This window comes from Triticum aestivum, chromosome 1A (genome assembly GCF_018294505.1).
Source record: "Triticum aestivum cultivar Chinese Spring chromosome 1A, IWGSC CS RefSeq v2.1, whole genome shotgun sequence".
Taxonomy (NCBI): Eukaryota; Viridiplantae; Streptophyta; class Magnoliopsida; order Poales; family Poaceae; genus Triticum; species Triticum aestivum.
In genome coordinates, this window is record NC_057794.1 from 329,788,947 (window position 1) to 329,861,035 (window position 72,089).

At 44.7% G+C, this 72,089-nt stretch overlaps 2 protein-coding genes across 4 annotated transcripts; one reads left to right on the forward strand and one right to left on the reverse strand.

Moving 5' to 3' along the window:
* Positions 1–39,604: 39,604 nt before the first annotated feature.
* Positions 39,605–48,143, forward strand: LOC542939 (STE20/SPS1-related proline-alanine-rich protein kinase). 3 transcript variants are annotated; one of them, XM_044471910.1, is made up of 22 exons: positions 39,605–39,954; positions 41,293–41,547; positions 41,641–41,765; positions 41,867–41,911; positions 42,617–42,698; positions 43,003–43,071; positions 43,189–43,359; positions 43,437–43,502; positions 44,272–44,340; positions 44,419–44,487; positions 45,077–45,135; positions 45,443–45,655; positions 45,788–45,909; positions 46,085–46,179; positions 46,258–46,302; positions 46,419–46,478; positions 46,716–46,817; positions 46,911–46,962; positions 47,038–47,090; positions 47,205–47,269; positions 47,535–47,586; positions 47,696–48,143. In XM_044471910.1, the coding sequence occupies exons 1-22, from the start codon at positions 39,757–39,759 to the stop codon at positions 47,771–47,773; spliced, it is 2,145 nt and encodes a 714-aa protein (XP_044327845.1). In that variant the 5' UTR covers positions 39,605–39,756; the 3' UTR covers positions 47,774–48,143. The 3 variants fall into 3 exon arrangements, with proteins under 3 accessions (XP_044327845.1, XP_044327838.1, XP_044327850.1); XM_044471903.1 differs by having other exon boundaries at positions 44,272–44,487; XM_044471915.1 differs by lacking the exons at positions 46,716–46,817; positions 46,911–46,962; positions 47,038–47,090; ... (1 more) ...; positions 47,535–47,586; positions 47,696–48,143 and adding an exon at positions 46,558–46,641 and having other exon boundaries at positions 44,272–44,487.
* Positions 48,144–48,650: 507 nt separating this feature from the next.
* Positions 48,651–52,124, reverse strand: LOC123048899 (DNA excision repair protein ERCC-1). Its single transcript, XM_044471921.1, has 9 exons — positions 51,818–52,124; positions 51,673–51,742; positions 51,465–51,568; positions 50,809–50,908; positions 50,624–50,700; positions 50,137–50,236; positions 49,731–49,802; positions 49,493–49,561; positions 48,651–49,306 (listed from the first exon to the last, which is right to left on the reverse strand). Exons 1-9 carry the CDS (start codon positions 52,081–52,083, stop codon positions 48,998–49,000), a joined length of 1,167 nt encoding a protein of 388 aa, XP_044327856.1. The 5' UTR covers positions 52,084–52,124; the 3' UTR covers positions 48,651–48,997.
* Positions 52,125–72,089: the final 19,965 nt, after the last annotated feature.

A 72,089-nucleotide genomic window follows, 5' to 3' on the forward strand; every position in this document is an offset into this window, starting at 1 on the left:
AGTGGCCTGAATATACTGCATGCAGAGACGTTGAAAGGAATGGGCATTCCGATGTCCAGACTCAGTGAAAGCAATATGAGTTTCGATGGAGTCATTCCTGGCAAGAAGGCTGCATCACTCGGCCAGATCGCCCTTGATGTAGTGTTCGATGATTCCAAGAATTACCGCAAAGAAAAGTTGACATTTGAAATTGTAGATTTCTAGAGTGCTTATCATGCTATTTTGGGCAGGCCAGCTTATGCACGTTTTATGGCTCGACCATGTTACGTGTACCTCAAATTGAAAATGCCTGGTCCCAAAGGAGTGATCACTATCACCGGCAATCGAAAGAAGTGTAACATTCCAAATTGAAAATCCTAAGAAAATCCTAAGCAACTCAAGGACCCACGGAGAGAGTTGGGGATTTAGTTATTTACATATTTGAGTTTTCTCAAATTATGTAAACAGGATCATTTGATTTTATATTTTATCATCAATTATTTCTATTACAAAAATATGAGAGAGGGAATAAAATGACTTTCCCAAAATATAGAAATATTGAGGATTTAATAAAAAAATCAAATAAGATTTATTTCGGAGTTTTTCGGTATTTTTATTTGAATTTAGGAAAAATGTGTGTTTTTTTCAAAGTTGTAGTTTGGGTCCAGATAAATGTTCACTTTATCGGGCTTGATTTTAGAAACCCGGGAAAATTTATTTCGTGATTTTTGGAGTCCGTTTAGTATTTCTTTTTATTTTTCTTCCGAGCGAAATTATTAAAAAAACGCGGAACCGACTTTGGGCCGTACTCGGCCAGGACTCCGCCTGGCCGGGGCCTTTATAAGGCGCGCCCGAGGCCCGAGCCGAGCCAGCCCACCACCGCCGCCCTAACCCTAGCGCGCCCCAGCCCCAGCCGCCGCCGCCCGCCGCCGCCGCCGCCGGAGTTGCGCGCCGCCCGAGGTTCGCCGCCGCCTCATTTTCCGTGCTGTTTTAAAAAAAATTGTTCGTCATTTTTCTTTTTCATCGGATTTTTCCGCGGTTATTTTCTGATCGCGATTTCTGATCTGATTTTCGTTTTGGTATAACTTTTCGCTCGTTTGTCGGAATCAGGCGATTCAAGCGCCTGGAGTTTCGTCTCGAAACCCTCTTTCCGAATAATCAACTTAAACATGTTTTTGCTCCTGTAAAATTTGCCCTAGATCCAGATTTCTAGAATGAAGTTGTTTTCTTTCGCCGTTTGATTTCTTTTGCTTCGTTCGATTTGATTCTTTATGCAAACCAGGGTTCTTAAGTTGAACTTTCTGGTTAGATTTTCTATTTGAGTTTTACCTGTGCATTAGATGAGTACTTATTGTATGCTTGTCGTTTGTCTGTGATAGAATACCCGGAGTGCGCCGCCTGTTACTTCGAATCTCTAGGTTTCGCGGATCATCAGCAAGGCAAGTAACACTTTGATCATACCTTTTCTGCAACCCAGTTTTATTGCATTAGATCAATCCTCACACGTTGCATGATTAGGATCTAATTAAATTGTGGGATGGGAAGTAGATGAGGTAGTACCTATTACCTGTTTATTATCAAACCTTTGGGAGTTACTTCTACATTTGCTTATTATGCCATGCTAGGCTAGTAGACGTGGATTGGGTGAGTGATATCCATGACAGATGTGAGATTGTTAATTAATGGTTTATCTAAGGTGGCAACCTAACACACATCTGGGTGGATTGAGGCACCTGGGGTTTCCAGGACTTGCCTGTTTTTCTTTTGGACCGCCACCCAGGCTCAAAGGGATCATGAGATTATTCATACTAGAAACTTCCGTGTGCAGCCACAAGCCATTATGGGCTCTCGCATAGTTGACTAAGTTGTGCGAACTCTTACAGTGGTAGAATAGTAGATGTAGGGGGTGTAGGTGGTACGATCTACCCGATCGTAAGGTGCTCGCGCTTCTGAAAGACTATGTCTCGGTCATCTGTTTCTCAAACACCCTGTAGTGCGAGAAACCAAACGGAGGCGATCGAGTCTTGTGGGGAAAAGTGCGCAAACCTCTGCAGAGTGTAACAAACTAATCATAGTTAGCCGTGTCCCCAGTTATGGACATCTTGAGTATCTAGTACCTGGATTATCATGTGAATCTCAACATGTTACTCTAAATTAATTTTGTTGGGTTTAAATGATGTTACTTAATTGGGATTGAGAATGCTGTCAACCATTCTCAATGTTTAACAACCACCATGATAGTAATTAAATTTATTCCTTTGAAGTAGGGAAAAATTGGCTTTATGCAAAAACTGTAACCATAGAGCTTTCCACCAGCCAAATATGCATATAGTATAGCTGTTGCATTCCATTACTCTCTATGTGTTACCTTGCCAGCATATTCCATGTGCTGACCCGTTTTCGGGCTGCAACGTTAATGTTGCAGACTTTTCAGACGATGATTGAGGAATTTTATGTCGTGGTTCTATACTCAGTGATGCCGTTGGAGTTGATGGACTCACTTATCTTCCAAGCCTTCCGTTGTTATCGTTATTAGATGGCCTTAAGCCATATTTATTGTAATAAGTTCTCTTTTGAGACACTCGATGTAATAAGTGTGTGATTGCTACTCTGTTATAAATCCTCCGAGTACTGTGTGGTGTCAGCATTACTGATCCAGGGATGACACCGGAGCACAGAGATCAGACTGTTTGAGGTCTGGTCACTACAGAGATGGTATCAGAGCACACGCTGACTGTAGGACACGACCACTAAGCTAAAGACCTAGATCACTACTCACTCTCCTCTCTTCTGACTTCTCATCTTTTCTACTCTTTAGGATGGCGGATGCAAGGAACAAGTTCACCCAACCGGATGAAGATACACCCTTTGGACGCCACTTGAAGGAAGTCACTAAATACCTGAACATAGGAGTACCAAGCTTCACGGGAATCTACAACGCCACTTTACCTGAAGAAGAGCGCTGGATGATTCAAGTTCAAGTTCCAGGAAGGACGTTCATGCCAGTCACTGAGCCCATAGAGTTTTCTTTTGATGCACCAACTTGGAGTCTAGGAAAGAGCATGGCAGCTCACATCGCCATGGGACGCATTGGAGAAGTCTACCGCAAGGATCTCAAGGATACCATCTACCAGATTTGTGGGCGCCGAGATGAACACTAGGAGATGATTAGCACCAGGAAAGATAGATCAATTGCAGCTTTTATTTAGGAGTTAAACCAGCACATTCGACGACAGGAGAATCAGATGTGCGCCGACATGATAGATCTGAAGAAGGTTAAGACTAGAATCAAGGAACTAGAGGAAGAACTCAAGGCTACACGTGAAGATTATGAAGAAGAAATTGAAGTATTGGTGGAGAAGAATGACGATCTGATCAAGAAGATTGGAATATTTATGGGAGGCCCGACACCAGTAGATGAAGACGAGGAACCCAAGGAGATTAGCCCGGAAGACTACATCATCATTGACGACACCGACTCGGAACAATATAGTAGCGATGATGACTATGTGGATGAAGCAGGAGCAGATATCATGGAGTCTACAACCGTAGAATATTTCTAGTAGACCACCTCATCAGTAGTAGTAGTCCACCATGTAAATATAGTAGTCCGAGCACTTTTGCGATAGCTAGATCGATTGTATGTCCTTGTTTGATTGATTGAAGTGAATTGTTTGTTTTTGCTTCATGTGCATATGGGTAGTGTTTTCCCTTTAGACCCCCTCTATTCTTATATCTCATCTTTTCTAAACCCTCAGATGCCTCCGAGACGTGACCCCGGACTTGCCTTTCCGTCGGAGCTCACCCAGTTGATCCAGCAGCAGAACACCTTGATGCAGTTGCTAGTTCAGAATCAGAATCAGGGGAACAACAACAACACCCCACCACCACCACCACCACATGTTGACCACTTAGCCCGTTTTCTTAGGCTAAATCCGTCGGTGTTTTCCAGTAGCACCGGGCCGATAGTAGCAGATGATCGGCTCCGCAAGATAGCTAGGGAGTTGACCACAGCAGGATGCACAGATGTGGAGAAGGTTAAGTTTGCCGCACATCAGTTAGAAGGACCCGCAGCATCTTGGTGGGAGAATTTCACAGCCACCTTCCCAGTCGACACTGTCACATGGGACCAGTTTCAGCAGGCTTTTCGTACTGCCCATGTTTCAGCAGGAGCAATGGCCATGAAGAAGCGTGAGTTTCGTAACTTGCGCCAAGGAGGACGGACAGTTGGCCAGTATGTGGAGGAGTTTAGTAAGCTAGCATGTTATGCCCCAGATGACGTTGCTACGGATGCAGCTAAGCAGGAGAAATTCCTGGAAGGACTGAATGATGAGTTGAGTATGCAGTTGATGGTAGCCACCTTCAACAACTACCAGGAGTTGGTAGATCGTGCTCTTATGATTGAAGGGAAGCAGCAGCAAATTGAGAACCGCAAGAGGAAGTATGGACAAGGAAAGTATAGTTCAGGAGCTCAGCAGAAGCCTCGTTTTACCCCTAGACCGGGAGGACATTTTCAGCATACCCATGGAGTAGGTAGCTCGCACAATCACAATGGCACCAAGAATGGTAATGGGAATGGAGGAAGCAATGCCCATAATCACAGCACCCCATCAACCCCAGCCAAGAAGGACTTGAGCCACGTCACTTGCTATAAGTGTTCGAAGCCAGGACACTATGCAAATGAATGTCCTGAAGGCCAAAACGGCAATGGAAGCTCTGGAAAGAAGCCGAACCCTTTCAACAGGGGACAGGTGAACCACTTTAATGTGGAGGAGGTTGAAGCTCAGCCCGATGCAGTAATAGGTAAGTTTTTAGTTAAGTCATTTACTGCACTCGTTCTTTTTGATACTGGTGCATCACATTCATACATATCAAGGGGATTTGTGGATAAGTATAACCTACCAACCCAAGCCCTTAGGTCACCCATGTTAGTAACCTCGCCAGGAGCAGAGTATGTGACAAGTCTATGGTGTGATCGGTTACCATTAAGGATTGGTAACTATGTTTTTCCCTCAGACCTAATAGTACTGGAATCTCAAGGATTGGATGTGATATTAGGCATGGATTGGTTATCAAAGTATGAAGGGAATATTGAGTGTGCTAGTAAGTCAATTTTGCTTACCACACCAGAAGGGAGAAGGATCAAGTATGTATCCCGGCATGTACCAAAGAGGACACAAGTAAATTCCTTATCAGGAGTTGTGCAGGAGGAAGTACCAGTGGTAAAGGATTTTCCTGATGTATTTCCCAAAGAGTTGCCAGGCATGCCACCGGATAGAGACATTGAGTTTTTGATTGAGCTTTTGCCAGGCACTGGGCCAATATCGAAGAGACCATATAGGATGCCAGCAAAAGATTTGGTGGAAATTAAGAAGCAGATTAAGGAGTTACTGGATAAAGGTTACATTCGCCCAAGTTCTTCGCCTTGGAGATCACCAGTACTTCTAGTAGAGAAGGAGGATGGATCGTTAAGGATGGTTGTTGACTATCGAGGATTGAATGAAGTAACAATCAAGAACAAGTACCCGCTACCAATGATCAATGATCTGTTTGATCGATTGCAAGGAGCAAAAGTGTTTTCCAAGATCGATTTGGGATCAGGATACCATCAGTTGAAGATTCGAGAACAGGATATTCCGAAGACAGCTTTTACCACCAGGTATGGGCTGTATGAGTATACCGTTATGTCATTTGGACTGACTAACGCGCCTGCCTATTTTATGAACATGATGAACAAAGTGTTTATGGAGTTTTTGGATAAGTTTGTCGTAGTGTTCATTGATGATATCCTGGTATATTCGAAGAATGAAGAGGAGCATAAGGAGCATTTGCGTTTGGTACTTGGAAAGCTCAGAGAACATCAATTATATGCCAAGTTCAGCAAATGTGAATTTTGGTTGAAGGAAGTAGGATTCCTCGGACATGTTATATCTGGAGAAGGTATAGCAGTAGATCCCGCTAAAGTTGAAACCGTGACCAAGTGGGAAGCCCCAACTACCGTTGGAGAGATCCGGAGTTTTCTTGGACTCGCAGGATACTACCGGAGGTCTATTGAGAATTTCTCAAGGATTGCGAAGCCTATGACGGAGTTGTTGAAGAAGGATACTAAGTTCAAATGGACTGATGAGTGTGAGGCAAGTTTTCAGGAATTGAAGAACCGTTTGGTTACCTCACCAGTGTTGATTTTGCCAGATCAAACCAAGGATTTTGAGGTGTATTGTGACACTTCACGTCGAGGACTTGGAGCAGTGCTTATGCAGGAAGGGAGAGTTGTTTCGTATGCTTCACGACAACCGAAACCTCACGAATTGAATTACGCTACGCATGATTTGGAGTTAGCAGCCGTAGTGCATGCATTGAAGACATGGAGACATTTCCTCATTGGAAATCATGGTGAGGTGTACACGGATCATAAGAGTCTAAAGTACATTTTCACGCAGAAGGAGTTGAACCTCAGACAAAGGAGATGGTTGGAGCTCATCAAGGATTATGATATGAAATTACATTACCATCCCGGAAAAGCTAATGTAGTAGCTGATGCATTAAGCCGCAAGAGCCATGTCAATAGGTTAATGACGGGAGAAATACCCAAGGAGTTAGCAGAAAATCTTCGTGAGCTATGTTTAGAAATAGTTCCGAGAGGCTATGTGGCAGCATTGGAAATTCAGTCAACTTTGATGGATAGAATCAGAGAAGCTCAGAAAACTGACAAAGAGATTGCCGCTCTAAAGGAGAAACTGAGCAAAGGAAAAGCTAAAGGATTTCGTGAGGATGATCACGATACCCTATGGTTTGAAGATCATGTTTATGTACCCAATGACCCGGAGATCAGAAAGTTGATTCTGCAAGAGGCACATGATTCACCGTATTCGATTCACCCAGGAAATACCAAGATGTATTTGGATTTGAAGGATATTTTCTGGTAGACCGGAATGAAAAAGGATATTGCAGAGTATGTAGCAGTTTGTGACGTATGTCAGAGAGTAAAGGCAGAGCATTAGAAGCCAACAGGATTGTTGCAACCATTGCCGATACCCGAATGGAAATGGGATAAGCTAGGCATGGATTTTATCATGGGATTACCAAGGACTCGTTCAGGCTATGACTCGATTTGGGTCGTAGTTGATCGATTGACGAAGGTAGCTCATTTCATCCCAGTAAAGGCCAGTTACACCAGTGCTAGGTTGGCAAAGATATACATGACCAGGATCATATGTTTGCATGGAGTTCCGAGGAGCATCGTATCAGATAGAGGAACCCAGTTTACCTCAAAGTTCTGGAAGCAGTTGCATGAGACTTTGGGTACTAGGTTAGAATTTAGTACGGCTTTTCATCCGCAGACAGATGGACAGACTGAGAGAGTCAATCAGATTTTGGAGGATATGCTGAGAGCTTGTGCGCTAGATTATGGATCTAGTTGGGACGATAATTTGCCATATGCAGAGTTCTCTTACAATAATAGCTATCAGACCAGTTTGAAGATGGCCCCTTTCGAGGCTTTGTACGGAAGGAGGTGCAGGACACCGTTGTCATGGGACGAAGTTAGAGACCGCCAGTTGTTTGGACCAGATTTGATTAAGGAGTCTGAACAGAAGGTGAAGTTGATTCGCGATAGGCTCAAGGTAGCCCAGTCCAGGCAGAAGAGCTACGCAGATTCTAAACGCAAGGAGACAGTTTACAAAGTCGGAGATAGAGCTTATCTTCGAGTATCCCCACTTCGAGGGATTAAGCGCTTTGGAGTTAAGGGGAAGTTAGCGCCACGATTTGTAGGACCATATCGAGTTTTGGAGCGTATGGGAGAAGTGGCTTACAAGTTGGAATTGCCAGAAGGATTAACAGGAGTTCATGATGTGTTTCACGTTTCTCAGTTGAAGAAGTGTCACGCGGAGATGGCTGACATACCTTTGAGAGACACAGTACCATTGGAAGCAATTCAGTTGGATAACAATTTGACCTATGAGGAGAAACCAGTCAAGATTCTTGAGTTTGCCAGCCGAGTTACTCGTAGCAAGGTTATAAAGTTTTGCAAAGTTCAGTGGAGCCACCACACGGAGGATGAAGCCACCTGGGAGCGAGAGGAAGATTTGCTCAAAGACCACCCTCACCTATTTTCTAGCCAACCCGAATCTCGAGGGTGAGATTCATCTTAAGGGGGGGTAGGTTTGTAACATCCCAAATTTTCAATTTGGAATGTTATACATTACATCATCATGCATATCATATTTTATTTTGCTTTTGGTTTTGATCCTAGAAAATCCTAAGCAACTCAAGGACCCACGGAGAGAGTTGGGGATTTCGTTATTTACATATTTGAGTTTTCTCAAATTATGTACACAGGATCATTTGATTTTATTTATTTTATCATCAATTATTTCTATTACAAAAATATGAGAGAGGGAATAAAATGACTTTCCCAAAATATATAAATATTGAGGATTTAATAAAAAAATCAAATAAGAATTATTTCGGAGTTTTTCGGTATTTTCATTTGAATTTAGGAAAAATGTGTGTTTTTTTCAAAGTTGTAGTTTGGGCCCAGATAAATGTTCACTTTATCGGGCTTGATTTTAGAAACCCAGGAAAATATATTTCATGATTTTTGGAGTCCGTTTAGTATTTCTTTTTATTTTTCTTCCGAGTGGAATTATTAAAAAAAACGCGGAACCGACTTTGGGCCGTACTCGGCCAGGACTCCGCCTGGCCGGGGCCTTTATAAGGCGCGCCCGAGGCCCAAGCCGAGCCAGCCCACCACCGCCGCCCTAACCCTAGCGCGCCCCAGCCCCAGCCGCCGCCGCCGCCGCCGTCGCCCGCCGCCGCCGCCGCCGGAGTTGCGCGCCGCCCGAGGTTCGCCGCCGCCTCGTTTTCCGTGCTGTTTTAAAAAAAAATTGTTCGTCATTTTTCTTTTTCATCGGATTTTTCCGCGGTTATTTTCTGATCGCGATTTCTGATCCGATTTTCGTTTTGGTATAACTTTTCGCTCGTTTGGCGGAATCAGGCGATTCAAGCACCTGGAGTTTCGTCTCGAAACCCTCTTTCCGAATAATCAACTTAAACATGTTTTTTCTACTATAAAATTTGCCCTAGATCCAGATTTCTAGAACGAAGTTGTTTTCTTTCGCCGTTTGATTTCTTTTGCTTCGTTCGATTTGATTCTTTATGCAAACCAGGGTTCTTAAGTTGAACTTTCTGGTTAGATCTTCTATTTGAATTTTACCTGTGCATTAGATGAGTACTTATTGTATGCTTGTTGTTTGTCTGCGATAGAATACCCGGAGTGCACCGCCTGTTACTTCGAATCTCTAGGTTTCGCGGATCATCAGCAAGGCAAGTAACACTTTGATCATACCTTTTCTACAACCCAGTTTTATTGCATTAGATCAATCCTCACACGTTGCATGATTAGGATCTAATTAAATTGTGGGATGGGAAGTAGATGAGGTAGTACCTATTACCTGTTTATTATCAAACCTTTGGGAGTTACTTCTACGTTTGCTTATTATGCCATGCTAGGCTAGTAGACGTGGATTGGGTGAGTGATATCCATGACAGATGTGAGATTGTTAATTAATGGTTTATCTAAGGTGGCAACCTAACACACATCTGGGTGGATTGAGGCACCTGGGGTTTCCAGGACTTGCCTGTTTTTCTTTTGGACCGCCACCCAGGCTCAAAGGGATCATGAGATTATTCATACTAGAAACTTCCGTGTGCAGCCACAAGCCATTATGGGCTCTGGCATAGTTGACTAAGTTGTGCGAACTCTTACAGTGGTAGACTAGTAGATGTAGGGGATGTAGGTGGTACGGTCTACCCGATCGTAAGGTGCTAGCGCTTCTGAAGGACTATGTCTCGGTCATCCGTTTCTCAAACACCCTGTAGTGCGAGAAACCAAACGGAGGCGATCGAGTCTTGTGGGGAAAAGTGCGCAAACCTCTGCAGAGTGTAACAAACTAATCATAGTTAGCCATGTCCCTGGTTATGGACATCTTGAGTATCTAGTACCTGGATTATCATGTGAATCTCAACATGTTACTCTAAATTAATTTTGTTGGGTTTAAATGATGTTACTTAATTGGGATTGAGAATGTTGTCAACCATTCCCAATGTTTAACAACCACCATGATAGTAATTAAATTTATTCCTTTGAAGTAGGGAAAAATTGGCTTTATGCAAAAACTGTAACCATAGAGTTTTCCACCAGCCAAATATGCATATAGTATAGCTGTTGCATTCCATTACTCTCTATGTGTTACCTTGCCAGCATATTCCATGTGTTGACCCGTTTTTGGGCTGCAACGTTAATGTTGCAGACTTTTCAGACGACGATTGAGGAATTTTAGGTCATGGTTCTATACTCAGTGATGCCGTTGGAGTTGATGGACTCACTTATCTTCCAAGCCTTCCGCTGTTATCGTTATTAGATGGCCTTAAGCCATATTTATTGTAATAAGTTCTCTTTTGAGACACTCGATGTAATAAGTGTGTGATTGCTACTCTATTATAAATCCTCCGAGTACTGTGTGGTGTCAGCATTACTGATCCAGGGATGACACCGGAGCACAGAGATCAGACTGTTTGAGGTCTGGTCGCTATAAGAAGGCAGAAGAGTGCTTCCAGAAGGGCTCAAAGATCGCCGATGCACAGATGGCAGTAGTGGAATTGCAGGAATATCAAAAAAATGCAGATCCAAGTGATTTGTTGCGTACTAAGAAGCCTACCACGGATTCAGCATTCCAGTCATCTGGTGAAACAAAGTCGATTCACATTCACCTGACGGATCTGAATGCTGCTCCGACTCACATCTCAACAACACTCGACTCCAAATAGGAAGAATCGCTCATCCAGTTCCTCCGTGAGAACTGGGACATCTTTGCATGGAAACCTTCCGACATGCCAGGTGTTCCCAGGGGACTGGCTGAGCATCGTTTGCGAGTCGACCCAAAGGTGAAACCAGTCAAAGAACATCTTCGACGGTCCGCCGTACAGAAGAGGAAGGCAATCAATGAAGAAGTGGCTCGGCTTCTGGCAGCTGAGTTTATCCGAGAGATTTACCACTCCGAGTGGTTAGCTAATGTTGTCATGGTCCCAAAGAAGGACGACTCACTTTGCATGTGCATCGACTTCAAACATATCAATCGGGCCTGCCCGAAAGATTACTTTCCTCTCCCTCGCATCGACCAAATAGTCGACACGACTACGGGGTGTGAGCGTTTGTCCTTTTTGGATGCTTATTCCGGGTACCATCAGATCCGTCTGTACGGACCCGATGAGATAAAAATAGCTTTCATCACCCCATTTGGGTGCTTCTGTTATGTCACTATGCCATTCGGTTTGAAGAACACTGGAGCCACATTCATGCGGATGATTCGGAAGTGCCTGCTCACTCAAATCAGTCGGAATGTGGAAGCATACATGGATGGCATTGTGGTCAAGTCACGTAAAGGTTCCGACCTACTGGCTGACCTTGCTGAAACCTTTGCCAACCTCAGAAGGTATGATATCAAGCTTAATCCATCAAAGTGCACGTTTGGAGTTCCAGGCAGAAAATTACTCGGTTTTCTCGTTTCCGAACGAGGGATCGACGCTAACCCAGAGAAAGTGGGTGCCATACTCCGGATGAAATGCCTTGTGCGTGTGCACGATGTCCAGAAGCTTACTGGTTGTTTGGCCACCTTAAGTCAATTCATTTCTCGCATCGGTGAAAAGGCACCGCCTCTTTACCGACTGATGAAGAAATCAGATAAGTTCGAGTGGACTCTTGAGGCTGATGCAGCATTTGCAGAGCTTAAAGCCCTACTTTCCACCCAGCCGGTGCTTGCTGCTCCAATCAGCAAAGAGCCTTTACTGCTTTACATTGCAGCCACTGGACAAGTCGTCAATACAGTACTTACGGTCGAGCGGGAAGAAGAAGGAAAAGCTTACAAAATTCAGTGCCCAGTATACTATGTCTCTGAAGTTTCGACTCCATCAAAGCAAAGATATCCACATTATCAGAAGCTTGTTTATGGGATCTATATGACCACGAAGAAGGTTGCACATTACTTCTCTGATCACTCCATTACAGTCGTCAGCGACACTCCGTTATCAGAGATTCTGAACAATAGAGATGCAACTGGTCGAGTGGCAAAGTGGGCGATTGAACTCCTTCCCTTAGATATCAAGTTCGAGGCAAAGAAAGCTATCAAGTCCCAAGCAATAGCAGATTTCCTCGCCGAGTGGATTGAACAACAACTGCCGACTCAAGTACACTCAGAGCACTGGACCATGTTCTTTGATGGTTCCAAGATGCTGAATGGTTCCGGTGCTGGGGTAGTACTGGTATCCCCCCGAGGAGACAAGCTCAGATATGTCCTCCAGATTCACTTTGATTCCTCCAATAACGAAGCAGAATATGAAGCACTCTTGTATGGGTTGCGTATGGCCATTTCACTCGGCGTCCGTCGCCTCATGGTCTATGGTGACTCAGATTTGGTAGTCAATCAAGTGATGAAGGAGTGGGACGTCAGAAGCCCAGCCATGATTGGTTACTGCAACGCGGTGAGAAAGTTGGAAAAGAAGTTTGAGGGGTTAGAGCTCCATCATATCCCCCGACTGAAAAATCAAGCAGCAGATGATTTAGCAAAGATAGGCTCCAAGAGAGAAGCCATTTCTAGTAATGTGTTCCTGGAGCATATTCATGCACCTTCAGTTCAAGAAGATCCCTTCAATGAAGAGCCCCCGCAGCCTAAGAGTGCCACAGATCCGACTGAAGTCGAGGTCCCAGCCGTGGTCGACTTGGTCATGGAAGTGTTGGTCATCACTCCCGACTGGACAGTACCATACATTGCATATATCCTTAGGAAAGAGCTCCCAGAAGACGAAGAAGAGGCTTGACAGATCGTCCGTCGATCCAAGGCCTTTACTGTAATAAGAGGACAACTGTTCAGAGAAAGTGCAACTAGGGTTAGCCAGAAATGCATAACACCAGAAGAAGGCCGAGTGATCCTCCACGACATCCATTCGGGGACCTGTGGTCACCATGCGTCCTCTCGGACCATTGTGGCTAAAGCATACCGAGCTGGATTCTATTGGCCATGAGCAAATGAAATGGTGAAAGATATAGTCGACAGATGTGAAGGCTACCAGTTCTACTCCAATATGTCGCACAAACCTACATCAGCCCTGAAGACCATCCCACTCATCTGGCCCTTTGCGGTTTGGGGATTGGACATGGTTGGTCCACTGAGGAATGGTAGGAGCGGCTTCACTCATGTGCTTGTAGCAATCGACAAGTTTACCAAATGGATTGAAGCCAAGCCTATTAAGAATCTTGAAGCTAGTACTGCTGTCAGCTTCATCAGAGAGTTGATTTTCAGATATGGGGTTCCGCACAGCATCATCACTGACAATAGATCGAACTTCGATTCTGATGAGTTCAGAGCCTCCTGCGCCTCACAAGGCACACGAGTCGACTATGCTTTAGTCGCCCATCCCCAGTCGAATGGACAAGCAGAGAGAGCAAATGGCCTGATTCTCAAAGGACCGAAACCCCGACTAATGCGAGATCTCAAGCACGCAGTAGGCGCCTGGGTTCATGAGCTTCCATCAGTTCTTTGGGGATTGTGGACAACTCCTAATCGGTCGATTGGTCGAACTCCATTCTTCTTGGTCTATGGGGCTGAAGCTGTTTTACCAAGTGACTTGCTTCATAATGCACCACGAGTTGAGCTCTTCACTGAAGATGAAGCAGAACAAGCTCGGCAAGACGCAGTCGACCTCCTAGAGAAGGAAAGAGAGATGGCCTTGATCCGGTCGACCATTTATCAACAAGACTTGCGTCGATTCCACGCTAGACACGTGAAGGGTCGAGCCTTTCAAGAGGGAGACTTGGTTCTTCGAGTGGATCAGCAGAAACCACACAAGCTCGCCCCAGCTTGGGAAGGTCCCTTCATTGTCACCAGAGTGCTCCACAATGGAGAATCCCACCTTTAAAGTGTTGAGCATAAGAAGGATGAGCCACGGGCTTGGAACGCGGAGCTGCTCCGCCCCTTTTATACTTAAGTATTCGTTCGAATAAAATGTAATAAGAAATACTGTTGTAATTTGTTTATCAAAAGACAAGAGCTTTATAGTCCTCTGGCACGATTGTTGTTGCTTTTGTTTACGTCTGAAAAAAACCCAGTGGGTGACTTAGCTGCGAATCCGTTTCGCATAAGTTTTCAAAAAACCTACCGAGTGGTGAGCCAGCCTCCCACTCGGGGGCTTAGCTGCGAACCCGTTTCACCTAAGTTTTCAAAATCCTACCGAGTGGTGAACCAGCCTCCCACTCGGGGGCTTGGCTGCAGTCTAGTACTCGCCTAAGTTTGTAAAATCCTACCGAGTGGTGAGCAATCCTCCCACTCGAGGGCTTAGCTGCAGTCCAGTACTCGGCTAAGTTTGTAAAATCCTACCGAGTGGTGAGCCATCCTCCCACTCGGGGGCTTAGCTGCAGTCCAGTACTCGCCTAAGTTTGTAAAATCCTACCGAGTGGTGAGCAATCCTCCCACTCGGGGGCTTAGCTGCAGTCTAGTACTCGTCTAAGTTTGTAAAATCCTACCGAGTGGTGAGCAATCTTCCCACTTGGGGGCTTAGCTGCAGTCCAGTACTCGCCTAAGTTTGTAAAATCCTACCGAGTGGTGAGCAATCTTCCCACTTGGGGGCTTAGCTGCAGTCCAGTACTCGCCTAAGTTTGTAAAATCCTACCGAGTGGTGAGCAATCCTCCCACTCGAGGGCTTAGCTGCAGTCCAGTACTCGCCTAAGTTTGTAAAATCCTACCGAGTGGTGAGCCATCCTCCCACTCGGGGGGCTTAGCTGCAGTCCAGTACTCGCCTAAGTTTGTAAAATCCTACCGAGTGGTGAGCAATCCTCCCACTTGGGGGCTTAGCTGCAGTCCAGTACTCGCCTAAGTTTGTAAAATCCTACTGAGTGGTGAGCAATCCTCCCACTCGGGGGCTTAGCTGCAGTCCAGTACTCACCTAAGTTTGTAAAATCCTACCGAGTGGTGAGCAATCCTCCCACTCGGGGGCTTAGCTGCAGTCCAGTACTTGCCTAAGTTTGTAAAATCCTACCGAGTCGTGAGCAATCCTCCCACTCGGGGGCTTAGCTGCAGTCCAGTACTCGCCTAAGTTTGTAAAATCTTACCGAGTGGTGAGCAATCCTCCCACTCGGGGGCTTAGCTGCAGTCCAGTACTCCCCTAAGTTTGTAAAATCCTACCGAGTGGTGAGCAATCCTCCCACTCGGGGGCTTAGCTGTAGTACAGTACTCGCCTAAGTTTGTAAAATCCTACCGAGTGGTGAGCAATCCTCCCACTCGGGGGCTTAGCTGCAGTCCAGTACTCGCCTAAGTTTGTAAAATCCTACCGAGTGGTGAGCAATCCTCCCACTCGGGGGCTTAGCTGCAGTCCAATACTCGCCTAAGTTTGTAAAATCCTACCGAGTGGTGAGCAATCCTCCCACTCGGGGGCTTAGCTGCAGTCCAGTACTCGCCTAAGTTTGTAAAATCCTCCCGAGGGGTGAGCCGTCCTTCTCCTTTGGAGCTGCGCCACAAATACAACGTACGCTCCATCTTCATCCGCAAGGACGACGAGGTGCAGGTCAAATGCAATCCTTTCCCTAAGAGCTGCACCACAAGTACAACGTACGCTCCATCCCTACCCGCAAGGACGACGAGGTGCAGGTCGGTCGTGACCCTCTTCTCCGAGCTATGCCACAAATAGAACGTGCGCTCCATCCATGTCTGCAAGGACGACGAAGCACAGGTCGTCCGCGACCCTCTTCTCCGACCTACGCCACAAATACAACGTGCGCTCCATTCTTGTCTGCAAGGACGACGAGGCGCAGGTCGACTGCAACCTTCTCCTCCGAGCTATGCCACAAATATAACATGCGCCCCATCCTTGTCTGCAAGGACGACAAGGCGCAGTTCGATTGAAGTCTCCGTTTCAAGGCTGCATCTCGAACACGAAGGTCACAACAAATAGGGAGCAGATTCCAAAAGCAATCACAAGCATATTCAAAAGTAGTTTGGATAAATCCTAAAGTTCCAAGCGACAAATCAAAAGTATTTGAGCATCAAGCCCGAAGGAGTTTAATGGTTACAGCAACCACTTGGCATTCCGAGGCAAATTTAAGACATGTTTAAATCCCATAGTTTGTTGACTCGGCAGGAGGAGGGCTGGCGGGTTCGACGAATTCGTCCAAGTCGATTCCATCTGCGATCCAAGTGGCAGCAGCGATGAAAGTCTCCATAAAGGACTGGAAGTCACGCCTTTTGGTGTTGGCGACCTTGATCGCCGCCAGCTTGTCTTCACAAGCTTCCTTGCAGTGGACCCTTACCAAGGACAACGCCACGTCAGCACCACACCGGGCAGAGGACTTCTTCCACTCTTGCACTCGACCAGGAATCTCATTGAGCCGAGTCATCAGAGACTCGGGGTCATTTTGAAGCGTCACCCTTGGCTAGAGTGATGAGTCGATCCGTGAAACTGCCACCTTCAGACGAGCGAGGTAATTTGTGATGCTGGCGACACGGGATTCCAGTCGAAGCACGTTCATCGCAGCTTCGTCGCCGACCGAAGAAACGATGGGGTCTAAACCCATCTCGATCCTTCCAGTTTCCTCGTCAAAGTTTTGACAGAATTCTGCAGTCAAAGAGTTAGTGAGTCGACCGGACAAGATTAACTTGCAAGCAGTAAAGCAGTCGGATTAAAAGGAGTACCTTCCAGCATAAGATAGAGCTTCTTAGCTAGAGTTCTCAAATAGGCTTCCGTGTCATTTCCCTTACGGACCGCGGACTCCAGCTTCTCATTCAGAGCAATCTTATCCTTCTTCAGACAAGTTACCTCTCGGTTGGACTCATTGAGAGAGGACTTCAGCTTGTTTACTTCTCCTTCCAATGCTTCGACCGAAGCCAGCTTCTGGTCTGCAAGGGCAGTCTTATCCCAAGCTTCCTTTTGTGCAGCGGCAAGGTCCAAGTCCTTCTTTTCCAGAGCCAACCTCATTTTCTCTGCAAAAGAAGCAATCGGATCAAACAAGAGATCGAAGAAATATCTTAAAAGACGATCGACGTAAACAGTCGACAGGCAGTTACCTTCCATACCAGCAGCTTCGTCTTGAGCTTTCTTCAACTTTTGTTGGGCCAGCTCCAAGTCGAGGTTGAGTTGCCTCTACTTCTCCTCAAATTCGGCAAACTTAGAAATGACAGTACACGATTTCTGCAGAAGAAAAAAGACGTGTCAATCGACAAGGTCAAAGATTATTTACTTCCGAGTGAATAAAACTTAAAAGTTTACTCAAGACCCCAACCGACTGCCCGCAGTCGACCGCAGTCTCGGGGACTACACCCAGCGGGTGCACTGGCATGCCCCCACTGATTCAGACCCCACTCGACCGGTCCGCCCAGGTCGAGTAAAAAAAAGAAAAAAAAAGAAAAGAGAAGTAAGAGAAAAGAACTATTCAGACCCCGGCCGACTGCTAGCAGTCGATCGCGGTCTCGGGGACTACACCTAGTGGGTGCACTTGACGTGCCCCCACTGGTTCGGATCCCATTCGACCGGTCCGCCTGAGTCGAGTGGAAGAAAAGAAAGAAAAAAGTAATCAGACCCCAGTCGACTGCCTGCAGTCGACTGTGGCCTCGGAGACTACACCCAGTGGGTGCACTTAGCGTGCCCCCACTGGTTTAGATCCCACTCACCAGGCCGAGTGGAAGAGCGTAGATACCAAAGACAACAAAACACACCCAGTGGGTGTACAAATTCGACGCAAACAATAAGAGATTGTATGAAATAAAATATTTCAGGTAGCATATCCTAATAGAACAAGGTCAGTCGGAAGCCTACTTACTTGGACATTGGCCCGGAGAGCCGCGCCGGCATCGTAAGCAGCCTGGCTGTTCTCGTGCACCGTCTTCATCCGCTCCATCATCACGTTAGCCTGGCGGATGGCCTCCGCAGCCGCGTCCGACTGACTTTCCGGAACATGGTAGTTGGTGAAGAAGGGGGCAGATGACCCAGGTGCGGCAGCTTGGAGCTCCGAAGCGTGAGGTTGGACGACTGAAGAAAACACCGGTACAATCGACGGTGCAGGGCGCTCACTCAACAATGGGGCAGCGAAGGTTACAGAGGCCCCACCTGCGTCTTCGGATTGCTGGACGGTTGGTGTTGTCACTGGTCCCTGCTGAGACGTCTTGCCAAATGCTACTTTTTTGTTCTTCCTGGGCCTAGGGGCCACATCTTCATCATCATCTGGAAGATCGATGACGTTGGGCGGGGCTGCAGATAGATCAGTCGACCCCAAGTGAATCGCCAGAATTTAATCGACCCAATAAACAAGGACAAGATCATGAGAGTTTTACCTGGGTTGGAGGTAACCGCGTCTTCCATTTCCTCGTCTCGGTACTGGTAGGAAGAAGTTCCAGAGATAGCAACGCTGCAAATGTCAACATTCAGTCAGTTATGTTCTGTTGCTCGAGTCGACCAAAAGATCGGGTCAGATGATTACCCAGAGATGGTGGGGATGGTCACTTTGATTCTGGGCAAAGCCTTTGGTGGTTTGGAGGAGGTGGCCTTCGAGGCTTTCGGCACAGGAGGCGGTGCAGTCTTGAGTTGTTTCGGTACCTTCTCAGTCGGCATCGGGGAAGATGTCCGAGGGCGCTTTGAAGATGGCCCAGTCGGCGCGGCCATCAGGTCAGGGGTGCTCGCCGGGTCGTGAGCATGCTTGGACCTCCTCTCTCTGCGAGGAGGCGAGTCGACCTCTTCTTCATCGCTCGAGTCGCCGCTCTCCTCGTCCTCCTCTGCATCCGAGTGCCACTCGCCACTCTCGCCCCCGCTCGCCCCTTCCTCGACGTGTTGCTCCTGCACTCCATTGGGCATCGAGTACATATCAATAAGAGCCTGAAAAGACAATGAACGAAAGAAATACAGTTGACCGTCAACAAGATGTTACATAGTGAATCGAGAAGATACTTGACAATACAGAATCATACCTGTTCCGGATGGTGCAAATGGTCGAATGGAATCACCCTCCTAGACCCCCGGGGATTATCTTTGTTGCCGGTGATTCCTCTCAGCCACTTCTCCATCGTGTCTTCACTAATGTCCTCCGGGTGGATCCGAGTGGAGTCCTCGAGTCCCGAGTACATCCACATCGGATGGTCACGGGCTTGGAGCGGTTGGATGTGTCGACTGAGAAAGACCTCCAGCAGGTCCATACCAGTCACTCCGTCGCGGACAAGTTGGACGACCCGCTCAACCAACACCTTCACTTGCGCCTTCTCTTCTGGGATCACCCTCAAGAAGGAGGGCTTCTCCACTCGATCCAAAGAAAAGGGGGGAAGTCCAGTCGACTGACCCGGGGTCGGCTGGTCCTTGCAGTAAAACCAGGTCGACTGCCAGCCCCGGACCGAGTCGGGAAGGATCATAGCTGGGAAGGTGCTCTTGTTCCTCATGTGGATTCCAAGTCCTCCGCACATCTGTTTCACATGCGTCCTCTCGTCACTCAGGTCGGCCTTCTTGACCGACTGGGAGCGACATGTGAATATGTGCTTGAAGAGACCCCAGTGCGGTCGGCAACCCAAGAAATTTTCGCACATTGACATGAAGGCAGCAAGGTACACGATAGTGTTTGGAGTAAAGTGGTGGAGTTGAGCCCCGAAGAAATTCAGAAAACCACGAAAGAAAGGGTGGGGAGGCAAAGAAAACCCGCGGTCGACATGAGTGGCGAGGAGAACGCACTCACCCTCCTGCAGCCGCGGCTCGGTCTCGTTCCCCGGGAGCCGCGCCGATTCGTGGGGGATTAGTCCCCCCTCAACTAGATCGTCGAGGTCGTCCTGGCTAATCGTTGAGCGGATCCAATCACCCTGGATCCAGCCCGGCGGCAGGCCGGACCTTGACGAGGATCCACCTCGGCTGGTCCGCTTTCCTTTTGCCTTCGCCGTCGCCTTGTTTGCGTGCTCCAATGCCGCCATCTTTGCCTTCCCCATGGCAGCAAATCGAGTCCGAGCGGAGCTACGACACCGAGAGCGGAAGCAGGGGCAGCGGAGAAATCTGAGGAGGAAGAAGGAGAATGAGGGCGCACTGTTCAAAAGCCCGGTCTGGTGCCTTTTATAAGGATACTTCTGAGTGACTGACTTGTAGGCCTGGACGATCTCATCAAATCCCACAACAGTCACACGCGCGATACGTGGCAAAAAAGGTGGCGCGGGGATCGAGGTGACCTGCCTAAACCGTCCCGATTACCACGGCCTCCCCCGCCCGGTGCGCTTCCCAAAATTCGAATCTCGCGAAATCCACGGACAGCAGAACAACTTGTCAGACGGAAGGCATCCTCCACATCATCACTGAAGCTTTTCAGTAAAAGTTCACTCGACAAAAACTAAGAATGGATCAAGGCGACTGAAAAAGAAGTTGGTGTCATCACCTCAGTTCATTGATCCCCGAACAAGATATACTCATAACAATGAAAAATGAGTCGGAAGCGTTCTCAACTCCTTCCTCACTCAAACCCTGATCCATTCGGGGGCTAATGATGAAGCTATGTACCTAGGGTAGGGTCATGGATCTGTCCAAGATACCCTCTCCAAGGACATCTCTAAAAGAACTAGAAGCAGTCGAAGAAAAATCATCATCCACTCGACCATGAAGCTATGTTCCACTCGACAGTCTTGAAGACACTCGACCGTATGGACAATCACTCGACTACCAGAAGATCTAGAGCCACTCCACTCTGCAATGATCGGGAATTAAGTCATAGCCTTAATGGTCATTATGTATCTTTATTGCAGGCATTACCAGTAACGTCTCCATCTTTATGTACCTTAAACCCTTTGTAACTGAGGGCGGGAGGGGTCTGGTGAACTCTATATAAGCCACCCCCCTCCTCAGGGACAAAGGTTCACACCCTCTGTAACACACACGCATATAATCCAGTCAACCGCCTCCGGGCTCCAAGACGTAGGGCTGTTACTTCCTCTGAGAAGGGCCTGAACTCGTAAAACTCATGTGAAAAACTCCTCTATAGCTAGGATCTTGCCTCTACATTCCTACCCCCCTATTCTACTGTCAGACTTAGAACCACGACAGCCCCCCTTTCCTTCTCTTCTCCCCCTCCTTCCCTCCTTCTTCTAGTTGGAATAGGAAGGGGGGCGAATCCTACTTGGATCGGGAGTCCAAGTAGGACTCCCCCCATGGCGCGCCCCCCTTGGGCCGGCCACCTCCCCCCCCTTTATATACGTGGGAGGGGGCACCCCAGAGGCACAACAAGTCTTTTCTTAGCCGTGTGCGGTGCCCCCCTCCACAGTTACACACCTTGGCTATATCGTCGTAGTGCTTAGGCGAAGCTCTGCGCCGGTAACTTCATCATCACCATCCCCACACCGTCGTGCCGACGGAACTCTCCCTCGTCCTCAACTGGATCAAGATATCGAGGGACGTCATCGAGCTGAACGTGGAGGTGTCGAACATTTGGTGCTTGGATCGGTTGGATCGCGAAGATGTTCGACTACACCAACCGCATTACTAAACGCTTCCGCTTTTGGTCTACGAGGGTACGTGGACACACTCTCCCCTCTCGTTGATATGCATCTCCTAGATAGATCTTGCATGATCATAGGTAATTTTTTTGAAATATTGTGTTCCCCAACATGAATGGCCCCCACTAAGCTCCACAATTTCTAGTTACACTGGCCCACATGCCATACCCACATTCAACGGTCCACACGTCCCACTCACAAAAAGTTGGTGCATCACACCACTTCGTTGTCGCCTTCCTCTTCTTCGTCTGTAGCCGGATGCCGCAGTATAGCCCGTCGTGTCAATTTTCCATGACACACCAAACCTCTAAAACTCCAAGCTCTTGCTACTTATGTCTTGCACTACATGTTGGGCAAGCATGCTAAAAGCGAGTGCCCTCTAGCCGATATACTCAAGGGCCCTATCAGTGACCTCCATGAAGATTTGCATATCCATGGAGATCCAACTATTTGCTCCTTCCATGATACTAAGATGACATGCCCACTATGTTTGTGTTTGATATTCTTGTAGGGTTGATACAAGAAGGGCCCTCTAACTGATGAGCAACGCGAAAAAGTTTTGGTTATGCACAACTAGGAGCTGGCCATTCGTCCATGTTTACCCAAGACATTCAAGCTCCTTAGTGAGGGGGCAATATTTTAGATAGATGGGTGGGGTTTCTGAGCCGAACAGGAAGAAAACCTTGACAGTGTTACCTTTTGGTGTTGACTCTAGTGTAAAGATAAATTAACATAGACTTTGTATGATTTGTAAAAAATTGCATGAGCCCTATAAAGTTCTTGGATAAGTGATGAGTTCGTAGATCCTCATGATCTACAAAACCAATATATTATCCGCAATGTAAGTAACACATGTAACTAATAGAGCCCTTTTCGAATAGGTCTAACTAACAATCTACCAACAACATATTTGACGTGATAGAATCCTATACAATATACCTAAATAGTTGATCCCCACTATCTCAATTCTCTCAACATGCACACATGCCACTGATGTCTACTACGCAACCTTCTTCTTGTAGACTCTTGTTGGGCCTCCAAGCACATAGTTTTGTAGGACAGTAGCAATTTTCTCTCAAGTGGATGACCTAAGGTTTATCAATTAGGGAGGCGTAGGATGAAGATTGTCTCTCTCAAACAACCCTGCAAGTAAATAATAAAGAGTCTCTTGTGTCCCCAACATACCCAATACAATGGTAAATTGTATAGGTACACTAGTTCGGCGAAGAGATGGTGATACAAGTGCAATATGGATAGTAGATATAGGTTTTTGTGATATGAAAATATAAAAACAGCAAGGTAGCAAGTAGTAAAAGTGAGCAGAAACTGTATTGCAATGCTTGAAAACAAGGCCTAGGGTTCATACTTTCACTAGTGCAAAGTCTCTCAACAATGATAACATAATTAAATAATATGTCAATCCCTCAACGTGCGATAAAGAGTCACTCAAAAGTTCCTACCGCGGAGAACATAAGATGAAATTGCTTGTAGGGTACGAAACCACCTCAAAGTTATTCTTTCTGATCAATCTTTTGAGCTATTCCTATAAGTGTCACAAACAACCCTAGAGTTTGTACTAAAATAACACCATATGATACACATCATTAACCCTAATGTCATCCAGATACTCCAATGTCACCACAAGTATCCGTGGGTCAATTATACGATATGCATCAAACAACTTCAGATTCATAATATTCAATCCAACAAAAAGAACCTCAAAGAGTGTCCCGAGATTTCTATCGGAGAAACAAGGATGAAAACATGCATCAACCCCTATGCATAGATTACCCCAATGTCACCTCGATAATCTGCGAGTTGAGTGCCAAAACATACTGTGACGCCCCCGATTTAATCGTACACTAATCATACACGCAAACGTGTATGATCAAGATCAGGGACTCACGGGAAGATATCACAACACAACTCTACAAATAAAATAAGTCATACAAGCATCATATTACAAGCCAGGGGCCTCGAGGGCTCGAATACAAGAGCTCGATCATAGACGAGTCAGCGGAAGCAACAGTATCTGAGTACAGACATAAGTTAAACAAGTTTGCCTTAAGAAGGCTAGCACAAACTGGGATACAGATCGAAAGAGGCGCATGCCTCCTGCCTGGGATCCTCCTAAACTACTCCTGGTCGTCGTCAGCGGGCAGCATGTAGTAGTAGGCACCTACGGTGTAGTAGGAGTCGTCATCGACGGTGGCGTCTGGATCCCGGGCTCCAACATCTGGTTGCGACAACCAGGTAGAAGGGATAGGGGAAAAGAGGGAGAAAGCAACCATGAGTACTCATCCAAAGTACTCACAAGCAAGGAGCTACACTACATATGCATGGGTAAATGTGAATAAGGGCCATATATGTGGACTGAACTGCAGAAAGCCAGAATAAGAGGGGGGATAGCTAATCCTGTCGAAGACTACGCTTCTGGCAGCCTCCGTCTTGCAGCAAGTAGAAGAGAGTAGACTGAAGACCTCCAAGTAGCATCGTATAGCATAATCCTAACCGATGATCCTCTCCTCGTCGCCCTGTGAGAGAGCGATCACCGGTTGTATCTGGCACTTGGAAGGGTGTGTTTTATTAAGTATCCGGTTCTAGTTGTCATAAGGTCAAGGTACAACTCCAAATCGTCCTGTTACCGAAGATCACGGCTATTCGAATAGATTAACTTCCCTGCAGGGGTGCACCACATACCCCAACACGCTCGATCCCATTTGGCCGGACACACTTTCCTGGGTCATGCCCGGCCTCGGAAGATCAACACGTCGCAGCCCCACCTAGGCACAACAGAGAGGTCAGCACGCCGGTCTAAACCTAAGCGCACAGGGGTCTGGGCCCATCGCCCTTAGCACACCTGCACGTTGCGAACGCGGCCGGAAGCAGAACTAGCCCCCTTAATACAAGAGCAGGCTTACGTTCCAATCCGGCGCGCGCCGCTCAGTCGCTGACGTCACGAAGGCTTCGGCTGATACCACGACGCCGGGATACCCATAACTACTCCCGCGTAGATGGTTAGTGCGTATAGACCAAATGGCCAGACTCAGATCAAATACCCAGATCTCGTTAGCGTGTTAAGTATCCGCGAACGCCGACCAGGGCCAGGCCCACCTCTCTCCTAGGTGGTCTGAACCTGCCCTGTCGCTCCGCCTCAAAGATCCACTCGTGGGTGCTCCTACGAGCCGACCCATCTTTAATCACCACATGTATCAGTATAAAGTAATAGTATAACCCGCGATCACCTCCCGAGTGATCACGGCCCGATAGTATAGCATGGCAGACGGACAGGAATGTAGGGCCACTGATGATAAACTAGCATCCTATACTAAGCATTAGGATTGCAGGTAAAGGTAACAACAGTAGTAGCAAGGACAGGCTATGCATCAGGATAGGATTAACGGGAAGCAGTAACATGCTACACTACTCTAATGCAAGCAGTATAGAGAAGAGTAGGCGATATCTGGTGATCAAAGGGGGGGCTTGCCTGGTTGCTCTGGCAAGAGAGAGGGGTCGTCAACTCCGTAGTCGTACTGGGTAGCAGCGGCGTCGGTCTCGGTGTCTAGCGGAAGAAGAGGGGGAAAACAATAAATATTTAAGCAAGCATATGCATAGTGATGCATGACATGACAAGTAACGGCGTTAGAGGTGCCCTAACGCGGTAGTAGGTGATACCGGTGGAGGGGGATAACATCCGGGAAAGTATCCCCGGTGTTTCGCGTTTTCGGGCAGAGGAGCCGGAGGGGGAAAGTTACGTGTTCGATAGGTTAGGGGGGTGTGGCAGACGAACGGGCTGCGTATCCGGGTTCGTCTCGTCGTTCTGAGCAACTTTGATGTACAAAGTTTTTACATCCGATCTACGGTTTATTTTATATTAATTTCCAAAGTTTTTAATTCATTTTTAGAATTAACAGAATTAATTTATTTTAAAATTGCCATTATGATGTCAGCATGAGGTCAGCGTGATGTCATCAGTCAACCAGTTAGTTGACTTAGACAAACTGACAGGCAGGTCCCACATGTCATTGGCTGAAGACTAATTATCTGTTAACTTTTAATTAGCAGGTTTAATTAGAGTTAATTAGTTAACTAAATAGGGTTAGTTAAGTTAATTACTTCACTACTTAATTAATTAATTTTATTAAGTCATTTTTTTATTTCCTTTTTCTTTTCTTCTCTTTTTTTAACGTTCTCGGGCCGGGCCCCACATGTCTGTGGCCCATCGGGGCCTAGAGGGCGCGGGCGAGCGGGTGCGGGCGCTCGCCCGAACGGGGCGCGGGCAAGGCCGTGGCCGGCGATGGCCACCGGAGCGGCGGCGCGGCACCGGCAAGGGGAAGCAGGGGCGAGGCCAGGTGCAGTGGTGGCCGGCGGAGAGGCGGGGCCGCAAGGGCCACCGCAGGCGCGGCGGGCGCTAGGGAGGCGCAGCGGCAGCAGCGGTGCGCGGCCACGGCGGGGCTCGCGCGGTCGCGGTCGAGGGATAGGGGAGAGGGAGGCGGTTTGCTCACTTCGGAGAGTAAGGTCTGGGCAACGGGGCGCGGGGAGCGACTCGGGGAGGAGGACGAGGAGGTCCGGCGTGGGGAGGAGATCCGGCGAGGTCGACGAGGCGACGACGATTTGGGGAAGACGGTGAGGGGCTCCGGCGACGCGGTCCTCGTGCGGCGGGGCGAGGTAGCTCCGGGCGAGGTCCCGCGTCAGCGTGGTCGTGGACGGGCGGCGGGGCGCCGGTGGGGCGACAGGAGGGGACCGGCTCTGCGAGGGGGGATGACGGCGACGTGGAGGCGGCGCTGGGGCAATGGGATCGGGGGGTTGCCCCGATCCAGATCGGGGAAGGGCGAGAGGGAGGAGTGGGAGAGAATGGGGGCGACGTGGGGGTGGTGGTTAGGGTTTCAGGGGGATAAGGTGGAGTGGGAGGGTCCGGCCGGGCCAGTGGGCTGGTCTGGCGGCCCATCGGCCTGTCGGGCCGAGGCCCAGATGGGGGTTTCCTTCCGTCTTTTTTTTGTTTTACCTCTTGTCTTTTCTTTTTATTTATTCTTTTCTGTTTTAGTTCATTTAAAAGCATCTTGGCTTTTTATAAAAATGTGTTTACTTCACCATAATTACCGATGCAATAATAGACATAGCCCAAACATTTTATTTTTAATATTTGAAAACTATTATTGTCGACTTTAAATTTAAGTTAGAATTTGACGCGGTTTCGAATTATCCCGAGATTAGTAACAGTAATCGCAGATGTCACGTCATCATTAGGAGAGTTTTACTGTAGCCAAATTATCCGAGCGTTACAAATCTCCTCCACTACAAGAAATCTCGTCCCGAGATTTAGGAGGTAGAAGGAAACAACGCGGGGTATTCATCATGCAGGCGATCCTCGCGTTCCCAAGTGGCTTCGTCTTCAGAGTGATTCGACCACTGGACTTTGAGGAATTTGATCGCCTTCTGACGTGTGCGGCGTTCAGCTTTGTCAAGAATGCGGACCGGATGCTCTTTATAAGAGAGGTCCTGTTGCAATTCGAGCACTTCATGATCCACCGCTCGGATTGGATCCTTGAAGCAACGGCGGAGGTGTGACACATGGAACACATCGTGAACCTAAGAAAGGTTCGGCGGAAGCTCCAGTTGATATGCCACCTTTCCACGCCTTTCGAGAATAGTGAAGGGACCGATATAGCGAGGAGCTAGCTTGCCCTTGATCCCGAAGCGGTGAGCACCCTTCATTGGTGTAACTCGAAGATAAGCCTTTTCGCCAGGTTGATAGACCATGTCTTGGTGATGACGGTCATACTGACTTTTCTGACATGACTGAGCAGTCTTGAGATTCTCGCGAATAATGCGGACTTGTTCTTCGGCCTGTTGGATAATATCCGGACCGAAGAGTGGACGTTCCCCAGTTTCTGACCAGTTCAGAGGGGTTCGACACTTTCGTCCATATAGCACTTCGAAGGGGGACATCTTCAGACTAGCTTGATAGCTATTATTATAAGAGAACTCGGCATATGGAAGAGATTCCTCCCATTTCTTGCCGAATGATATTACACAAGCTCAAAGCATGTCTTCGAGAACTTGGTTGACACGTTCAACCTGTCCTTGCGACTGAGGATGAAATGGAGTACTGAACGACAGATGAGTTCCCATAGCTTCTTGGAAACTCGCCCAAAACCTTGAAGTGAATAAACTGCCACGGTCTGAACTGATAACCAGTGGGATACCATGAAGTGAAACAATTCTGGCCATGTAGAGAGTAGCAAGCTGACTAGCAGTGATTGTCTCTTTGACCGCCAGAAAATGGGCAACTTTGGAAAGCCGGTCAATGACGACAAGAATAGCATCATTACCTTTCTGAGATTTGGGAAATCCAGTGACGAAGTCCATTTCAACATGGTCCCATTTCCATTCAGGAATAGAGATAGGTTGCAAAGTTCCAGTAGGCCTTTGATGCTCTGCTTTGATCCGGCGACAAACGTCACACTCAGCAACATAACGAGCAATGTCCTGCTTCATATTAGACCACCAGAATCTTTGACGAATATCCTGGTACATCTTTGTACTACCAGGATGGATGGACAGAGGCGTATCATGAGCTTCTTGCATAACCCTTTTAGTCTTATCCAGGTTTTTCTTCGAACATGGTACCACTAGGCGGCCTTTGAAATACAAGGCGCCATCGTTGGCGATCGTGAAGAATGAGGGCTTTCCTTCTGCTAGATGGCGTTTAATCTTATGGACTTCAGAGTCATAACCTTGAATAGTCTTTATACCAGCTACCAGATCTGGTACGACAGCCAGGGTATTTAGAGAATCCTTAGTAACAACAAGAAGATTCATCTTGCGGAACTCCGGGAGGGGGAGCGAGTGATCCCGGAGGAACAATATGGAGGTTCAGCCTTCTAAATTCTTCGGCAAGCGAGGGCTAAACTTTGTGAACCTGGAGGTGGTTGCAGTAAGACTTGCGGCTCAAGGCATCAGCCATTACATTAGCCTTGCCGGGGGTATAGGATATACCCACGTCAAAGTCTGCAATAGTCTCCATCCATCTTTGCTGGCGTAGGTTCAGATCTGGCTGAGTAAACAGATACTTCAGACTTTGATGGTCGGTGAAGATCTCGCAACGATTACCGAGAAGGTAATGTCGCCACTGCTTCAGTGCATGAATGACAGCAGCAAGCTCGAGGTCGTGAACTGGGTAGTTTTCTTCGTGAGGGCGCAGTTGACGAGAGGCATAAGCAATCACTCTGCGCTCTTGCATTAGGACACAGCCTAATCCTTGACGGGAAGCGTCGCAGTAAATGACGAAGTCCTTCTTAGTATCAGGTGGAGCAAGTACGGGGGCAGAAGTCAACTTGTCTTTGAGCGCCTGGAAACTTTCCTGACACTTGTCTGTCCAGTCAAACTTGACACCCTTATGCAACAGATTAGTCAGAGGCCTGGCAATCTTGGAGAAGTTCTCGACGAATCGACGGCAATAGCTGGCGAGACCGAGAAAACTTCGGACTTGCTTGACGTTCTTCGGAGGAGTCCAATCGAGAATAGCCTGAACTCGTTCAGGGTTGACGGCAATACCATCCTTGGAGATGACATGCCCAAGATAGGTTACTTCGGGGAGCCAGAATTCACACTTGGAATACTTAGCATACAGTTGATGCTCTCGAAGCTTTTCCAGCACAAGACGAAGATGTCCAGCATGTTCTTCCTCGTTCTTGGAAAATACAAGGATATCGTCCAAATAAAGCACGACGAACTTGTCGAGGTAATCCATGAATATATAGTTCATCAGACGAGAGAAGGTGGCGGGAGCATTCGTTAAGCCGAATGACATGACGGTGTACTCGTATGATCCATACCGAGTCACGAAGGCGGTTTTTGGGATGTCCTCTTCACGAACACGGATCTGGTGGTAACCCAACCTCAAGTCGAGTTTGGAGAACACTGATGAGCCAGCCAGTTGATCATAAAGGTCATTGATCCGAGGAAGAGGATATTTATTCTGAATGGTAGCTTGGTTTATAGGACGGTAGTCTTGGACTAATCGGTTTGTCCCATCCTTCTTCTTAACAAAGAGAGAAGGTGCTCCCCAAGGAGAGCAACTTGGACGAATGAAACCTTTGACAAGAGATTTGTCGATTTCCTCCTTAAGCTCAATGAGTTCATGCGGCGGCATCTTGTAGGGTCGTTTAGCTATAGGGGTGGTGCCGGGTTTCAAGTCGATGATGAATTCGACAGCTCTAGCAGGAGGAATCCCTGGAAGTTCTTCTGGGAAGACGTCTTGGAATTCACGAACGACGGGAATGTTTTCAATGCCCTCGAGTGGTGCAGCGTTCAATGCATTCAAGGCATAAAGATGTGCCTCGGCGTTCTGAACTAGATGAGCTTGGTAAGCAATTATTTCATCAGAAGGGTGTAGCAGATGGACGACCTTAGTGGCGCAAACTATAGAAGCAGTATGCGCTTTCAACCAATCCATTCCCAGAATGAGGTCGATGCTACAGGACTTTAGTACGATGGGGGAGGCAAGGAATTCCAGTCCTTCAATTTCAACGGGAACATTGTGACTAACCATAGAGGTTTGACACTGGCCCGCAGGAGCGTGTACCACAATCACAATGTTCATCTCTTCATATTTAATGCCATGCATGAATGCAAACTCAGCTGATATGAATGAATGTGATGCTCCTGTATCAAATAAAACAGATGCTGGTACTGAATTTACGAGGAGTGTACCCATCACGGTAGCAGGCTGGTCTAGAACTTCATTGAGATCAACATGGTTGGCATGAACACGACCATAAGACTTGGCACTGTTGTGGCGAGGTTGGTTGCTTCCACGGCCAGTTGCTGGGAGGGCCAGTTGATTCTGGTTCTGATTGCAATCCCTAGCACGGTGACCTGGCTGACCACACTTGTAGCAGAGACCATTATTGGGAGTGGGAACAGGAGCTTGTGGTGGTGGAGCTGGAAGTCTTGGCTGCCTAGTTGGAGGAGCAGGCAGACGAGGTGCAGCATAGGTCTGCCTTGGGGCAGGTGCATTTGGCTGGTACATACTGTTGGGAATCCATATCTTACGCTTCTGTGAAGACGGGCCCGAAGATGAGCCCGTGTCACGGTTGCGCCTGTGAGAGCTCTGGTATTCCTGCAGACCAGTTTCGACATTGATGGCCTTGTTCACCAGGGTGGCGAAATCAGCAAAGTCATGCACTAGAAGTGCGAGCTTGATGTCAGCTTGAAGGCCATCACGGAACTTCTCCTGTCTGCGTGCATCAGTTGCAATGTCTTCTTCAGCATAGCGGGACAAGTCAAGAAACTCCCGCTGGTAAGCTTCCACAGTTTTGTTGCCTTGGGTGAGGTTGCGGAACTCACGCTTCTTCCGGTCCATGACTCCCTGAGGAATGAAGCGAGCACGGAAGGCAGCTTGGAAGTCTGGCCAGGTGATGATTGTTCCAGCTGGCAGAGTACGCCTGTGGCTGTCCCACCATTGAGCTGCGGGTCCTTTCAGGAAGAAGGAAGCAAAGGTGACATAGCTGGCAAGGGCTACATCAGCAGACTCCATCTCATAGGTGATGTCACGGAGCCAGTCATCAGCATCCAGAGGCTGAGTTGAGCTGCGATACACGGTTGGGTTGAGGCGCATGAAATCCTGCAGAGTCACTTGGGTTGGCTGCTGGTTCATATTGGGGCGAGGAAACTGAGCCATAATATTCTCCATGAACTGACGATTCAGCTCAAACTGTTGCATCATCCCAGCCATGTACTCAGGCGGTGGTGGGGCGTTGCCACCACGACCACGACCACCTGGTCTAACCATCCTGCTAATATTTAACAGGGGTAGTTCAGCATTGAGAAATTTGCAAAAAACAAGAATCATTCATGATGAAACATGCACAACGAAAGCAGCACGATAGATACTACATAGTAGTCGGCATATCTTACAAAAGAGATCATGCATAGAGTTCGTTACACAGTGTTCAGTACATAGGCTAAGACATCATAGGCGGCACACAGGCTCGCGGCGAATGCAGCTAACACTAATAAGCAAGTCTACGTCAGTCCCATGCGGTACTGCGGAGGTAGGTGTAGCCCGACAGCTGGTAGTGACGCGAAGGGAAGACCTCCACGCGAGTAGCCTGGGGTCCGCGGATACTCTGATGCGGAACCCGATGCGCAGGTGGCAGGAGAGGACCCAATGCAGGAGAGTAGCCTCCCACATCTGGCCAGCCGACGCCCTGGGGCATCACGGTCCGGGCAGGGTAGATCGCAGAACGCGACAGATCACCAGAGCGGACAGAGGGGTGCAACAGCGTCAGAGCACGATATAGGTGCTGACGGGTGGTGTACAACTCATGGCGAAGAGCTCGGTTAGCTCTATCCAGCCCATCAGCATGCAGAACCAGGTTCTGATGATAGAAGGGCTCTCGGGTGACAGTGGAGTAGGCAGCGGTGTAGTATCCCTCCGCACCAACATCGGATGCGATAGCAATGTGCCTGAAGGGGGAGGTGTCCAACTCCTGATACTCTCCACGAAGACGTGTCAGAGCAGCATAAGCAGCATCGTGGACCGCCATATCGATAGTCACTCCAACTCCATGAGCAGTGTGCAGCACGGTAGTGGAGTCATACTCTCGAGAGTAGAGGTGGACGATGGCACGGTACTGCTCCTGGTTGAAATCCTGGTACTCCTCATAGACGGTGTATTCAGGGTGCCAGCGATAACCCAGATAGGTCATCATCTCAACCAACACAGCAGGTGATCCTGAGGCACCAATGGCCGTCGTGTGGCGCACGACCTGCCTCGTGGGTTCCATCTGAAAACAAAGATGTTTTCACAGGAGTCAAATGACAATGTGGATAATGTTCAAGTTCTACTCTAAAGAATAACTAGGGCTTATCCAACTTTGGGGTGAACATGGTCACGGGATCCTAGTGTTAGAGTTAGTAAAATCGTTTAACCCGAGTAGGAGAGAGTTCAGAGTCCCAGAGTAAGGATCGAGGAGTAAAAGATCCTAATACCACCCAGATGGCGACGTGGGCCCGTAAGGCACACAACCATGTTAGTAAAAGTTTTTGTAATGTCTAGACTCAACTTCGGCAAAGGAGTGTGGAAGGGGGATTCCTACAGGCAGTCGGCTCTGATACCAACTTGTGACGCCCCCGATTTAATCGTACACTAATCATACATGCAAACGTGTACGATCAAGATCAGGGACTCACGGGAAGATATCACAACACAACTCTACAAATAAAATAAGTCATACAAGCATCATATTACAAGCCAGGGGCCTCGAGGGCTCGAATACAAGAGCTCGATCATAGACGAGTCAGCGGAAGCAACAATATCTGAGTACAGACATAAGTTAAACAAGTTTGCCTTAAGAAGGCTAGCACAAACTGGGATACAGATCGAAAGAGGCGCAAGCCTCCTGCCTGGGATCCTCCTAAACTACTTCTGGTCGTCGTCAGCGGGCAGCATGTAGTAGTAGGCACCTCCGGTGTAGTAGGAGTCGTCGTCGACGGTGGCGTCTGGATTCTGGGCTCCAACATCTGGTTGCGACAACCAGGTAGAAGGGATAGGGGAAAAGAGGGAGAAAGCAACCATGAGTACTCATCCAAAGTACTTGCAAGCAAGGAGCTACACTACATATGCATGGGTAAATGTGAAAAGGGCCATATCGGTGGACTGAACTGCAGAAAGCCAGAATAAGAGGGGGGGATAGCTAATCCTGTCGAAGACTACGCTTCTGGCAGCCTCCGCCTTGCAGCAAGTAGAAGAGAGTAGAATGAAGACCTCCAAGTAGCATCGTATAGCATAATCCTAACCGATGATCCTCTCCTCGTCGCCCTGTGAGAGAGCGATCACCGGTTGTATCTGGCACTTGGAAGGGTGTGTTTTATTAAGTATCCGGTTCTAGTTGTCATAAGGTCAAGGTACAACTCCAAGTCGTCCTGTTACCGAAGATCACGGCTATTCGAATAGATTAACTTCCCTGCAGGGGTGCACCACATACCCCAACACGCTTGATCCCATTTGGCCGGACACACTTTCCTGGGTCATGCCCGGCCTCGGAAGATCAACACGTCGCAGCCCCACCTAGGCACAACAGAGAGGTCAGCACGCCGGTCTAAACCTAAGCGCACAGGGGTCTGGGCCCATCGCCCTTAGCACACCTGCACGTTGCGAACGCGGCCGGAAGCAGAACTAGCCCCCTTAATACAAGAGCAGGCTTACGTTCCAATCCGGCGCGCGCCGCTCAGTCGCTGACGTCACGAAGGCTTCGGCTGATACCATGACGCCGGGATACCCATAACTACTCCCGCGTAGATGGTTAGTGCGTATAAGCCAGATGGCCAGACTCAGATCAAATACCCAGATCTCGTTTAGCGTGTTAAGTATCCGCGAACACTGACGAGGGCCAGGCCCACCTCTCTCCTAGGTGGTCTGAACCTGCCCTGTCGCTCCGCCTCAAAGATCCACTCGCGGGTGCTCCTACGAGCCGAGCCGTCTTTAATCACCACATGTATCAAGTATAAAGTACATAGTATAAACCCGCGATCACCTCCCGAGTGATCACGGCCCGATAGTGTAGCACAGCAGACGGACAAGAATGTAGGGCCACAGATGGAAATACTAGCATCCTATACTAAGCAAGTAGGATTGCAGGTAAAGGTATCAACAGTAGTAGCAAGGACAGGCTATGCATCAGGATAGGAATAACGAAAGCAGTAACATGCTACACTACTCTAATGCAAGCAGTATAGAGGAGAGTAGGCGATATCTGGTGATCAAGGGGGGGCTTGCCTGGTTGCTCTGGCAAGAGAGAGGGGTCGTCAACACCGTAGTCGTACTGGGTAGCAGCGGCGTCGGTCTCGGTGTCTAGCGAGAGAAGAGGGGGAAGAAACAATAAATATAATGCAAGCATATGCATAGTGATGCATGACATGACAAGTAACGGCGTTAGAGGTGCCCTAACGCGGAAGTAGGTGATACCGGTGAAGGGGGGAAACATCCGGGAAAGTATCCCCGGTGTTTCGCGTTTTCGGGCAGAGGAGCCGGAGGGGGAAAGTTACGTGTTCGATAGGTTAGGGGGGTGTGGCGGACGAACGGGCTGCGTTTCCGGGTTCGTCTCGTCGTTCTGAGCAACTTTGATGTACAAAGTTTTTACATCCGATCTACGGTTTATTTTATATTAATTTCCAAAGTTTTTAATTCATTTTTAGAATTAACAGAATTAATTTATTTTAAAATTGCCATTATGATGTCAGCATGAGGTCAGCGTGATGTCATCAGTCAACCAGTTAGTTGACCTAGACAAACTGACAGGCAGGTCCCACATGTCATTGGCTGAAGACTAATTATCTGTTAACTTTTAATTAGCAGGTTTAATTAGAGTTAATTAGTTAACTAAATAGGGTTAGTTAAGTTAATTACTTCACTAATTAATTAATTAATTATTAATTAATTTTATTAAGTCATTTTTTTATTTCCTTTTTCTTTTCTTCTCTTTTTTTTAACGTTCTGGGCCGGGCCCCACATGTCTGTGGCCCATCGGGGCCTCGAGGGCGCGGGCGAGCGGGTGCGGGCGCTCGCCCGAACAGGGCGCGGGCAAGGCCGTGGCCGGCGATGGCCACCGGAGCGGCGGCGCGGCACCGGCAAGGGGAAGCAGGGGCGAGGCCAGGTGCAGTGGTGGCCGGCGGAGAGGCGGGGCCGCAAGGGCCACTGCAGGCGTGACGGGCGCTAGGGAGGCGCAGCGGTGCGCGGCCACGGCGGGGCTCGCGCGGTCGCGGTTGAGGGATAGGGGAGAGGGAGGCGGTTTGCTCACTTCGGAGAGTAAGGTCTAGGCAACGGGGCGCGGGGAGCGACTCGGGGAGGAGGACGAGGAGGTCTGGCGTGGGGAGGAGATCCGGCGAGGTCGACGAGGCGACGGCGATTTGGGGAAGACGGTGAGGGGCTCCGACGACGCGGTCCTCGTGCGGCGGGGCGAGGTAGCTCCGGGCGAGGTCCCGCGTCAGCGTGGTCGTGGACGGGCGGCGGGGCGCCGGTGGGGCGACAGGAGGGGGGCCGGCTCTGTGAGGGGGGATGACGGCGACGTGGAGGCGGCGCTGGGGCGATGGGATCGGGGGGTTGCCCCGATCCAGATCGGGGAAGGGCGAGAGGGAGGAGTGGGAGAGAATGGGGGCGACGTGGGGGTGGGGGTTAGGGTTTCAAGGGGATAAGGTGGAGTGGGAGGGTCCGGCCGGGCCAGTGGGCTGGTCTGGCGGCCCATCGGCCTGTCGGGCCGAGGCCCAGATGGGGGTTTCCTTCCGTCTTTTTTTTTGTTTTACCTTTCGTCTTTTCTTTTTATTTATTCTTTTCTATTTTAATTCATTTAAAAGCATCTAGGCCTTTTATAAAAATGCGTTTACTTCACCATAATTACCGATGCAATAATAGACATAGCCCAAACATTTTATTTTTAATATTTGAAAACTTTTATTGTCGACTTTAAATTTAAGTTAGAATTTGACGCGGTTTTGAATTATCCCGATATTAGTAATAGTAATCGCAGATGTCATGGCATCATTAGGAGAGTTTTACTGTAGCCAAATTATTCGGGCGTTACACATACATCAAGTGAGTCAATAGAACACCCCATCGTCACCACGGGTATCCCACGCAAGACATACATCAAGTGTTCTCAAATCCATAAAAGTATTCAATCCGATAATAGTGAAACCTCAAAGGTAAAACTCAATTCATCACAAGAATATAGAGAGGGAGAAACACCATATGATCCAACTATAGTAACAAAGCTCGCGGTACATCAAGATCATGCCAAATCAAGAACACGAGAGCGAGAGATTAAACACATAACTACTGGTACATACCCTCATCCCCGAGGGTGAACTACTCCATCCTTGTCATGGTGGACGCCGGGATGATGAAGATGGCCTCCGAGGATGGTTTCCCCCTCCGGTAGGGTGCCAGAACGGGCTCCCGATTGGTTTTTCATGGTTACAGAGGCTTGCGGTGGCAGAACTTCCAACCTAGGGTTCTTTTGGAGGTTTGGGTATTTTTAAGAATTTTTGGTGTCGGTCTCATGTCAAGGGGGTGCCCGAGGGGCCCACAAGCCGTGGGGGTGCGCCCCTAGGCTTGTGGCCTCCTCGGTCACTTCCTGGCCCAGCTCCGGTGCTTCGGAGGTCTCTTTTGGTCCATAAAACTCACCGTAAATTTTTAGCTCATTCTGAGAAATTCTATTTCTACACAAAAACGACACCACGGTAGTTCTGCTAAAAACAACGATAGTCTGGGTTAGTTCTAATCAAATCATAACAAAACCATATAAAATTGTTGTAAACATGATATGAATACTTCATAAATTATACTCCCTCCGTTCCCAAATATAAGTTTTTTTAGAGGTTCCAACAAGTGACTACATATGGAGCAAAATGAGTGAATCTACACTCTAAAATATGTCTATATACATCCGTATGTTGTAGTTCATTTGAAATGACTAAAAAGACTTATATTTAGGAACGGAGGGAGTAGATACGTTGGAGACGTATCAGCCACCTCATCACCCTACTAATTATTTCTCTTAACATGCACGGGTAATGACATTTATATTATCTGTCGACATGCACACGTCTCATCTCACCGCACGTGCCACCTCATCAAACACACTAATTATATCTTTCTTAACATGCATGTGAAATGCAACTTACGTCTATATATATTTACAACTATATAGTAATAAATACAATATATTATATCTATTTTAATTTTTATTTTAATTTCATCAAAAAATATTGCAACCAATCATCGCAGCAATGCGAGGTATCATCTAGTATACCTAAGGGAGTCATCCCCGCTAACTTATTTATCTCAACATGCAAGCATGCCATCTCACTATACAATTATGAATGGGATAAGGCCCACCTCAACATGCATGAGAAAAGACCTACCACAACATTCACCATGCATGAGAAAATGTATTTCATTAAATTATTCTACTTATATTCAATGAATATTGTGACAACTATACATAATCTATATACCTAATGCCGCCTGTAATAGGAGTACAATAACTAGTATCATGCATGTCAACTAGGCAATTTTAAATTTTGATGATGTGACATAAAATAAATGAATAAATAGAAGGTTGAGTACCATATCATGATACCGTATCATAATAAAATTACTATATGTCTTGCATGACAATAAATGAGATAATCTAAGATACTAATCTATGATACGGTATGCATTACGGATGTAGTACCATACGCTAGTATCATATGCACAATACTGAATTATAGTACTACCCACTACGGGCAACCCGAGTCATCCCCACTAGCTTATTTATCTCAACATGCATGCCACCTCACCATACAATTATGGATGAGATAAAACTCACCTCAACATGCAAGCATGCAGGAGAAAAGACCTACCACAACATTAAACCATGCATGGGAAAATGTTTTTCATTAAATTATTCTACTTACATTCAATAAATATTGCTACAACTATACGTAATGTAATATAATAAGTTATATGTATTTTTAATTTTGGTTCTTATGTTATCAACCCAAATTTTTATCAATAAATTCTCACAGCAACGCGCGGTTTCCTTTAGTTAACTTAAAACTCCAATGCAGTGAGGGCATGATAGAGCCTTCTCGATGAGGTCACTGGGAATGCAAAGAGAAACCTTCATGCTTGTTAGCACTCGAGCTCAACTCCGGATGACTCAAAAAGAAAGGAGCCAATATGAGCCCAAATTGCTATTCAACTAAAAATGAGTTGAACCAAAATCAGCTCAGTAAATTTTGGCTTCATACACCATGCAACAACGTAAATGCTATGTATATTTTTATAGATGCATATATATGCAACTAATTTATTTGCACTTCTCATTTGTAATGCAATAATTTATTATGTAGGTTAGGTACACGTCAACGATTATCTTACATGCATTACATATTTGTTTTGTTTCAAAACTATGACGCATGTGTTGTAGTTTATTATGTACATCCTTTGTTTCACAAATGGTACACCAAGTTTTAACTTCATTACCATAATTCCATTTTGACCGGTGTATTTTTATATTTCTATTTGTAGTTGTTGTGGTATTACCATGTTCGAGAATTTTACATTGCCTAACAAGTGGATTGTTTTTTTTCATATATTTTGTCTTGCTCAAAAGTTGCCCAAGATTACAAGTCGAGTAAGAGCTCAATCCCTAACTCGACCTCTAGGTGAGCACAAATCGAGTTAGCATTTTTTTTCTTAAACAAACTCATCCTTGCATGTTTCCAGCCCTAGAGGCGAATGTGATAAACACATCAAAACACATGTGTGTATGCATGCCCGCGTGTATGTGACAGCCAACACCGACCGTAACAAAATCATTTAGAGGAAAACATGTATATTAAAATTTAACAAGTTTTTCGCGGTTAGGAATATTACTAACAAAAATACGCTCTAGAATATGAAACAATATTTTCAGCAGCCGTTACGAAATGGTCTTTTTAGAACTGTGGACTATACGAAAGCACTATCTCAAGGGGTTTTAGACAGCAGATCATGATTTTTTTATCTGTTTCTGGGGCCACACAAAAAACGTGTGGTATAAGCTATATCCGGCTGATTTAAGACCACATTGATCAGTCACTCAAAGCATTCCCGGTTTACTCGCATCCGAATTAATCTTTTCTTACTTATCTCGCTCGGTTATTTATGAGTTTGGATTAGCTGCGGTGTCCGTACACACCGGTCCTTCCGCTCCCCGCAGACGATCCCCCCCTCGGAAGCCCAGCATCGGGAGGCGGAGATCTACCGGGCAGTCGGCCGCACGCCACTCCCTCGCTGCCACTGCCGCCGCGGCCACTGACAGCCGGGTCCCACTCAGCGGGGGCCACAGGTCATCGACGGGTCTCGCAGGCAGGTCGCCCCCACGTCGCCGCCCCCCGCCCTCGCCACGTCACCGCCGAAATCATTAGTATTTTGCTCCCTTTCGCGACCCCGTTTGTTAAGCGTCCTTCCGTTCGCTATCTCCTCTTCCTCTTCCTCTTCACCCCCCTCCTCTCTCTCTCTCTCCAGCGTAGCACCGCCCCTCTCTCTCTAGCATCTCTCCTCTCCCTCCTCCCAGCTCGCGCGGGAGACACTGGTCAGAGGCCAGGCCGAGCGCGGCGGGCCGTGGGGGGCGAGCTCCGCTGGTCCCGAGGGCACCGGAGGGCCGTCGGCGCTGCCTCCGGCGGACGGCGGGGCGGCATGGGCAGGAACGGGAGCGTCAAGCGGGGCGCGGCCGCCGCGGCGCCTCCGTCGTTCACGGTGAACCCGGCCGACTACCGGCTCATGGAGGAGGTGGGCTACGGCGCGCATGCCGTCGTGTACCGCGCGCTCTTCCTCCCCAGGAACCAGACCGTTGCCGTCAAGTGCCTGGATCTCGACCAGCTCAACAACAACATCGTGAGCATCCGTCTCGTCCCTCCCTCCCTCCCTCCCTGCTCTCTTACGGCTTCGGCGCTGGGTTGCTTCTGGGCGTCCTCTGCTGTTTGATCTGGCGAGAGATCCATTGGTTGATTGGAGTGGATCCTACTGCTGATTCGGTAGCTTTGGAGATCGCGCTGGAATTTGGCCTGTCTGGCGTCCTATTAGCCTCGCGTGCTCCAGGATTTGCTTCTACATAATATAGTGACATTAATAAATTAGCATTTTTAATGATGCGCCACTAGTCGTTGTGAATAGGCTAGGACGATCAGTTGAGTCCTGAATATGCAGCATTTTCAATTCTTAGGGTGGCTGTATTTTTGGATGTTTTCTTTTGGCTTGCAGCTGGTTGAGAGGGTCAGTTATTTTTGCTAGAATGTTGCAACATCGGCAACTATCATTTACTTCGAGCAATTTTTTTGCCGATGTATGAACCTGATGGTGGTGGATACGGCATAGTGTCACTGCCAGAACCCTGCCTGGAGAGGGGAGGTGCTTAAATTTGCATGCATGCTGCATGGGCAGGGACGCGGTCATGCAGCTTGGCCTTGTGCTTCCATTTGGGTGGGCACACGTGTTCGTTGACGACGAAGGTCTTAGGAGAAGGGGACATTGTCGTCTACTAGAATTCATGACTCATAGATAGATACAAGGATCAGCATTTCCTAGTGCTACGTAAGATTATGCGGTTCGTACCATGACATTATCCTTTTGGGGTTTGGGAGGATGTCGTTATTATACATCTCTACATGAACATGTATACCATACACGTATGCCAACAAGCTCAAGTATCGGCTAACCAAAGCTCAATCGATGTCTCTTATATTTACGATACACCCTTATTTTTAGGGGGAGGGGGGGGGTATTATGTCACCAACTACCAAAGAGAAGTAAAGTCGTAAACTCGCGACTCTTGTTTTGTACATTCCAATTGTAGTTTCTCCTGCACCATTTGTCGTTAGTGCACTCGAAGACAATCATACAATTTTCTCTAAAAGAAACCCACATTGCATACCAAATTGTCATACAGGCTACTTGTTTTGGGGGAGTTAGTGATACCTTTTTCGCATATGTGATATGTTAACTAGGGTGCAAGCGGCATCCCACTTCGTCCTGCAAAACTCATCAATTAGCTCATCAGTTAATGTAAAATTAACTCTACATTTGTACCGTGGTATTGTCTGCCATTCCGCCCCACTTGCACCCCTAATGCTAACACTGCGTAGTGTCAAATGTCAACATATTTCTTTTCTTGGTTTCTTCCCTTTCTGGAGGCTATAAATGAATTTAGATCTTACAAATGTATATCATTTGCAGGATGAAGTACAAAGGGAGGCTCAAATAATGAGCTTGATCGATCACCCTAATGTCATCAGGGCTTACTGCTCATTTGTTGTGGAGCACAGTCTTTGGGTCATAATGCCATTCATGACGGAGGGTTCATGTTTACACTTGATGAAGATTGCGTATCCTGAAGGTTTCGAGGAACCTGTTATTGCATCAATTTTAAAAGAAACACTCAAGGCTCTGGAGTACCTTCATAGGCAAGGGCAAATCCATCGTGATATCAAGGTTAGCTTCTATAGAAGATTCCTGTGCAGTTCTTATATTGTTTGATGTGGTTTGTGATGATTCTTTATTTTTGCTCAATATGGCACTATGCAGGCTGGTAACATCCTTATTGATAGTGCTGGTGTAGTGAAGCTTGGGGACTTTGGCGTTTCTGCTTGTATGTTTGATAGAGGTGATAGGCAAAGATCTAGGAACACATTTGTTGGAACTCCATGCTGGTAAGTAGATTTCTGTATCTTGATGCTAGGGATCAAATTAATATTATAGAACTTGAGAATGTTTTGACCCTTTTTCTTTTGTTTCTAATTTTACCTTTTAGGATGGCTCCAGAAGTTCTCCAGCCTGGCACTGGATATAACTTTAAGTATGTTACATTTCTAATTGTGCATACAAATGCACATACCTTTTGGTAACAAATGTGTTTTAGGAATTGTTGTTTGATTTTGTGTCATAAAGAGCATCACTGCAGTCACCTTGGACGTCTTCTATGCATTGTACCTTTGTGTTCTTATTATTTTCTGTATGAATTCATTGCTATTATTCTTTTTAATAACCATCACCATGAAAAATGAAGTTTTGCTAAAATTACATTTCTGGAGGTGGTAATAGCCGGGCCTGGGTACTTTCTTTTATAGGGACTCTTATCTTTGCAACTCCTGCATCGCACATCATCATCTTATAGGCAAGGATGGGTTATCCTTTCCATTATAAATTACAAATCCAGAATATAGTAAGGATAATGTACTGACAAGAGTGTCAGACAAATATTGTATCTTATTTTTAAGTTCAGCAGCCTGTTCTTGCGATTTTGGCTTTTATGTTAATAAGTATTTCATAATGGTGTCATGCTTGCTTTTAGTACTCCAGAAATGTTAATCTTCACAAAGATGTTCGTTGATAGTCTGTCCCCAGATAACTCATGCCATGCCATGGACAAATCACCTGATGTTCGGAGACTTACTTTCATATTGAATTAAATGGCTTGTCAAGATCCAGCACCCTGATGCTTTTTTTGGCATTTTATTTACTAACCGAGATGGACTAACAGCTAATATCCATATTTTTACAGAGCCGATATATGGTCGTTTGGAATCACTGCACTTGAACTAGCGCATGGACATGCTCCATTTTCGAAGTACCCCCCTATGAAGGTAACGATTTGATTTCATCTGCAATGTAAAGTAATTAATCATTTATGTGATTTTTTGCTTTTGATATTGTGATGGTGTATGGGTTGGTGATGACTAATATTTTTTTTATACCTACGGGCCAGTGACTCATTCCACACCTCATACTAATATTATAGTACAACAGTATAATCTACACACTTATTTGTATTCTATTTCCATTGGCCAAGGGCATCTGCTGGTCATGCCCTGTACCCTCATATTGCACAAGGGTAACATATCCATGCAAATCCTCATGTTTTTTAAATATGGTTCCTTTTGGCTACAGGTTCTTCTCATGACTCTCCAGAATGCGCCACCTGGTCTTGACTATGACCGAGACAGAAGATTTTCGAAGGTAATTTTGATCCTTTCAGCTAATTATTGGGTTTTTGGACCATTTATGTGGTTGAAAACTACAATAGAGTATATTCTACTGTTTACCTTTTGATAAACCATTTTCACTTGTGCTCAGGCATTTAAAGAGATGGTTGCGATGTGCTTGGTGAAAGATCAAACAAAGAGACCGACGGCTGAGAAGTTGCTCAAGCATTCATTTTTCAAAACTGCAAAACCTCCAGAATCGACAATGAAGGGTATGTTAACTGATCTGCCTCCTCTATGGGAGCGTGTAAAGGCACTCCAGGTAACTACTTTTCTTCTGCTTTTTTATCTCAAAAATCACAATGTATTTCATATCTGACAGTTCTTACATATTTCCAGCTTAAAGACGCAGCACAATTGGCTTTGAAGAAAATGCCTTCTTCTGAGCAGGAGGCACTTTCCCTGGTTGGTGATATTAAACCTTCATGTCTATATTTTGTGGTTCTGTTTCAGTTTGCTCTCATGTATGTTTAAGGCTATTTCGCATTTACAATTATTGCATAAGTTTCTTAGTAACTTCTAGAACAGGCCAGATCAACCTGTGAGTTGTTGATTAAAAAAAACCACATCAGTGCTGTCTTCAAAAGTGCGATCTAGTATATGGGTGTTGTATACTCATATAGTGCACAAGGTAGGTAGACAACCCTAGGTTGTGGTAGTTTTTGTTGGATATACCTTGTGATTGATTGGTATTTTGCACTAGATATCAACTTAGCAAAGCATAGGCGTATAGTGCCATGTTTTTCAATGATGATGAATCATTGCATCATAAGTTATCTTGTAACAAGGTTGTTTGAAAAATAACAAATTCAGTGTTTAGGATCTTGATGATAAAGTTTAGAAACCTGACAAGAATGACTGTAAGATAGGCTTCTGGTACTTGGGGAATTAGGACCCTAGAACACTAAGAGAACCTTCTTATGTTCTGCATTTCTCTTTCTTACCTTCACTCATCTGCCTCATACAACTGTTCCATGTGTAGTCACATGTTTCTGCAATGAATGTCTCTTCTCGCTATAAATTCTGTGGGAAATTGCACTTATATGTTTTAGTTCCCTATAAATTATTTAATATTTTGGGTTTATAAATGTGTCTCCTTTTTAATAATCATGGTTGTTAAGTCATCCTTCGATCAACCTAATTGTTTCTCATGCTTGATCGGTTTATCCAACAGAGTGAATACCAGCGAGGTGTTAGTGCGTGGCACTTTGATATTGAAGACCTCAAGGCTCAAGCATCACTAGTAAAGTTTACTGTTTTCTTTTTGCTTAACTTCCATTATACCTTAATTGCCTTATTATTAAGCTATCTAAGTTTCCAGATTTATGAGGATGAACCATCTGAAACAAAAGAGGATGATGTCGCTGCAAGAATCATTGAATCTGAAAAGGTTTTGTAGATTCATGACTACCTTTCTTTATAGAAGAGCCATTTAACAGTCCTCTTTAGAAAAGCTTCAAGTTACTTTCCAAGTGCGCAGAAATGTTATGAATTTGGAATATTGTCCAGCATTCAGCAGACCAAATAGCTTAAATTGTAATATCCTCCTTATTTTTTCTTGTTGACCAAACATAGCAATCTCAATGTGTGTCACGCTCTCTGTGTTTTGGAATTTTAATTGTTGTTGCCCATGATCAAACTGTTGCCAGGAATTTTGGAATGTCCCACTGAAAGTTCTTAACTATGGTCTATGGGTGTAAGTTGTGTGAGTGGGAAATCATCATAATACCAGGCTTGTTGTGCAAAATGATGGAGGAAAAACTAGACTTATAACCATATTGACAATTTTACTTGATTCCGATTTTTCCTGGCTGGATCTAGGCAGATCCAGCATCAGCAAACTTGAGAAATGCACCCTGTGATAACTGTATAGGATACCTAGGTGCAACGCAGCTCCCGTTTTATAAGTTAATTTTACAACATGAAGAAAAGCACATATTGGATATTTCTGTTGTAACAGTTCTTTTTTTCGTCATCAGAGTTTATATTCGAGGACCCCTTCAGGACAGTCGTCATCTGCAAATGAAAATACCTGCAGGTTAAGCAAAAAACTGCTGCATGTTGTTAAGTTTATTTAAACTTTTTTTTGATATTTACCATCATCTGCGAATGAAAATAACTGTAGCAAAGCAAAACTCTTGGCTATGTTCTGGTGATAAATCTTCCTAGAACTTTAAAGTGTATACCTGTTGATTCTGCATATAACTGCAGAAGTGCTTGTACAATTCAAGAAATCAAAGTAGGATGTTGTGGATAGAGAATGACCAGCAACTTAAATGATGTTAATATTTTGATTTTCAGCACAACATTTGTCTTGAAATGTAATATCTTCTGTTATATTTCAGTGAAGAAACCTCTACGACAAATCCTGATTGTAGAAGGATGCCCAATGGACATGAAAATTCTAGATCAGAGAATGATTCATTGCCCTCTACATCAAAGGAACCAGAGTCGAAATATTGGAGAACTAATGTTGGACAGAAACAACAGACTACTGGGGGTCCAGTTGAAGGTGGTGTTAATAGCTCAACAACTGAAAGGAGCCATAATTTTGAAAGGTCTGTTATCTTTACAACATCTTTTTTTCTCAGAAATCTTATTCTGATTTCTTGTTATGGAAGAACACTTCATCATTTTAGTCATCAGTTTATCCTATACTAATATTCAATTATCCTTCTTTCTCATGGCAGGGATGCAACTGCTGACAAACATGGAAGTGATACGAGAAGAGCCGCAAATCTTAGTGGTCCATTATCATTGCCAACTCGTGCCTCTGCAAACAGTTACTCAGCTCCTATACGGTCTTCAGGAGGTACAATTCCATAGACACGTCCGGTTTTTGCTCTGGCATTGTTGTAGCACAGTAGCATATACTAGGGCTTCTCTATTTCCCCTGTTTAACTGTGGCCTTCAAACATCAATTTTGTTTCGGATTTATGTGCTTTCTGGATGAGTGGTACTGGAGGAGTTTCTTTTGATCATTGTAGGATATGTAGATTCATTGGGAGATAAATCTAAACGTAGCGTGGTGCATATTAAAGGCCGCTTTTCTGTGACATCTGAGAACGTTGATCTTGCGAAGGTAAGCAAATTTGGTGGATAAACTTAAGGTAACAGTACAGAGCCTAAATGCTTTTTTTAACATATCCTTACTTTACAGGTTCAGGAAATTCCATTGAGTAGCATCTCACGCAAATCACCACAGGTAAGATTGTTATGAATATTAATATTACCAGGCTATTTTCAGGACATAGTTATAGTCTAGGTTAAATGGAATCTACGGCAGTCTGTACATTTGTGATTAATACCTTGCTCGCGCAGGGTATACAGCTAAGAAAATCCGCAAGTGTTGGTGATTGGATTGTCAATGCCAAACCAACGGTATAATTCTTCTATTTGATCTTTATTTGCTTAGTTTCACTTTCTTAAAGAGACCATGAGAAAAGATTTTCCTTTTTAGTGGAGAAATGAAGATGCACACCTAAAAGGCACACTGTATTTTACCTTTCAAAATGGTAATAAACCTTAAGAGATACCATAGAGACAATCCATCATTTCTGTCCTTTTTGCAACTTCTGCTGTAGCTGATCCAATTTTCTTGATGCATGGATGCTACAGTCTAACAGTCATCATCTGAAGGAACTCTGCAATAGCTCGGTATCATCGTCTGTTCTCATTCCCCACCTTGAGAACCTCGTGCAACAGACTACACTTCAGCAAGTATGGAGGAAGCTTGAACATGTTTACGAATGTATGATACATGATAAGTTATATAAAAGATATTTATCATTTTTTGTAATTTTCTTACCTCAGGATCTGATCGTGAACCTACTGAGTAGCATGCAACAGAATGAGAAAGCTGACGGTAAATGTTTTTTCTCTTCTGGCTATGAAATTCTCCTTTTCTTTGGTTAAATCTTAAATCTCGTATTTTCTTCAGGTGCACAGTCTGGAACGTCGTCGCAAGTCCGAAATATGCAAAGTGAGACAGTGGTAAGCAGCAATGGTGTATGATTTCTTGTATTGTTAGGGGATACCCTTACTTAATGATAGCGGTTCCTTAAGAAGATTGTTTGTTGTCACTGAATCCTTTCTATTGTTTGGCAGGTTGAAACATCTAATACTGAGAAAGAACGGTCATTACTTGTTAAAATTTCAGAGCTGCAGTCTAGGTAGGCCCACTGCCTTGGGAATGATCTCACAAACAATTCCAACAAACACATTACTGTAACGGTTCTAGCATATTTACATGTTTATGTGGCAGATAAATTGTCATTAGTTATTATGGTGACATCATGTTTAGTCCCGTAGATGCTGATTTGTCGGTCATCAGATAGAATCAACTTTTAATATTCCTATTAGATGCTATATAATCTTTATTTTCGAACATATGTATACATTGTATCAAATTCATGAACTTTCCTTTTTTTCCTGCAGAATGATTACTTTGACTGACGAACTGATTTCAGCCAAGCAAAAACATGTTCAGGTTGGTACCAACATTTGTTTTAGTTTGTCGCAATACATTTCTTAAGCTGCCATTTGTTCATGGATGAATGAATCTTTATTCACGATGCCTTTTCGGGAATCGTTTTCAGTTGCAGCAAGAACTTAATGCATTATACTGCCGAGAAGAAATAGAAGACATTAGGGACGAGGACAATGAAGAAACATAGCAAGGTGAAACGTTCAGCTGATATGGGTACCCGCACTTAGCTTTCGCATCATCTGAGTTTCATTAGAGAAGCAGTACTCGCGGAAGCTATATATATATATGTATATCCGAATAAGCGCCGTCAGAAGGAAAAAATGGGGACATGCTCCTTGGCCTGTTGCCATCAGTGTGTATATTAGTTTTTATTTAGCTTCTTTTTCGGTTTAATTTATTCAATAGGTTTTGGTGGGTCATAGACTGCGGTCCTGTGCATTCCCCTGCTATGGCCACACCTATCATTCAAACATTTGTGATTATCCCGTAGATTGTGTAGGGTGCCCGTTGGTTCGAACAGCTTGCAGAAGAATGCAAAATAAATAAGTTGTACTTTATCCAGCAGTGGCTTGTACTCCCTCCGTTCCTAAATACTTGTCTTTCTAGGCATTTCAACAAGTGACTACATACGGAGCAAAGTGAATGAATCTACACTCTAAAATATGTCTACATACATCCGTATGTAGTAGTCATTTGAAATGTCTAGAAAGACAAATATTTAGGGAGGAGGGAGTATAATTTTGTCGCTGAAGCATTATCATTTGATCCCTGCCTGGAGTACAGCTTGCAGCCCTCCGTTGCAGACTGCAGCGGAGGAACTAGGAAATGAATGGATTGGCGATATTGCTCTACATTGAATGATAATAATAAACAACCAAGAATGGCAGTAGAGCCCGTTTATGTTAAGAGCTTTGCTGAACTTGTGCTCCCAGTTCTGAATGTATCAATGTCAGAACTTGCCCAGTAGAGTTTGAGTTCTATTTTTGGGCAGCAAGAAGTACCGAGTAGTGTGAAAAGTACGCAGCATTAAGCTTAAACACGTCTGCAAAGCCTAAACACGAAAGTTAATCGAGCAGTCTGCTTCAGTTGCTGAACAAGAACAACGAAGCATGGGCAATGTTTATCACAAAATACAGATTACATTTTCCGGTGTACTTTTGGATGGCTCTGAGAGTTCTCCAAGGCAGAAAAAAAGAGAAGATCGGCTAAATTGTGTTGACAGGAAAGAGGAGGCCAGCATAACAATGCAAAATCCAACCCTTGCTGAGAAAAGGGAAGGCCTACACTACAACAACAATCAGTACAATGCAAAATTCACCCTTGTTTAGGAGCAATAAACAGAGGAAGCAAATTTTGCAGCTACAACAACAGCAGTACACCTGCACGTGCCACTTCCTACTCCTTCCTACTGCTAATCTAATTGTTTTGTCTTGTCACCTTCCATGGTTGAGCTGCTAGGACCTTCACCAGCCTCATGGGCCGCCTCGCGGCCCTGACTGCGGATCTTTTCTGAGTACTTTGCAAATGCAGCAGTAAGGGCCGATTTGACATCAGGGCCTTTCTTGTTCTTGGAAGTGCCTGGCTTTTCCGGCGTGCCATCGTTGGTCGATGAAGGCTGACCAGACACTTTCTCTCTGTCGGGAGTATCAGGTACTACGAGGTTTGGGCGGGGCGTAACTCGTTTAAATGGCTCATGAAAAGTATCATGAAGTCGCTTTACCTACATTCGACAAACTCTACATGTTAGCCTAGCGAAACATGGCCTTTCATGTTAGTAAGCGGAAAAGCAAAGCAATGCAGACACGACACATGGTTGTAGCTTATTATATCTATGGGATGATCGGGAAAAAAAATGTTGGTAACAACATGAACCATGACAAATAAAATTGGAGGTTTAAAGTGGTACCTTCCGCTCGCCAATTCCTGGACAACGAGCTAGTTCTTCCATAGAAGCATCCATGATTCGGGAAAGTGACTGCAAATACAAGACCCGATGCGTGTAATTATACTGTGAATTGTTTTTGTTTGATGGGTGATCTTGCCGGGTGAAATGCTACCATTTTTACAGTAATAAAGCTGCACACAACAATATCCAATAGATTATGGAAGACAATGTAATAGTTCCAGTTCTTATTCCATCTTACCCCAAAAGACGAACCAAGTGTGATAACATCTGTTTTGTTAACACGCCGGATCGATGTAAGAGCATGAGTGAACTGCCAAAACCAGAACCACAGCATAAATGAGTAACACACCAAATAATGATCATTGTTAACACAATGGACACTCTGAACAGGGCAATATAATTGAGTATTGAAACCACCAAATAATTATCGTTGTTACAGCAGCCCAAAAGGACGATATAACTTCTGTATTGAAACCACTTGCAATGCTTGGAACTTGATAAATGAAAAAGCAATACTGAGTATTGCTGAAGTTGCGGGATTTCTTTTCCGCAAATCTTAATTACTCAACATACTTACTAATCCGTCCCAGTCCAGTTAATGAGATAGATAGATCAAACCATGTTGTAACTGTAAGGGTGCATACCCGAGATAAATAATCATTATCTGTGTGCTCGCGAATGCTGTCAGCTGGCTTGTTTTCAAACACTTTAATAGTCTCCAAGTACCTGCCACATTCCTCCAGACTACAAGAGAGAACAGCTTGGTCAAAGAGCATCTTAGTAAGCCTTTGCAACCAAATCAGTACATCATCATGTTGTTACTAAAATTTTCCAGTTAGCATGTTGGAGAGCTATTAGCATTTCTTTAACATGTACTTACATCCACTATTCCACTCTTGAATTTAATTTTCGTATGCAAAATGCTCAACAAGTATTAGATAATGAGATCACTAAGCAGTGCACGGTCACAGTTTTATTTCAGAGCAAAGGAACCTAAACAAGATCTTATAATTGCAAATTTGCAATTACATTTATAAAGAACCAATGCAACAGTACAGAATTAAAACAAAGGGAACATAATTAAACATGGTATTGCATAATCCCAGCATATAAGAATGTTCTGAATAATACCTCCAACCACACAGAAGGGTGCAGTCATGCAGCAGTGATGTCCTTGTGACTTCATGTAAAGGCTTTACTACATCTTCCTGATCATGAAGTATATGAACATGGATTAATAAATAACCTTTTTGAGATGTCTCAAACTTCATTTCCCAATTAAAGCAAAATATGTTGGTCAGATGATTCAAACTCACAATATCAATATGGCACAAGATGACACGGAGTTTGAAATTCTTTTGGAGCTCCCTTATCCGATAGTACAAGTAGTCTGGGTGAAGAAGATGGTACCTGAGACTGCATTGACCAAAGTTACATGGTAAGAATCATGCCACTACCTCACGGCACACACCGGGGCACAAAACCTTTACTAGCAACAGGTGACGCAGATCACTAAGATTGCAGTACTACTGCTCCAAACTTGTTGTCTAACAGATTGGTAGTGCAGTGCACTATATGAAATGCTAGGGTGTTCAAATAACGGTTCCACATGAACCCATGAAAAAGGGAAGCAGGCAGTAAACCCTGTTTTCGAACGCCCCTAGCGAAATGTATCTGTTAGATGCACAGTACTTTCGCGTATCTCTGGTTCTAGTATTGGCCCCCAATGGTAACAATACATGCAGATGCAGTGAAACCAGCAAACAAAATAGAGGGTGTCCCTCGCCACCTCTCTGTTTTTGGTGGAATAGCCTAGTTTAGGCTTACTTCGATTCCCTGCCATCCTTCTTTCTGTTTGTTTATTTATCCTTGTCTTTGTTTGTGTTCTACTTTGTGCCTTCTTGGCATTGTTCTTCTAATACAAAACGAGTCGAGACAAAGGAACCAACAAATAGAATGATAGAGCAAGAACCTTATGTATAGTGCGCATGATGATTGCCCAATCACGTAGTCCGGAACGATGTCAGCGAACGTCCACCTCGCATTCCTGATGTGCTTCAGTAATGGGTTCCCTTTCTGCCAAGTGAGAAACGAACAAAGACTCCAAATTTAACACAAAAGAAAGGGGAGAAGATTGATTATAAGAAGAAAAGTACTAAATCATCACCACACTCCATTACCTGCCTATTGCTCACTAGAATGGCGTTCTTGCTCTGCGACGGCGTAGTGGTGGCGCCAGCCAAAGGCGGCCTGTTCAAAGAAACCGAACCTAGAGGGGTGAGGCCTCACTGAGAGAATCCGAGGAGAGGGCGAGGGAGATGGTACCTAGGGGCGGTGGATGGCTGTGGAGGCGGCGGGGGAGGGGAGTAGAACTCGGAGGATTTGAGGAAGGAGAAGGCCTCGGAGAACGACGACGACGACAAAGAGCCGGCGGCGGCAGCGGCGGCGCTGGGGAGAGGAGGGTTGTAGGAGGGGGGCGTCGAGGAGGAGGAGGAGGCAGCGGCTCCGTTACCGAAGACCTCTTGGTAGGACGGGATCTTTATGAGGTTCTTGCCGGAGTCAGGCCGCTGCCGACCTTGCTCTCCGTCCATGGCGCGCGGGGGGGCTCAAGGGAGGGGACGACCCGCAGGTCCGTCCACCGACTGCCTCGCTGCAGCGTGGGACTATCAGGCTATTGTGGGCTCCTTGCGACGGTTCGATCTGTTAAGACTCCCGCTACGGGCCGGTCATGGACTAACAAAATATTGGATGCTTTTAAATGATGATGATAGCCCATGAGCCTAAGAGGCCAATTTGGACTAGAAGTTGACGCGCACTTCGCTGCGCCTGATCTCAAAAAAAAAAAAAACAAGACCTCAAAAGAAAAACTTTGCTGCGACTATTAAAAAAATATTGTTGCGTCGGTTGTGTACTTTTTTTAGCTGTTTTATTGTCGATGTTTGTTGAATGATGTGTGTGTGTTGTGTCATTTATTTTTGCAGGTCGTTGGTGTCGCTGGCTTGGTCCTTGTTTTTAGATTGGACATGATTTTTTTTTTGGAGTGGTGGGCGATGGTGACCGTTGTGTTCCTAATCCTACATACTACCTCCGTCTAGATGAATAAGTCATTTGGCTAGTTCTAGGTCACCGATTTGAGTAATTAAATATGTGTTATATGTCATGAAAAATATATCACTAGATTTTTACACGGATGTAGTTTCTACATATTTAGATAGTTAAATCGTCGACCTAGAACTACGTGAATGACTTATTCAACGAGACGGAGGTAGTATGTGATACTATATGATACCACGCGCTTTGTTGTGGGAATTAGTTGCAATATATTTCAATATGATTTGATCGTATGAAACATGAATAATTGCATTAATAACACATGAACTAAAACTAAAAATATATACTCCCTTCGATCCAAATTATAGTTGAAAAATATTTGTTGAATATAAGTGATGTCATAATACATAGAAAAAATTCACATGCATGATGAGTGGGCCCTTAATGAGGTGGCATGTGTGATAAGGTGGGATATGTGTATTGAATTCATGCTCCAGCCAGTTGCTCGAAAAGTCCGAACTGATGGGGAGGCGGGCAATTATTTCAACACTCCCCCTCACGTCTAGACTATTTTAATCTTTAGACGTGGGATCGATGCGGGTCGCAGAATTGTTTTATTTAATACTGTGTTGGCAGGGTCTTGAACTCAAGACCTCTTGGCTCGGATACCATATTGAATTCATGCTCCAGTCAGTTGCTCCAAAAGTCTAAACTGATGAAGGAAGACGGGCAATATATATTGCGAATCAACCTGTGGTTGAGTTGGTTAGGTGGACAGTGGTATCCCCAATCCACCAGGGTTCAAATCCTGGTGCTCGCATTATTCCTGGATTTATTTCAGGATTTTTGGCGATGCACTTTCAGTGGGAGGAGACGTTCCCGTCGACGACGAGACGCCTACGGTGACTTCGTAAATCTCAAGATGATACGCCGGCTCAGTCTCTCGGAGGTGCTCATAGGGGTAGGATATGTGTGTATGCGTTCATAGGGGTGAGTGTATGCGCGTGTATATGAGCGCTTGAGTCTGTACTGATGCTCAAAAAAAAAAGACGGGCAATATATTTCAAGAATGTGCATGTTAAGATAGATAAAAGTAATGGAGATCAACTAATAATGAAAATAATAATCTCATGCATGTTGTGATGGGTCTTTAATGAAGCGACATGTGTACATGTTAAGATAAAAGAGATAACAAGGACAACTATTTAGGTATATATAGGACATAGGATCCATCGTCAATCAGCAACACATGTGTGTCACATATGTGGTTGTATATGTGACACATGACATAAGAAAATCTACACGCATCCAATAGCTGGATCCAAGCGGTTGAAAAAGCGAACGCCCTTTTACAACCGCGACCCACACATCCAATCTACCAACGATGCACCAAAGCCCTCAATTTCTGGAGAGCATATCATCTTTAGAGATTCCTTTGTTCCTTTTCCCAGTGATAGGAATGTATGGATGTGTGACATCCACACGACCGAAAATAGCTAATTGTTTACATTTTAATAACAACCACACTACATGTCGGATGGCTGATCTTTGGCAAAGATCAATCGGGTCACGAGCCGTCGAATCAAGGGATGCCCACCTTGCGACCATCCTTCTCCACATTGTTGTTGGGAAACATAGCATGCAATTTTAAAAAATTTCCTACGCTCACGCAATATCTATTTATGAGATGCATAGTAACGAGAGGGGGGAGTGTGTATACGTACCCTCATAGATCGAAAGCGGGAGCGTTTGACAACGCGGTTGATGTAGTCTGAACTTCTTCTCGTTCCGACTGATCAAGTATCGAACGTACAACACCTCTGAGTTCTGCACATGTTCAGCTCGATGACGTCCCTCGAACTCTTGATCCAGCAAAGTGTCGAGGAAGTAGATGAGTTTCGTCGGCATGACGGCATGGTGACGGTGATGGTGAAGTAATCCGCGCAGGGCTTCGCCTAAGCACCGCGAGAATATGACCGAGGGTGTAATCTGTGGAGGGGGGCGCCGCACATGGCTAACAGATGTTGTTGTGTGTTCTAGGTGCCCCCTCCCCACGTATATATAGGTGGGAGGGGGAGGGAAACAGCCTTGGGGCACCCCAAGTAGGAGGAATCCTACTTGGGGGCCTAGTCCAATTCGGCCCCCTTACCCTATTTTCCGGAGGGGGAAGGAAGGAGGAGAGAGGAGGGAAGGAAGGGGGGGGCGAATCTCTCCCCTTCCTTCTCTCTTCCCCTCTTTCTTTCCTCCTCTGATTCGGCCCATATGGGGGGCACGACAGCCCCTGTTGGCTGCTGCGTTTCCCCTCTTGGCCCATTAGTCCCATATCTTTTGCCGGGGTGCCCGGAACCCCTTTCAGACCCGATATGTACCCGGTACCCTCCGAAACACTTCCAGTGTCCGAATACTATCGTCCTATATATCAATTTTTACCTCTCAACCATTTCGAGACTCCTCATCATGTTCGAGATCTCATCCGGGACTCCGAACAACATTCGGTCACCAAATCACATAACTCATATAATACAAAATCGTCATCAAGCGTTAAGCGTGCGGACCCTACAGGTTCGAGAACTATGTAGACATGACCGAGACACCTCTCCGGTCAATAACCAATAGCGGAACCTGGATGCTCATATTGACTCCTACATATTCTACAAATATCTTTATCGGTTGAACCGTTATGACAACATACGTTATTCCCTTAGTCCATCGGTATGTTGCTTGCTCGAGATTCGGTCGTCGGTATCTTCATAACTAGTTAAATCTCATTACTAGCAAGTCTCTTTACTTGTTCTTTAATACATCATCCCGCAACTAACTCATTAGTCACTTTGCTTGCAAGGCTTCTTATGATGTGTATTACCGAGAGGGCCCAGAGATACCTCTCCGATACTCGGAGTGACAAATCCTCATCTTGATCTATGCCAACCCAACAAACACCTTCGGAGATACCTATAGAGCATCTTTATAATCACCTAGTTATGTTGTGACGTTTGATAGCACACAAGGCATTCTTCCGGTATCCAGGAGTTGCATAATCTCATAGTCGAAGGAATATGTATTTGACATGCATGAAGAAAGCAATAGCAATAAAACTGAACGATCATTATGCTAAGTTAACAGATGGGTATTGTCCATCACATCATTCTCCCAATGATTTGATCCCGTTATCAAATGACAACTCATGTCCATGGTTAGGAAACCTTAACCATCTTTGATCAACGAGCTAGTCAAGTAGAGGCTCACTAGGGACACAGTGTTTGTTTATGTATTCACACATGTATTTAGGTTTCCGATCAATACAATTCTAGCATGAATAATAAGCCTTTATCATGAATAGGGAAATATAAAATAACAACTTTATTATTGCCTCCAGGGCATATTTCCTTCAGTCTCCCACTTGCACTAGAGTCAATAATCTAGTTCACATCGCCATGTGATTAACACCCATAGTTCACATCTCCATGTGACTAACACTCAAAGAGTTTACTAGAGTCAATAATCTAGTTCACATCACCATGTGATTAATACCCAAAGAGTACTAAGGTGTGATCATGTTTTGCTTGTGAGAGAGGCTTAGTCAACGGGTCTGTCACATTCAGATCTGTATGTATTTTGCAAATGTATATGTCTACAATGCTCTGCATGGAGCTACTCTACCTAATTGCTCCCACTTTCAACATGTATCCAGATCGAGACTCAGAGTCATCTGGATTAGTGTCAAAGCTTGCATCGACGTAACCCTTTATGACGAACTCTTTATCACCTCCATAACCGAGAAACATTTCCTTATTCCTCTAAGGATAATTTTCACCGCTATCCAATGATTCACTCCTGAATCACTCTTGTACCTCCTTGCTAAAACCATGGCAAGGCACACAATAGGTTTGGTACATAGCATGGCATACTTTATAGAAACTATGACCGAGGCATAGGGAATAACTTTCATTCTATATTCTGTCGTGGTCAGGTATTGAGTCTAACTCAACTTCACACCTTGTAACACAGGCAAGAACCCTTTCTTTGACTGATCCATTTTGAACTTCTTCAAAACTTTATCAGGGTATGTGCTTTGTGAAAGTCCTATCAAGCGTCTTGATCTATCCCTATAGATCTTGATGCCCAATATATAAGCAGCTTCACCGAGATATTTCATTGAAAAATTCTTATTCAAGTATCCTTTTATGCTAACTAGAAATTCTATATCATTTCCAATCAGCAATATGTCATCCACATATAATATCAGAAATGCTACAGGGCTCCCACTCACTTTCTTGTAAATACAGGCTTCACCGTAAGTCTGTATAAACCCATATGCTTTGATCACCTCATCAAAAGCATATATTCCAACTCCAAGATGCTTGCACCAGTCCATAAATGGATCACTAGAGCTTGCACACTTTGTTAGCACCTTTAGGATCGACAAAACCTTCTGGTTGCATCATATACAACTCTTCTTTAAGAAATCCATTAAGGAATGTAGTTTTGACATCCATTTGCCAGATTTCATAATCATAAAATGTGGCAATTGCTAACATGATTCGGACAGACTTAAGCATCACTACGGGTGAGAAAGTCTCATTGTAGTCAACTCCTTGAACTTGTTGAAAACCTTTTGTGACAAGTCAAGCTTTGTAGATAGTAACATTACCATCAGCGTCAGTCTTCTTCTTGAAGAACCATTTATTCTCTATGGCTCGCCGATCATCGGGCAAGTCCACCAAAGTCCATACTTTGTTCTCATACATGGATCCTATCTCATATTTCATGGCCTCAAACCATTTATTTAAATCTTGGCTCATCATAGCTTCTTCATAGTTCGTAGGTTCGTCATGGTCTAGTAACATGACTTCCAGAATAGGATTACCGCACCACTCTAGTGCAAATCATGCTCTGGTTGACCTACGAGGTTCAGTAGTAACTTGATCTGAAGTTTCATGATCATTATCATTAGCTTCCTCTCTAGTTAGTGTAGGCATCACGGGAACGGTTTTCTGTGATGAGCTACCTTCCAATTCGAGAGAAGGTACAATTAACTCATCAAGTTCTACTTTCCTCCCACTCACTTCTTTCGAGAGAAACTCCTTCTCTAGAAAGGACCCATTCTTAGCAATAAAGATTTTGCCTTCGGATCTATGGTAGAAGGTATACCCAATAGTTTCTTTCAGGTATCTTATGAAGACGCACTTCTCCGCTTTGGGTTCGAGCTTATGAGGCTGAATCCTTTTGACATAAGCCTCGCATCCCCAAACTTTTAAGAAACGACAGCTTAGGTTTCCTGCCAAACCACAGTTCATACGATGTCGTCTCAACGAATTTACACGGTGCCCTATTTAACGTGAATGCGACTGTCTCTAATGCATAACCCCAAAACGATAGTGGTAAATCGGTAAGATACATCATGGAACGCACCATATCTAATAAAGTACGATTACGATGTTCGGACACACCATTACGCTGTGGTGTTCCATGTGGCGTGAGTTGTGAAACTATTCCACATTGTTTTAAATTAAGTCCAAACTCGTAACTCAAATATTCGCCTCCGCGATCAGATCGTAGAAACTTTATTTTCTTGTTACGACGATTCTCCACTTTATTATGAAATTCTTTGAACTTTTCAAATGTTTCAGACTTGTGTTTCATTAAGTAAATATACCCATATCTACTTAAATCATATGTGAAGGTCAGAAAATAACGATACTCACTGCGTGCCTCAACACTCATCGGACCGCATACATTGGTATGTATTATTTCCAATAATTCATTGGCTCGCTCCATTATTTCGGAGAACGGAGTTTTAGTCATCTTGTCCATGAGGCATGGCTCACAAGTATCAAATGATTCATAATCAAGTGATTCCAAAAGTCCATCAACATGGAGTTTCTTCAAGCGTTTTACACCAATATGACCTAAATGGCAGTGCCACAAATATGTTGCACTATCATTATCAACTTTTCATCTTTTGATATCAATATTATGAATATGTGTATCACTACGATCGAGATTCAGTAAATCATTTGCATTGGGTGTAAGACCATAGAAGGTTTTATTCATGTAAATAGAACAACAATTATTCTCTGACTTAAATGAATAACTGTATTGCAAGAAACATGATCCAATCATATTCATGCTCAACGCAAACACCAAATAACATTTATTTAGGTCCAACACTAATCCCGAAGGTAGATGGAGTGTGTGACGGTGATCTTATCAACCTTGGAATGACTTCCAACACATATCGTCACCTCGCCCTTAACTAGTCTCTATTCATTCTGCAACTCCTGTTTCGAGTTACTAATCCAACTAAACTAGTATCAAATACCCAGGGCTACTACAAACACTAGTAAGGTACACATCAATAATCTGTATATCAAATATACCTTTGTTCACTTTGCCATCCTTCTTATCCGCCAAATTAATGTTCGGGGAAGTTCCACTTCCCAGTGGCCATTTCCTTTGCAGTAGAAGCACTCAGTTTCAGGCTTGGGTCCAGTTTTGGGCTTCTTCACGGGAGTGGCAACTTGCTTGCCATTCTTCTTGAAGTTTCCTTTCTTTCCCTTGCCCTTTTTCTTGAAACTAGTGGTCTAGTTAACCATCAACACTTGATGTTCTTTCTTGATTTCTACCTTCACCGATTTCAGCATCGCGAAGAGCTTGGGAATCATTTTTGTCATCCCTTGCATATTATAGTTCATCACGAATAGTAGCTTGGTGATAGTGACTGGAGAACTCTGTCAATCACTATCTTATCTGGAAGATTAAGTCCCACTTGATTCAAGCGATTGTAGTACCCAAACATTCTGATCACATGCTCACTAGCTGAGCTATTCTCCTCCATCTTGTAGGCAAAGTACTTGTCAGAGGTCTCATACCTCTCGACACGGGCATGAGTCTAAAATACTAATTTCAGCTCTTGGAACATCTCATATGCTTCGTGGTGTTCAAAACGTTTTTGAAGTCCCGGTTCTAAGCCGTAAAGCATGGCGCACTAAACTATTAAGTAGTCATCATATCGAGCTTGCAAAATGTTTGTAACATCTGCATCTGCTCCTGCAACAGGTTCGTCACCAAGTGGTGCATCAAGGACATAATTCTTCTATGCATCAATGAGGATAATCCTCAAATCATGGACCCAGTCCGCACCATTTCTACTATCATCTTTCGACTTAGTTTTCTCTAGGAACATATCAAAAAATATAGGAGCTATATCGCGAGCTATTGATCCACAACATAGATATGCAAAACTACCAAGACTAAGTTCATGATAAATTAAGTTCAATTAATCAAATTACTTAATAACTCCCACTTAGATAGATATCCCTCAATTCATCTAAATGATACATGATCCAAATCAACTAAACCATGTCCGATCATCACATGATATGGAGTAGTCATCAATGGTGAACATCTCTATGTTGATCATATCTACTATATGGTTCATGTTCGACCTTTCAGTCTCCAGTGTTCCGATGCCATGTCTGTACATGCCAGGCTCGTCAAGTTTAACCAGAGTATTCCGCATGTGCAAAACTGTCTTGCACTCATTGTATGTGAATGTAGAGTCTATCACACCCGATCATCACGTGGTGTCTCAACACGACGAACTGTCGCAACGGCGCATACTCGGGGAGAACACTTATACCTTGAAATTTTAGTAAGGGATAATCTTATAATGCCACTGCCGTACTAAGCAAAATAAGATGCATAAAAGATAAATATCACATGCAATCAAAATATGTGACATGATATGGCCACCATCATCTTGTGCTTTTGATCTCCATCTCCAAAGCATCATCATGATCTCCATCATCACTGGCTTGACACCTTGACCTCCATTGTAGCGTCATGGTTGTCTTGCCAACTATTGTTTCTACAACTATCGATAACGCATAGTGATAAAGTAAAGCAATTACATGGCGTTTGTATTTCATACAATAAAGAGACAACCATAAGGCTCCTGCCGGTTGCCAGTAACTTTTACAAAACATGATCATCTCATACAATAACATATATCACATCATGTCTTGACCATATCAGACCACAACAACATGCCCCGCAAAAACAAGTTAGACATCCTCTACTTTGTTGTTGCAAGTTTTACGTGGCTGCTATGGGCTTCTAGCAAGAACCGTTCTTACCTACGCATCAAAACCACAACGGTGATTTATCAAGTTTGTTGTTTTAACCTTCAACAAGGATCGGTCGCAGTCAAATTTGATTCAACTAAAGTAGGAGAAACAGAAACCCGCCAGCCACCTTTATGCAAAACTAGTTGCATGTCTGTCGGTGGAACCGATCTCATGAACATGGTCATGTAAGGTCGATCCTGGCCGCTTCATCCAACAATACCATCGAATCAAAATAAGACATTGGTGGTAAGCAGTATGACGATCACCGCCCACAACTCTTTGTGTTGTACTCATGCATATCATCTACGCATAGACCTGGCTCGGATGCCACTGTTGGGAAACGTAGCATGCAATTTCAAAAAAATTCCTACGCTCATGCAAGATCTATCTAGGAGATGCATAGCAACGAGAGGGGGAGAGTGTGTCTACGTAGCCTCGTAGACCAAAAGCAGAAGCATTTGACAACGTGGTTGAAGTAGTCGAACTTCTTCTCATTCTGACCAATCAAGTACCGAACGTACGTCACCTCTGAGTTTTGCACACGTTCAGCTCGATGATGTCCCTCGAACTCTTGATCCAACAAATTGTCGAGGAATTAGATGAGTTCCATCAGCATGACAGCATGGTGACGGTGATGGTGAAGTGATCCGCGCAGGGCTTCGTCTAAGCATCACGAGAATATGACCGAGGGTGTAATCTGTGGAGGGGGGCGCCGCACACGGCTAACAGATGTTGTTGTGTGTTCTAGGTGCCCCTCCCCACGTATATATAGGTGGTGGGGGAGGGGAACAACCTTGGGGCACCCCAAGTAGGAGGAATCCTACTTGGGGGCCTAGTCCAATTCGCCCCCCTTACCATATTTTCCAGAGGGGGAAGGAAGGAGGAGGGAGGAGGGAAGGAAGGGGGAGGCTGAATCCCTCCCCTTCCTTCTCTCTTCCCCTCTTTCCTTCCTCCTCTGGTTTGGCCCATATGGGGGGCGCAGCAGCCCCTGCTGGGTGCTGCGTTTCCCCTCTTGGCCCATTAGGCCCATATCTTTTAACGGGGGTGCCCGGACCCCTTCCGGTGACCCGATATGTACCCGGTACCCTTCAGAACACTTCCAGTGTCTGAATACTATCGTCTGATGACCCACAAGTATAGGGGATCTATCGTAGTACTTTCGATAAGTAAGAGTGTCGAATCCAACGAGGAGCAGAAGGAAATGACAAGAAGTTTTCAGTAAGGTATTCTATGCAAGCACTGAAATTATTGGTAACAGATAGTTTTGTGATAAGGTAATTCGTAATGGGTAACAAGCAACAAAAGTAAACAAGGTGCAGCAAGGTGGCCCAATCCTTTTTGTATCAAAGGACAAGCCTAGTCAAACTCTTATATAAAGGAAAGCGCTCCGGAGGACACGTGAGAATTATCGTCTAGCTAGTTTTCATCATGCTCATATGATTCACGTTCGTTACTTTGATAATTTGATATGTGGGTGGATCGGTGCTTGGGTACTGCCCTTCCTTGGACAAGCATCCCACTTATGATTAACCCCCTTCGCAAGCATCCGCAACTATGAAAGAAGAATTAAGGTAAACCTAACCATAGCATGAAACATATGGATCCAAATCAGCCCCTTATGAAGCAACACATAAACTAGGGTTTAAGCTTCTGTCACTCTAGCAACCCATCATCTACTTATTACTTCCCAATGCCTTGCCCTAGGCCCAAACAATGGTGAAGTTTCATGTAGTCGACGTTTACATAACACCACTAGAGGAAAGACAACATACATCTCATCAAAATATCGAACGAATACCAAACTCACATGACTACTTATAGCAAGACTTCTCCCATGTCCTCAGGAACAAACGTAACTACTCACAAATCATATTCATGTTCATAATCAGAGGGGTATTAATGCGCATAAAGGATCTGGACATATAATCTTCCACCGAATAAACCAACTAACATCAACTACAGGAAGTAATCAGCACTACTGGCAACCCACAGTTACCAATCTGAGGTTTTGAGACTAAGATTGGATACAAGAGATGAACTAGGGTTTGAGAGGAGGTGGCGTTGGTGAAGATGTTGATGGAGATTGACCCCCTCCCGGTGAGAGGATCGATGGTGATGATTTCCCCTTCCCGGAGGGATGATTCCCTAGCAGAACAGCTCCGCCGGAGCCCTAGATTGGTTCCGCCAAGGTTCTGCCTCGAGACAGCGGTGCTTCATCCTGACAGCTTCCTTCCTATTTTTTTCCAGGGCAAAATACACCTTATACCAAAATATGGGCATCGGGGACCTGCCATGTGGCCCACGAGGCAGGGGGCACGCCCCCACCCTCGTGGATGGTGGCTGGCTCCCCTCTGGTGCTTTCTTCGCCCAATATTTTTAACATATTTCAAATCTGACTTTTGTGGAGTTTAAGGACTTTTGGAGTTGTGCAGAATAGGTCTCTAATATTTGCTCGTTTCCAGCCCAGAATTTCAGCTGCCGGCATTCTCCCTCTTCATGTAAACCTTGTAAAATAAGAGAGAAACGACATAAGTGTTGTGACATAATGTGTAATAACAACCCATAATGTAAATATCGATATAAAAGCATGATGCAAAATGGATGTATCAACTCCCCCAAGCTTAGACCTCGCTTGTCCTCAAGCGGAAGCCGATATCGAAAAATATATACACATTTTAGAGATAGAGGTGTCGATAAAATAGAATACGGACATGAGGGCATCATGATCACTCTTAGAACAATATATATTTATATATACCCGTCTATTCTGATAATATTACCAGAATAGTTATTCTGATAACACTTCCGTACTGCATGCTCAATGCGAGAGCACTGCACTTTCTTTAACAAGAGCACTGCATTACAGAGACTAGTGAACTTCGTGTCGGAAAAAACTGCGTGTAGTGTTTTTTCAGTACTGTTTTCACTCTAATTTTTTAACCGTTTATCGGAACGAGGCATGTAATATACCGTTGGAAAGCTACGGATTAGGCGCGACTTCTCCATGTTGAACACTTTTCGAGATTCCTCACGGTTTAAGAGCAGTTTTGAAAATGGTGCGGCCCACAACGAGTGGCAGCGAGCGTTTTTTTTGCATTTTTTTCTAAACCGCTTGTCGGAATGAAGCAAATGATACACCGTTGGATAGATATCATCGAGGAGCATCTTTTTCATATCTATTTATTTCTCTAATTCGTTACAGTTTAAGAGCAGTTTCAAATTTACTAAATCGCGGAATTCTGTTTTTCAAAAAAATTCTAATTTTTGGTACTGTTTTCGCTCTAGTTTTTTAACCATTTGTCGAAACGAGGCGTGTAACATGTCGCTGGAAAGCTATGGACAAGGCGCAACTTTCATATGTAGAAATGGTTTTGAGATTCTTTACAATTTTTAGTTAATTTTGAAAATCGTGCGGCTGATGATGAGAGGCAGCGTCCATTTTGTCGCGAAATGTTTACAAACCGCTGGTTGTAATGATTCAAACAATACGCCATTGGAAAGATATCAACGAGCCGCAACTTTTTCATGTAGAACACCCTCTCTAATTCTTTACGGTTTAAGAGAAATTTTGATTTTACCGAAATGCAGACACTCTGTTTTTCGCGACACCTAAATCGACGTGGGTACTTCATCCGACTGAAAACCGCACTGCTTTGGACGAAAAGCCACACAGCATCAGACAGGTAAGAGAACTGCATGGTTTCTTTTATTCAAACGTAATTTTTTCAAGGACAAGAAAGTAGAGTGCACTTCACATCTGGTGTAAATGAATCTCAACACTACCAAGAAGTGAACTGCATTACTTTTCTTCGCTTCCGTAACAATTTTTTCGCACTTACGAGATGAATAAGATCATACGGCAGACCGCAATGCTTCAGAATGAAAACCGCACTACATCGGACTTGCAAGCGAGCTGCATAATTTCTTTTGTCGGACATTATTTTTCTCATAGGAGTTTTTGTTGTTTTTTAACTTTTTTTATGAACGAGAGTGGACTGCAGAGACTAGGGCAAGTGAACCACATCATATATCAAAGTGAACCGCTTTACTTTTTTTTGATTCGCTATTTTTCATGCTAGGCACAAGTGAACGGCGTCACTCTTAAGAGTGAACCACATTCGAGGACCAAACACACTGCAATTGTTTCTGTAGTCGACTGAAATTTGAGACACACGAAACAAATTGCACTTCATGTAGCAGGGGTAATGAGCTGCTACCCAAATGGAGTGAACTCATTTTTTTATCTCTTCAAAGAAATTTATTCAAGACATGGGTACTGCACTGCAGATGGGATACTAGCAAACTGCACCAAAACACACCCGAGTTTTTTGACAGCACACAGAGATCACAGAACACAGCAAAATAATTGCAAAATAAGATGCATCAGGGGGCTACCGAACTGCACGCTGCTAGTTGTCGGATCACACGTACGCCGCCAATGAGCTGCACGACGTCGCCGTCCATACTGCATCTAGTCCAACACACAACACGTCACACACAACTCGACTCAAAAGAAAAAGAACTGTTTCATGTAGAACGCGGAGGTTGTCGACAAGGCCGCTGTAGATCGAGGTGAGAACAGGAATGTGGCGCAGAACTACACGTCCGTGCAAGAAACTGGACACGATGAAGTGCATGAGACCTTGCGAGCTACTGCCCACGCACAATGCACTGCACACACGCATGCACCGCACTGCACGGATGCGCCGGAGGCGAGCTCACCTGAAGCAGCCCACACTACTTTTTGCAACCCCGAATCTGGTAATGACCACCTGAAAAACAAAATCAAAATGCAACCTGGCTCTCCTACAGCCGGGCTGCACGCACGCTGCACTGCACCTCGAGGGCCCGTGCATTGCAACAGCCACATGTCGCACTGCTCCCGCGAGTGAACCACATGTGTTCTTTATTTTGTAATGTAACATCAGGACTCGACATTTTATAGGGAAAAGAGCCCAAAAAATGCAATTGCTAACCGAGAAAACTGCATCACCTTTTTTGCGTGCCACAACCAAGAACAAAGCGGACTTCAAAAAGGTGAAATAATTATCTTCTACACATTGAGAGAACTCCAAATAGCACAAACAAATTTTCAAGGCTCTGCGTTGTGGTTGACTGCACCACGACACGATGGGGTTCATACTGCAAGATGCAAAGTGTACTGCCTCCTCCACTATCGCGCTGGCGAAGCTGCACATCCGCGCTTGTTGAACTGTTCCCAAGCAAAATTTGAGAAAGCTATAACAATATCCTGAACTTCAACTATGCCATAGCCACACCGCACCTTCCTCTTGTTGGGGAAGAAGAGAACCACCGTACGCATCTTAGCCGGTGTCGCGTGAGCGTGGGGGCACTCCATCGAGGTGTGGACTGCGCGTGCAGCAGTGTGCAGTGCGGCCACGACACAGAGTCAGAGAAGTGCCGAGGGGAAGACCGGATCTATTCTTGAAGGAGGTTGGGGAGTCCGGCGCTGCGCTCCTCATGCACTGGGCACTGGCAAGGCGCAAAGAGGATGGCCGGTTCGTTGGCAAGGCATGGGGGGAGCAGTGGAAGGCCCATGGAGGTACGACGGCCTAAGGGGGAGAAGAAGGAAGTGAGTAATAGTGTAGTACCCTGACCCAGCGGTTGGTGGGGACGGGTTCACACGGATCCAACGCTCGGTAGGCGCGGGAGGACGGCGGTCGGGGGAGGGGTGGCTCGCCGGCGAGGGGACTGCACGGATCCGGCAGCTAGTCGACGCGGGGGGGAGGGGGAGGGGTGCTGGATCCGGCACCGGCTCGATCTAGGAAGTGGATGGGGGAGGGATGGCTCACCAGCGAGGGAAGGAAGGCTGCGAGCGGGGTGAGGGAGCAGGGAGATCGGCGCCGGTTGCCGCGGTGGGGGAGGGAGGGAGGTGGTGCGGTAGTGGGGGAAGCAGAGATACGAAGAAGCTGCGATGGGTGGGCATGAGGAGGAGTGGGCGTTGACTGCCTTTTCTTTTCGATGGGTCGGGGGTGCGCTATGGGGTTTGTTATCAGAATAAGAAAAGTGTTATTAGAATAAGGTCTTAAGAGATGTTATTATATGATTTCTTATGCTAAAGTAACAATCTTATTCACAATGTAAAGTATGAATCATAAACTTCATTGAAAACTAGCAAACTATAATCTCAGTCATTGAAGAAATTTTAATTTATTATAACATCGGAAAGAGTCAATATAAGAGCTTTTCAGCAAGTCCACATACTCAACTATCATTTAGTCTTTCACAGTTGCTGACACTCACGGAATACTTATGGGTATGAAGTTTTAATCGTACACAGAGAAAGATAGGGGCTTATAGTTTTGCCTCCCAACCTTTTACCTCAAGGGTAATGTGAGCAATAATAGTTTATGAAAACCCACATCCAATTAGCTATATATATCAGGATCTTTCCAACACACAGTGCTTGCCAAATGATAAAATGTAAAAAGGAAAGGTGAAGATCACCATGACTCTTGTATAAGGTATAGGACAAAAATAAAAGATAAGCCCTTCGCAGAGGGAAGGAGAGGTTGTCATGTGCTTTCATGGTTGGATGCACAAAATCATAATGCAAAAGAACGTCACTTTATATTACCACTTGTGATAGGGACCTTTATTATGCAGTCCGTCGCTTTTATTTCTTCCATATCACAAGATCGTATAAAGCTTATTTCCTCCACACTAATAGATCATACATATTTAAAGCGCAATTTTTATTGCTTGCAACAATGCCAACTTACTTGAAGGATCTTATTCAATCCATAGGTAGATATGGTGGACTCTCATGGCAAAACTGGGTTTAAGGATATTTGGAAGCACAAGTAGTATCTCTACTTGGTGCAAAGGATTTGGCTAGCATGAGAGGGAAAGGCAAGCTCAACATGTTGGATGATCCATAACAATATAATTTATTTCGGATATAAGAAAACATAACCCATTACATTGTTTTCCTTGTCCAACATCAACTTTTTAGCATGTCATATTTTAATGAGTGCTCACAATCCTAAAAGATGTCCAAGATAGTATATTTATATGTGAAAACCTCTCTTTCTTTATTACTTCCTATTAATTGCAACGATGACCAAAACTATGTTTGTCAACTCTCAACAACTTTTATTCATTATACTCTTTATATGTGAAGTCATTACTCTCCATAAGATCAATATGATCTCTTTATTTCTTTTTATTCTTTCTCTTTTATTTTATTTTTATACCCTCAAGATCATAGCAAGATAACCAAGCCCTTGACTCAAGACTAATCTTTATTATATATAGCTCACAAACTCAATTACATAGATAAGGATCAACATAAAACTCAAAGCTAGATCATACTAAACTTTATTCTACTAGATCAACATATAACCAAAAGGATTGAACTAAGAAAAACGGTAAAGATAGAAGTGTGATGGTGATACGATACCGGGGCACTCCCCCAAGCTTGGCAGTTGCCAAGGGGAGTGTCCATACCCATGTATTTATGTCTCTTTCTTTGGTGGTGAAGAAGATGGTGGTGATGATGACAATTGTGCCTTCAACTTTTTCATACTATAGTGGAGGAGAGCAATTTCCTCCTTTAAATCATCGACCTCCAACTCCAGCTTCAAGATCTTGTCACATAAATCTCCTTTGCTCTTCTGCCGAAAACGAGAAGGAGTGGATCGGTTATTAGACATGTTAGCCCTCTTTGGGAGACTAGACTTCTTGAACTTCATTTGCATATCCCGGGTTGAGGTAGAGGAACATCCTCCTCCTCCAAACTTGAATCATCCATCCTCATCAAGTGAGAATCCTCCTCATCATCCAGAGTTCGACCATAAGGAGATAGGTCCCCATAGGTCTTTGGGTCAGCAATGAGGTGTGAGACATAGCTCTCTCCATCGGAGTCTTGAGAGGACATCTTGCTCTAAATCTGCAGCAGAGACAGCTCGAACCAAAAACAGGGGATATTTGCATGGTACGGTGGTCAAAACCTTCAGGAGATTATATAATGATTTTTTACCGACCAAACGAAGTATCGTGCAAGAAAACGGAGTACGGAGGGCACACGAGGTGCCCATGAGGCAGGGGCGCGCCCAGGGGGTAGGGCGCGCCCTCCACCCTCGTGGATACCTCATGTCCTTTCCGGACTGCTTCTTATTTTCCTATTTTCTTAAATATTCCAAAACAGAGAAAAATTGCTATCGGAACTGTATTGGAGTCGGTTTACTTACTGTACCACATACCTATTCCTTTTCGGAGTCTGAAACATTCTGGAAAGTGTCCCTTATATACTCCTCCGGGGTTACAGTGTCAATAACATTAGTTTCAACTTTTATGGGGTTACCTGAGATATAATGTTTGATTCTTTGACCATTCACCACCCTTGGATTTGTGCCTTCAAAGTTGTTGATTTTTATGGCACCGGAACGATAGACCTCCTCGATAATGTAAGGACCTTCCCATTTAGAGAGGAGTTTTCCTGCAAAAAATCTTAAATGAGAGTTGTATAACAAAACATAATCACCTACATTAAACTCGCGTTTTTGTATCCTTTTGGCATGTCATCTTTTAACCTTTTCTTTAAACATTTTGGCATTCTCATAGGCCTGGGCTCTCCACTCATCAAGTGAGCTAATGTCAAATAGTCTCTTCTCACCGGCAAGTTTGAAATCATAATTGAGCTCTTTAATGGCCCAATATGCCTTATGTTCTAGTTCGAGAGGTAAGTGACATGCTTTTCCATAAACCATCTTATACGAAGACATATCCATATGATTTTTATATGCAATTCTATAGGCCCATAATGCATCATCAAGTTTCTTGGACCAATTCTTTCTAGATCTATTAACAGTCTTTTGCAAAATTAACTTAAGCTCTCTATTACTCAGTTCTACTTGACCACTAGACTGTGGGTGATATGGGGATGCAATTCTATGATTAACATCATACTTAGCAAGCATTTTACGAAAGGCACCACGAATAAAATGTGAACCACCATCAATCATTAAGTATCTAGGGACTCCAAACCTCGGAAAAATAACTTCTTTAAGCATCTTAATAGAAGTGTTATGATCAGCACTACTAGTTGGAATAGCTTCTACCCACGTAGTAACATAATCAACAGCAACTAAAATATGTGTATACCCATTAGAGGAAGGAAACGACCCCATATAATCAAAGCCCCAAACAACAAATGGTTCGATAACAAGTGAATAGTTCATAGGCATTTCTTGACGTCTACTAATATTACCAATTCTTTGACATTCATCACAAGACAGGACAAACTTACGGGCATTTTTGAAGAGAGTAGGCCAATAAAAACCGGATTGCAATACCTTATGTGCAGTTCTATCTCCAGCATGGTGTCCTCCATAAGCCTCGGAGTGACACTTGCGTAGGATCTGTTCCTGTTCATGCTCAGGTACACAACGTCTAATAACACCATCTACTCCTTCTTTATAAAGGTGTGGGTCATCCCAGAAGTAATGTCTTAAATCATAGAAAACTTTATCTTTTCCTGGTATGTGAAACTAGGTGGTATAAATTCAGCAACAATGTAATTAGCATAATCAACATACCATGGAGCAGTACGAGAATCATTTATGACAGCTAATTGTTCATCAGGAAAGCTATCATAAATGATTCTCGTACTGCTCCATCAAGAACATTCTCTAACCTAGATAAGTTGTTTGCAACGGGGTTCTCAGCTCCCTTTCTATCAATAATATGAAAATCAAATTCTCGTAGCAAGAGAACCCATCTAATAAGTATAGGTTTAGCATCTTTCTTTTCCATAAGATATTTAATAGCAGCATGATCAGTGTGAACAGTTACTTTAGAATCAACAATATAAGGTCTGAACTTATCACAAGCAAATACAAATGCTATTTTTTTCCAGTAGTAGCATAATTTCTCTAGGCACTGTCTAGAGTTTTACTAGCATATTGGATAACATTTAATTTCTTATCAACTATTTGTCCTAGGGCAGCACCTACATCATAATCACTAGCATCACACATAATTTCAAAGGGTAAATTCCAATCGGGTGGCTGAACAATAGGTGTAGAAATCAAGGCTTTCTTAGGTATTTCAAATGCTTCTACACAATCATCATCAAAGACAAAAGGAACATCTTTTTGTAAGATATTAGTCAGAGGCCTATAATTTTTCAAGAAGTCTTTAATGAACCTCATATAAAAACCGGCATGACCAAGGAAACTTCTTATACCTTTAATGTCCTTAGGACACAACATCTTTTCAATAGCATCAACTTTAGCTTTATCCACTTCAATACCTCTTTCAGAAACTTTTTGCCCCAAGATAATACGTTCATTAACCATAAAGTGGCACTTCTCCGAATTCAAGACAAGATTAGTTTCTTCACATCTCTGCAAAACTCGATCAAGGTTGCTTAAGCAATCATCAAAAGAAGTCCCATACACAGAGAAATCATCCATGAAAACCTCAACAATCTTTTCACAGAAGTCAGAGAATATAGCAGTCATACATCTTTGGAAGGTAGTAGGTGCATTACATAAACCAAAAGGCATACGTCTATAAGCAAAGGTACTGAAAGGGCAAGTAAAATTGGTCTTTTCCTGATCTTCTTTCGACACAGGTATTTGAGGGAAACCAGAATATCCATCTAGAAAGCAAAAATGTGTGTGTTTGGATAATCTTTCTAGCATTTGATCAATAAAAGGTAAAGGGTAGTGATCCTTTCTAGTAGCTTTATTTAATTTGCGGAAATCAATTACCATTCTATAACCTGTAACAATTCTTTGTGGGATCAATTCATCTTTATCATTAGGAACAACGATAATACCTCCCTTCTTAGGGACACAATGGACAGAACTTACCCACTGACCAACAGGATAAATTATACCTGCCTCCAGAAGCTTTAGTATTTCATTTCTTACCACTTCTTTCATCTTAGGATTTAACCATCGTTGGTGATCAACAACCGGTTTAGCGTCTTTCTCCAATTTTATTTTGTGCTGGCATAGAGTGGGACTAATGCCCTTAAGATCATCAAGAGTATATCCAATAGTAGCACGGTGAAACTTCAGAGTTTTCAATAATCTCTCTTCTTCCTTCTCTGAAAAGGTTAGCACTAATAATAACATGATATATCTTCTTTTCATCAAGATAGGCATATTTAAGAGTATCAGGTAATAGTTTAAGCTCAAACACGGGATCACCCTTGGGTAGAGGAGGATCCCCTAGAATTTCAACAGGCAAGTTATGTTTCAAAATTGGTCCCTATTTAAAGAATATTTCATCTATTTCCCTTCTTTCATTCATAAACATATCATTTTCATGGTCTAGCAAATATTGTTCTAAGGGATCATTAGGAGGCACGGCAATAGAAGCAAGACCAATAATTTTATCTTTACTAGGCAATTCTTTATCATGGGGTTATCTACGAAATTTAG

Excerpts from the sequence above, each read along its gene's own strand:
- LOC542939 (XM_044471903.1), top strand. The coding sequence starts at position 39,757 with ATGGGCAGGAACGGGAGCGTCAAGCGGGGCGCGGCCGCCGCGGCGCCT. Across the intron at positions 42,699-43,002 it reads CGAAGTACCCCCCTATGAAG|GTTCTTCTCATGACTCTCCA; the intron begins GTAACGATTTGA and ends TTTTGGCTACAG. Across the intron at positions 46,818-46,910 it reads AACAGACTACACTTCAGCAA|GATCTGATCGTGAACCTACT; the intron begins GTATGGAGGAAG and ends TTCTTACCTCAG.
- LOC123048899 (XM_044471921.1), bottom strand. The coding sequence starts at position 52,083 with ATGGACGGAGAGCAAGGTCGGCAGCGGCCTGACTCCGGCAAGAACCTC. Across the intron at positions 50,701-50,808 it reads TCTTGTGCCATATTGATATT|GAAGATGTAGTAAAGCCTTT; the intron begins GTGAGTTTGAAT and ends CTTCATGATCAG. Across the intron at positions 49,803-50,136 it reads ATAATGATTATTTATCTCGG|TTCACTCATGCTCTTACATC; the intron begins GTATGCACCCTT and ends TGGTTTTGGCAG.